The sequence below is a fragment of the Gavia stellata genome, chromosome 18 (genome assembly GCF_030936135.1).
Source record: "Gavia stellata isolate bGavSte3 chromosome 18, bGavSte3.hap2, whole genome shotgun sequence".
In the NCBI taxonomy this organism is placed as follows: Eukaryota; Metazoa; Chordata; class Aves; order Gaviiformes; family Gaviidae; genus Gavia; species Gavia stellata.
Window position 1 is genome coordinate 18,423,410 of NC_082611.1, and position 70,017 is coordinate 18,493,426.

Consider the following 70,017-nt stretch of genomic DNA (forward strand, 5'->3'; position numbering starts at 1 on the left):
CGGGGAATAAGAACTGCACATACCAGCCCCTGTCTCGCTGCTTCTGGTTGTCAGCACAAGGAGCTTTTGTGTTTACCCAGACTCAAGGGCAATCGCCCGTCACTAACAACACAATATCCCTTGGTCCCGCTGCCCTGAGCCTGGTGAGGAAGCAGGACGGAGCCGGTGGGAGGGCAGTGCTGCCGGGGAAGGACGAGCAGCCCCCAGGACATCAGGACAGAGGTACAAGATCTGTTGAGCTGGGCTCGTGGTCACACATGTGGTCATTGGCCTGAGCTGCGCTGGGGACAGCGTCAGGGCTCTCTTTCCGGGCTTAGACTTGTGATCGAGCAGCTCAGGCTTGGCTCAGGACACACCATCAAGGGTCTGATGGCAGCTTTGGGTGCTCAGCACTGGGGAAGCGAGGTGGATGCTCCTCGTGCTGGGTGTGTGGTGGCTGGCACGTCGGCTGCCTGGAGGTGACTCGGTTTCCCCTTCTGTAAAATCCAGTTTCCTGGATTTTGAACTCTGTCCAGCTCTGAAGGACGACGCCAACAAGCAGTCACGGGGCGGGGGGGCGGCGGAGGGCTTGCTTCCACCGACCAGTTCTCTGCTGCCGGAGACACAAAGCACAACCGCTTTGGGGAAGAAGGTGGCAAAGCTGTTCCCAGGCCCCAAAACCAGCAGAAATTGGATTTCCTCCGCATTCACGCTCATCCCCACCATCACGTATTTGCGTTTGATAGCTCTGCAAGTATTCAGGGGATGATTTTTAGACAACTATGATATTTGCACACAAGAAGGACAATTTGCACCCAGTGTGCCTTAGCCCAGCACAGCTTCCTTCAGCTGTGGTTTGGGGAAGCGTTACTTTTGCAGGCAGTATAGAGCACATGATACCAGGCAATCATGGGACGCAGGGTAATAAAGGTGGAGTGGTGGCTTGCAAACAACTCGGAACAACCAAGTGTGGCCATTATAATATTAATTATAATCACATTTAAAGCAAACTTAACTTCTGCTTCTCCAGGAACTTTAATGAGGCCACATTTCTCTTGACGTTTCTCTTACCAACTCCTGGCTGTGTGCTACAAGCCATGCTCCAGCCAGCCCTTGGGGAGCACGCAGCAGAGCCGAGCTGTTGTCTCTGCCTTTTGCGGGACTCATTCCTTATGGTTTTAAAACAGAGGGAGAGTGGGCAAAAGAGAAATTGTGGTTCTCAGGGCGACTCTTGCGTCTGAAAGAATTGTGAATGTTGAATGTGTCCTTCAGAGCAGTACCTCCCTTCTTCCTGACAAGTTGTTGGCTGTTTCAGGAATAACTTAATTGATTTGGATGGGGAGGGGGCTGCCCTTAGCAAAGGCATGCACTGGCCAAGTGTGACAGCTGACCCAGGTGGGAGCAGAGGAATAGTCATCCTCAGTGTCTCAACTGTTATCATGGACTGAGCATGGTTTGGAAAGATGAGGCTTATAGAAAACACGGTTAAGAAGTGTTAAAGGCCTGAGAAAAGCCACCAATCTCAGGACCCAGAGAGGTGGAGATCTCATCCACTGTGCTCACACACAGGGCTCTCCTTTACACATATATCCTCAGGCCAGGTGTGGCATCAGCCAAGCTGTCCTTGAAGCTGATGGACCTTTTTGGGTGGTTCCTCCAGCTGCAGATCCAGCTTGCTGACTTTCATTTTTGTGCCATGGTCCCTGTTTGTCTTTATATCCTGAGCACATAATTAGCTGGCAGGGCTGCCGTCTGGTCTCTGTCACATCGGAGTGAATCCAGACTAGCACCAACACCTTGACCCTGGGTAGACAGCAAGCACCTGAGCTCAGGGCATGTCCCCAGAGATGGCAGCAGGCAGGGCCAGTAACGGTCCTACTGCTTTCTCCGAACAGGGACAAGAGATTTGTCATGGACTACGCTCTGGAGACCAGCCAGCAAAAGGAGAAGCTTCTGAAAACCATCTACACCCTTCAGCTGAAGTCAATCGCCACGCTCCAGACAGCCAGCCCACTGCTGAGCAGCCAGTGCGGCATGGGCATGGTGACACAGCACCAAGTCCACCAGCTGGCAGACAAGGCCAAAAGCCTGTGTGGAGATCTGGACAACATTAAGAACCTCCTCCACTATTGCCAGGACGACCTGGTCCGGCGGATCCCCAACCCCACCGGCAGCCGCTATGGGGGAGTAAGTGGAATCCATTGCTCCCTGGATGGCTCCATCTACGTGACAGCTGAGAGTGCTCCCTGGGTCCACGTCCTCAGCAGCACAGGAAAAACACTGCAGTCCCTGCCCTGCCAGCAAACGGGAAAGGAAGGTGGCACTTTCTTGCCGGAAGATGTGACCGTGACTCGCACGGGAATGGTGGCTGTAGCCGACATGATGAATGGAGCCATCTGGGTCTTCAACCCTCACACCAGCCTCTCCAAGGGCGAATGGGTAAAGATCAGAAAGGTTGGTTCCCCCAGGGGTATTGGAGTAGACTCGATGGGCAAGATCTTGGTAGCAGACTATGCACAAGGCCAAGTCCACAGCTTTGCTCTGGACCATGCCTTCAAGACACTCAATATCCATTCAGTCCCCAACCTGCAGGGACCTCGCTACGTCAGTCCGGCGCCCAGTGGAGGCTTTGTGGTAAGTGAGGAGTGTGGAGACGTCAAGGTCTTCACGAGCAGCCGTAAGCTCCTCTGCTCCCTCGGCAGCAAATACGGACATCAGTTTGGCAACCCAGCTGGGGTCTGCGTTGACGTGAATGGCAGCATCCTGGTGGCAGACGAGCAGCGCCGTACAGTCCACTTGTTCCCAGAGCATGGGGCTCCCATCTGTCTGGTGTCTGCAGGGCTGCGGAGGCCCGCCAGCGTGGCTTGCTCCTCCTTCGGGCACCTCTTCGTGGCAGATGCAGGGGAGAACTGTGTCAAAGTCTTTAAGTACTGCGTGAGGCCCCCTTACAGCCCCGCCAACCCTGGGGCACCATGTGGTGATCCCAGCCTAACGCCCAGGAGGGGAGTGGGGTTGGTTCCACTGCAACCCCGCTGAGCTTTGGGTCTGCTGGTGGGCTCTGAGCTCCACCGCTCCCATAGCCGGGCATTGTCCCCATACTTTACTGCCTTATTGCCCTCCAGATGTCAGAAGCAAGGACTAGACCAGCTCTGAGTTTCTTGGACCCACCAGAGTAACTAAAGGAGGACCAAGCTACTGAGAATTGGCCAAACGTTGGTGCCTTGGCAAACTTGTTATCAGCACGCCCTTGAATCCTTGTGTGTTTTTGCAGAGATAATATAAATATTTCTCTTCCCCGCACACGGTTTTTATGTGGCCATGGTTCCACTATCCTGATGCCAGAGTATGACTGGAGGGGTAAGGCCAGGCTGGAGCTGGCAGCCATGGTCTCTCTGGCATGCTGGGTTTGCAGCAGACTTGAGGAGAATGGTTAATTAAATGAATGTAACCCATCCTGTGCTGCATTCCTGACCTCTACAGGGAAGCAACAACTACTGCATGGAGTATATTATATATGTGCATGTAGAACTGCTCACATCAACCCATGTCCTAGGGCTGAGCCTGCCCTGCTGTCCTGTTCTCTCCCTGGAGAGGAGGGCTCAGGGAGCCACAGCCGCTGCCCTTATCAGCAGAGGCAAGCGGGCAGGGTGTGGTGGCAGAGGGAAGGGTGTTTTCCTCTCCCCACTTCCAGCCCTCGGCACCCACACGGCACTGCACGACTCCTTGGTGTCTGCTGATGTCCAAGACCAGAGTCCAGTCACCACCTCTCATCCCAAACCACCCCCAGAGAGGACCCTTTCTTCTTTCTGGCCCTGGAACAAGCGCTAAAGGCGATGGCCACCCCGTGGTGCCCGCCCAGACCCCCTCTCCCTGCAGAGCGAGGCAGCCCTGGGAGCAAGCCCAGCAGCAGGGAGGGAGGCTGCGGGGTTTGCAGGAACAGGGCTAAGCCTGTCCCAACCCCTCCCTTCACGTGAGCTCCCAGAAAACCAATCTTCCCCCCCTTATTTCCAATTCTGTGGCACCCAACAAAAAAACCCCCAACCTTTTCTCTAGCCCACCCCTGCAGGGCCTGTGCCCCCCACCTCTGCACCCGCTCTGACCCCCTCAAGTTGCCCAGCGTCCTCCTGAGCTCGCCGGCACCCTCATGGCCCCAACCCACTGCCGGCTCACAGGAGCGAAGCTCCCCGACACCGGCATCTGCACCCATGGGCCTCTGCCAGGCCGGGGGCCTGCTGAGGCGGCGGGGATGGGGGACGATGGGGTCCCACGAGGAAAGGCGAGCCCCTGGCCTTTGGGGATGGGGGACGATGGGGTCGGCAAGACGAGCCCCTGGCCCTTGGGGATGGGGGATGATGGGGTCCCACGAGGAAAGACGAGCTCCTGGCCCTTGGGGATGGGGGACGACGGGGTCGGAAAGGCGAGCCCCTGGCCTTTGGGGATGGGGGATGGCGGGGTCCCACGAGGAAAGGCGAGCCCCTGGCCTTTGGGGATGGGGGACAGCGGGGTCCCACGAGGAAAGGCAAGCCCCTGGCCTTTGGGGATGGGGGACGGTGGGGTTGGAAAGGCGAGCCCCTGGCCTTTGGGGATGGGGGACGGTGGGGTTGGAAAGGCGAGCCCCTGGCCTTTGGGGATGGGGGACGGCGGGGTCCCACCAGGAAAGGCGAGCCCCTGGCCTTGCCCCAGGCCCGGGTGATGGCATGTCTGAGGGCTGGGCGAGCTGGCGCTCCTTATCGGCCGGCTCAGCCGGGGCCCCTCCGCCTCTCTCCAGGCCCCGGGGGAGGCGTTGGAGCGAGCCTCCGGTGAGCCGCGCTGCCGGGTAAGCCGGGGCAGACTCTCGCCGCGGCGGCTCCGGGCCCTCTCCCGGCTGCTGGGCGTCGCGGCCTTAAAAACCAGGGGGAAAGGGGAGCGAGGAGGGCGGGAGATGGGCCCCGGGCAGTCCCGCAGCGCGGGCGGAACGCGGGAGCCCAGCTCCCGGCGCCGGCCGGGCCCGCCGCGGTGCACAGCCCGGCGCCATCGGCGTCTCCGAGCAACCGGCCCCCGGAAGCGGCCGGCGCGGCGGAGCGGGCGGTAGGCGGCGGCGGGCAGGGCCGGGGCGGCGGCGGCGGGGGAGCGGGGCGCGCAGGCCTGTCCGGCCGCGGGGCTCTCCCCGGCCCCGCCTGCCCTCAGCGGGCCGGTCCCGGGGCTCCCTCCCCGCCGGGGCCTGGCTGGGGGCGTCAGCCCTCACCGGCGGCGTCGGCCCGGGGGTAGCCTGGGCTGCGGGCGGCAGCGCAGGGTCCCGTAGGCGTTGTAGGGGCAGCCCGAGGGCCGGAGGGTGGTGATGCCGGGTCCTGCACTGGGGTCACAACAACCCCATGCAATGCTACAGGCTCGGGGACGAGTGGCTGGAAAGCTGCCCTGTGGAAAAGGACCTGGGGGTGTTGATTGACAGCCGGCTGAATATGAGCCAGCAGTGTGCCCAGGTGGCCAAGAAGGCCAACGGCATCCTGGCCTGTATCAGAAGCAGTGTGGGCAGCAGGAGTAGGGAGGTGATCGTGCCCCTGTACTCGGCGCTGGTGAGGCCCCACCTCGAATCCTGTGTTCAGTGTTGGGCCCCTCACTACAAGAAGGACATTGAGGTGCTGGAGCATGTCCAGAGAAGGGCGACGAAGCTGGTGAGGGGTCTGGAGCACAAGTCTTATGAGGAGCGGCTGAGGGAGCTGGGGGTGTTCAGTCTGGAGAAGAGGAGGCTGAGGGGAGACCTCATCGCTCTCTCCAACTCCCTGAAAGGGGGTTGTGGGGAGGTGGGTGCTGGTCTCTTCTCCCAAGTGACAAGCGACAGGACAAGAGGAAATGGTCTCAAGTTGTGCCAGGGGAGGTTCAGGCTGGATATTAGGGAAAATTTCTTTACTGAGAGAGCAGTGAAGCACTGGAAGAGGCTGCCCAGGGAGGTGGTGGAGTCACCATCGCTGGAGGCGTTCAAGGAACGTGTGGCCGTGGCACTGTGGGACATGGTTTAGTGGGCATGGGAGTGTTGGGTTGATGGTTGGACTTGATGATCTTGCAGGTCTTTTCCAACCGTAGTGATTCTGTGATTAAATCTGCCTTAGACTTAAATGAGGGGTGTTGGGGAGGAGGCCTTTCATTGCTGCTGCCTTTCAGCCCACCTGTGCCCTAAGATCGCATTTAAAATCCACAGGAATTGGATGAGTAAGAAGTCGGTGGGCTTTGCAGGGAGAGAGCCCTGTTCCTGCTCCCCCAGGACAGCTGTGGCCAGCTCATCCGTGCTTTCTGTATCTCTGGGCCTGGTGGCCCTAAACCCCATGGGAAGACCTCGGGATGCTCAGGCGTGGGTTTGCCAAGGGGGCAACACGCCTTGGCACGGCCGGTGGCAATGAGGCAGCTTGCGTGGTGAGACCGGGGCCACGTCCTGCTCTTCACCTTTGCTTTTCTTTCTAAAATTCCAAAATTAATCAGTCCTGGAGTCTTTTCTTCATTTGTTGGTTGCGTTGATGCATTTTAGGCGGTATCCATTATTGGTTCTGCTGCTCCCAAGGTCATTGCATTGACGCTGTGTGGCACCTCAGGGAAAAACTGGGGCTTTCCAGCAGAAATAGGCAGATCTGGAAGATTTTAGGTACTTTATGAGCACGGACTAAGCATATTGGTAGGATTTTTCTGTTCAAATGAAACAGTTGACTGTGGTGACATTTAAAATGTCAACTTTAGATTTCAGTCTATTGAAATGAATCAGGTAGGATGCATGATCAGTCGTGGATTTGGGAATACAAGCCCTGCTGCCTGAGCTCCCAGGCCGGCTCCCTGGATACTACCGTATGCCACATTAACATATGAATAGTCGATAGTTTTCAACTATCGAGATATTTTGTACAACCTGAAAATTGTATCAAAGCCTTCCCTCCTGTATCTTCAGCAGCCAAAGGACAGATGATGTGCTCAGGTATTATTTAACCTGAGCCATAGCCAAAGTAGTTAGCAGCATAAAACTAAGTTAATTTAAAAGGTCGGGGAAGGTGTAAGAGGAAAAACTCACAAACTAGAGAAGATAAGGATGAGATGTGTTTTTCCTTCATGAGATGTTTTCCCAGATGTCTGTGGCTATCTTAAAAAAAAAAAAACCTCAGTGAAAAATAAGTGTTTGAATTAAGAGTCAGTTGATAATTCTTAGCTGAAATGTCCTATGGATGGACAAACCTTTAAGAAGGACAGCCATGCAGGGACACTGGAGGTCTCTTGTAGTGATGCTCTCAAACAACTGTGACATCTCTTGAGGAAAAAGAAGAATAAAAATTCAACTTTAAAAAGTTATCTGTCCGATATTACTGGTGATAGCTTTGGTAATTAAAATAGAAGTACTGAAAAAAACCATTCAAGTACTTTATTTTCTTCATTTTTCTCTGGATTCTTTAAAATATCAAGCTCAATTTCAGTTTTTAGAGTATTCAGTTATTGCTAAACTTCACTTGTAAGGTTTTGGTACTGTGATATAGCTGGAATGTTATCACTCTAGCTAAATTTATTTTATTTTAAATGATTTCTGAGCATATGTGTGTATGTATGTTCCCAACACGTTCAATCTGTTATTTTTCCTTTCAGAGCCCCTGTATTGATATAATGTATTTCTTTTTCCTGGGAATATGTCTGTGGGTCTTATGGAAAAAAAAAAAAAAAGAAAATCCTTTTTCAAATTGAAAGCTAAATCATGAAGCAAATCTCATCTCACCTGAAAATATTTCCTCAACGATCTGAGTTAGGCAAGGAGGTAGGAGAGGCGGTGCAGGGGAGAGCGTGTTGGCCAGTATCCTTGGACAAACTACAGAGTCTTTCTAAAAGAAAAGGAAAATGTAGGAGATGGTGTTTATTTCAAACTTCTTTAAGGGCCAATCTAATTAGTTGTGTCTGTTAGCTGATTTTCACCAAGGTTTCCTATGTGTGTCGGAAACAACCCTTTCAGATAGGATACATGTTCTTCTTTGCCTTCGTGGTCTTCCAGAAAACACCCAAGTCTTAGCTATTTCGATAGAATTGAAAGGTAAGCTTGGATATCTTGTTTTCCAGTCCATTTGGGTCTAATAGCCATTAAACTTTGTCTGGTGAAAGATGATGTTTTCCAGTGGTACTGCAAGTCTTTGGTCTTTCCCAGGCATGGTGTCCTGCACCCTTACAGTCTCAGGGTGTCATATCTGCCATCTTTCTACCCCTCCTTTGAGGCGTCTTTCTGGTTCCCTTCCCCTTCTGCTGGAGGCTTGCAACCCTTTGGAAAAACACATGTTATTTGACGTTCTTCTGAGATCGTGCTTCCTCACAGACTCAACGTCTCCAAGGTTATCCTTCTGGTTGAGGAGGGAGAGATGGAAGCCCCTCTGTGGGCTCCAAATCCTGCCATGGGCTGGAGGGTCTGTGAGGCAGCGAGGGACGGTGCTCGCTGCCCTCCGCACCTGCAAACGCTGTCCGCTTCCGGCAGTGTGCTGCGGACAGAATCCTCATGAGCACCCTTAGGCCTGTCTGGGGGGAAGTCTTGGGGTGTGCTCTGCAGTTTTGCAGTAAAGGGGAAAATTCAGTCCCAGGAAAAAAAAAAACCATTACTCCTTGCACACGCAGCAACTGTGGTGCTTTTCCTGTCGGAGGAGCGAGCTGTGCGCCAAGGAAACTTCACCTTGCTGCCTCGAGGGGCTGACGACTCATCTGTGAGCAGACATTGCCTACTGCTGTACTTGGTGGGGCTGGGAGTAGGTTAATCGCTTGCCTTCGCTGCTTCCCCATCGCCTCCTCCATGCCATAGCAAATTGCCAGGTGCCGGGATTTACTAGATCAATTGTCCTGTATTCAAAAGAGAGAAAACTAAAACCACCAGGGACCTCCACATTGCGCATCCTTTCTACGTGTTATAAATACACTCTGTGTTCCTCTTTCCAATTGACTGAGTCCCTCGCAGAGGAGCCAGCCTCGGGGGCCTGTGGAGTTTTCACATCTCTAACAAAGCACTGAAGGACGGGAAAGGACAACGGGCGCCGGATGCCGACTGTTCTGCGCCAGCGCCCTCCTTACTGCAATTATATTTCTGTTAGAAACCTCCACCTTATTTAAAGAGACATTGTCAACTGCCTCAAAGCTCCTTTTTGTGAAAGTCTTACAAAGCCATGGAGATGTTTTCTTAATGACATGAAGAAAAATATTGTAGATGAAGAACACTGATAAAGCAGAGATGCTTCTCCTTTTTTAGGTTCTTGTATCTAATGAATTAAAACTACTATATGAACTTCAATCAGTTAATTGCTGTAGTCCCTTTTGACAAAATTATTGTCTCTGTTTCCAGATAAGGGGAGTGAGACGAGGAGATGAGTGATCTGACCAAGGTTGTTCAGTGAGTTTGTTGCAGAGCACAGCTCTGGGTTCCTAGGTGATAGAGGAGACTCTGAAATTATCTGGCTTTATAGCATAAACCAATATTTGATTGTCAGTAATAGGAGGAAGTATTCCCCAGAAGCATCACGGTGTGCTATGGTGTAGTCCTTTCTCTAGGAAGTGCTCAAGCGCATCCAGTGTCAGATCCAAGATCCGAGGCTGGATGGATTCCTGATCTTGGCTGGTCTGACGGGCTGTGCTTATCAGTGTACCATCATGAAAGACTGCTCCAGGGCTTGGAGAAGGGCTTTGCTGAGAAACTTCAGGCTCGCCACCCCTCACTTCAAAGACTGCAGATTATCAGGAACCTCCTAAATACTCCTCTGATGTGTGTATATCTGTTGGCTGTCACTAATGTTGTTATGCGAGTGGTTTGACTTAGTGTTTTAAAACTTGATCGGTCCTTCTCCCCAGTGACTTTGGTCAGCTCAAATTTTCCTTGCATTTAATCACCATTCTCAAATTTTATTTCTGTGTTTATTGGCAGGTGTACCATTCTTCCAGGATCGCTGCCATGGTACTTAAGGTCTTCTTTCCGTCGTGCTGCTCCTTGGCAGAAAGTGGCATTTTGATCGGCCGCTGGATCTCGGAACAGAACTCTGCTGTTATCCTTGCCGTGGTCCATTTCCCTTTTATTCCTGTCCAGGTGAAGCAGTATCTCAGTGAAGTCCAACGGGTGACTAAAGTCAGCGTTTCTGTGCTCGGCTCATGGAGCAACAGCAAACAGGAGAAAGAAGAGAGTCTCAGTGAGTTCTTGGAAGACCTTGGGACAATATTCTCCCATGAGCCATGGATTCAGATAAGCAAAGAGGGAGACAGCAAATTCTGGAGCTGTTCTACCCTTCAGAAACACTCTAACAACCCTAAGGAGGAAGAAATCATCTTAGTATACTATGACCAGCGCAAAGTCATGCTCTCCCATCTACATCCCCCTTTGGACACAGCTACCTCCACTGACCGTGAGGCAGACGACGCTTCAAAGCTCTCTGCCATCTTTGACACAGTTGCGAAGAGCAAGGTACTGTTCATGACGGACAGATACGATGATGGGCCCATCAAGCTGACCCACTGGCAGTCGGATGGCGTTGAAGCTAGTATCATCGTGGAGCTGATGAAGCAGGCCTCTGTGCCTGCGTGCATGCTGCTGACATTCCTGCTTTCACTTGTCTCTGGGGTCTGCAGGAGCAGGTAAGTGATGTGCCATCAGTCAGCTTATGCTTTGCATGGAAATGTAATTCATGTTTAGGCATTTGCAGGGTTCCTGCTCAACCCCAGTGAGAAATACAGTTGATACAAAATCGTTCTGTTGGAAACAGGCTGCTGCAGAGCTGCTATTAAAGTTTGGGGAGCTCCGTTGAAAACACCAGGCTAAAGGTTCCCTCAAATACGGTAGAGCTCTTCAAGGAGCTGGGAGGTTTTCTGGGGAGGCACTGATCTCCTCCCCATTTGCAGCAGGGGTAGCTCAGCCCCACTTCAATTTCATCGCAGCTAAAACATTGGGTTTCCAGCTATTCCATGACTGACAAAGTGACATGAGGATCTCCTTAATGGCTTGATAGCTGGGATTCCCTACTCTGTGTTTGCTGTGAATCCCTCCACGGCCATGAAATGTCAGCAAATAGCGTGTCTAAATCCATCATGTCTCTAGTGGTGCTGCAACCTCGGCACTTTCGAGCAGGTTACAGGGAATGCTGGTCTACATGAATCCTTGGTGAAATCCCGTTGTCACAACCACGAAACGGAATAGGATGTTTCAAATGTAACACATGGCAAGTGCTTGCATTAAAGAGGAATTCTGAGCAGATTTGAAGGGGAGAAGCTTCTGCATATAAAGCTTAAGAACTCATCTGGTCAGCCTGCCTAGTGAGGTTGTGCCACAGAGGGGAGTGGAGTTCAGGTTCCAAGCTGTGAGGGGACACTTTGATTGATGAAATTTGGATAACAGTTACTACTGTATTCATGGATAAATCTTCTCAAGTACAGCCTAAGGGTATGGGGAGCAGAGTCTTTTAACAGGTTTCCAGTTGTATGATACTGTCATAAAAAATTACAGTGAAACAACTCTTCATATGCAAAGATTTTCTGAACAGTTGGGTTACGCATTTTGGTACACAAAGGGAAAACTGTCCGGTTTTGGACTACTCTATTCGAAGAGATTTAGGGTCAACCCCAAACCTGATATAATCAGGGACCACTGGTTCCTGGGTCTGCTCTGTAGACACTGACTATGCATTAATGGTTGTTAATGGTAACTAAGTTAATGGTTATTAATGATAACTAAGTCAGAACTTTGTGGTTGGGTAGAAGATTGGGAGTCAGCTCTGAAGGTCCTTTTTCTGGCTGTCCATGGGCTGTGTGTGACTACCAACAATCAGGATGATCCTTTTTTGTGAAGGCATTTGGTCCCAAGGTCAGACTTGCCCACCTTGATCAGTGCTAGGACCCAGACCAAGCTTAGAGTCAGGTTAAGCCCAAGCCTTGCAGGTCTCCAGGAGGCCACAGTCTAAGCATAACTTGGGAGCTCAAGCTCAGTCTGGCAGGTTGGGCATGGATAGCTGCTACCCAGCTTATCAGGAGCTATTGTGATTTCAGCTTTTCCTAAGCCCAGTACGGACATTTTCAGCCAGAGCAGCAGCCAGCTGTACATACCAGCAGGCAGAATGTGAGGCTTGCTGGGCGTAAACCCAGGTTGAACTTGTTCTTAACCTTGGGAGGTAGATACAGGTTTCTTTCTGCTTTGTTTTATTCATCCGTAGTATCAGCATGGTATTTACTTATGTTACAGGTGTTTTAAAACATCAGTCTTAGAGAAGAGAGATTAGTACCTGGCTTTGTAACAAACCTCCTGCTTGACCTTCTAAGTCTTTTAATGTATTTTGGTTCAATTTTGCACGTGGTGTGTGGTACAGCCTCCTTTGTACCAACATCCATGCGACAGGGAGGGTTCAAGTTGTCATGTGCAGGTGTCCTTCCAGTCCCCTCCAACCTGTGCTGGGACAGGACGTCCCATAAAATAAGATCTACCAGGTTTTTGCTCCTTCTGGTCGCAGGACTTCTTTCTTTCCCAGCTTTTTTGTGATGTTAAGGGATAGGCAGCTTTGAAAAGCTGAAGAAAGAGATTGGTGATACCCTCTCAGGCTGCAGAGGCTTGGGGCTTTTTTGGATATGCCACTGTTGTGTATTTGCGCTGGGGAAGCAGGGCAGTAGCGTTAGAAATCTCAGAAAGCGAGCGCTGACATCCATCCAAGGCTCTCAACTCCTGTACATCTCAAATTAAGGCATTTCTTCAGCACCACCTTGTGCTAAGGGGTGACCATTGCAATTCGCTCTTCAGAGGGACTTGCGTGCAGGATTCCCATTACCACTGAAGGGCTCTAGTGCGCTGTTGGGGACATCAAGATGATTTAATATTGAGGCAATAAACTCTGTGCTCCTTCTAAAAAAAGTCCATTTACAAACATCATGACCTCTGATTCCTCATCCAGAAGGGAGGCACTGTTCCTGCAGTTTCTAGCAAAGGGCAAAAAGACAGCCGGGGCTTCTGGTTAATGGAGCTTTAATATTTGCGTATGATCCAGATTCAGAAAGATTGCTTTTCATCCGATATCTGAAAAATCTAGTCTCACTCTTGGAAGAAAAAATTGAATTGGAAAATCAAGATTTACTCATGCTGGCTATATTAATTTATTACTAAAATTCCTTATATTTGGAAATACCCCAAAGATCTCCTGCAGCTTAAATAATGCCATGACACAATGTCACTGTTTTTTGGTGTATTTTTTTTTTTAATTTGGTTGGTTTTCCATTGCATTTCTGAAAATCATTCTATATGCTGTGTGGTAAACAAGTGGGAGCGTGTATGGCAATGCACAGTCGATATGCATAGGGCTGGGAGACCACGCAAGAAATATTTTTGGCTTTCTTCCTTGGTACTCCTAGAGATGAGAGTTACCGTAGCACATCTTGCAAGTATTATATTAAGCTTTTTGCAGTATGTTTGTATTTTTATTTAAATAAGTATGCGTACGTATTTACTTGCCAAACAAAGTGTGTAAGTGGAATAGAGGCTGTCCTCTTGATGTTAAGTGAAAAGAAAAGAGAGTCAGTCGTAGTACAGCCAAGCACAGACCCCTCTGACCTGTCTTTTGGGCCCATCCTGTTCAATCAAGATGCATTTACCTGTTGGGGGTGCTTTGGAAATCATTCTCGCTTGTGCAAGACACTGCCCAGGCAGAAGAGAGCAGCAGCCTGTCCTTCCCTTTGGCCAGGGGTGTCTGGTCGGTGGGTGACCCACAAGCTAGCTGCTTGGGGAGTTGTGGAGCAGCAATGGATGGTAAGAGACATGCGTTGCTGGGCATGGATGGGGAGACTTGTCAGCCCAGTGAGTGTTTAGCGCAGGACCCAGAGCCATTGCTTTCTACTTGAACTGAGATGGTCTGGCAGCTGTTGGTTTGACCAGTAATTTTTCACCTTCAGTCATCTGTGCATAACCACACAGGTAGAGTGTTTCTCCTTCCCCCTTCAAGTGCAATTCTCTGCTCTAGCAAAGGTTTGCCGCACCGGAATTTGTTACCACTGGGGTAGCATATAATTGGAAGAGAAAACTCAGCTGCACTTGTGCCTCGGTGAATCTGCGAACCCAGGTCTTTGAGCTCGGTGGCCAGCGCGGTCGCCCCCCCCGTGTCTCCCTCCCCTGCACGGCGCTCTTTCCTCCGCCACTTTAGATATCACCTCCTGACAAGTCACTGAAGAACAGTGCATTCATTTGTCTCTAAGGTGGGAGGCTGTAACGAAGAGCTGAGTAACTCGGAGGCCTCAAATTAAGAAGAATGATTCACAGTACGCTGCGTGTATTTCAAAATCAATGTGTCTGAAATTTGAATGGGGAGGGGGAAGGGGGGACTTCAGCACTCTGTTTTTTAAGCTGACAAACCTTGCACAAAGAGGGGTTGAAAGGGCTCAGGAGGTTGGGGGGAGGAAGGGGATAGCAACCACAGTGAACCGAGCAGGATTTTGAATGAGCGATTTGTGTAAAATGATAAATAGGAGCCGGAGTCCCAGTCTGCCCAGCCTGCGTTTTATCCTGGCCAGTCCTGAAGGCACTCTGCTGCTGGCTGACAGGCTGAAGTCCTCCAGATGAAATCTGGGGAAGGCATGCACACGTTGCAGGGACGTCTCCAGGCCACGCTCACTAATGATCCAAACAGCTGTACAATTTCAAAAGCGAAGCAGGATACCAGGAATAATTTTAGCGTTTGGAATGAATGTAAACTGAAGGAACATGCCAACGCAGTAAGAGACAGTAGATGAAGAAAGTGACTGAAAGTGAGCGTAGATTCCTGGAACCTTAATAAGAAACAGGGAAACACTGTGAAAATAGAGAAACAACCATTGTGTACAGGAAAGAAGTGATCCAGATTATGTCCACATCAGAATTTATTCCCCACAACAAACACGGTGCTTTGTGTTGCTGTACTGCTGCTGTGCATTCTTTGACCAGCCTGCATCCAGTGGTGTCATTTTGGACTACACAAATCGCCATCGTTCCTTTCTTTATAGGTTGTGTGGTAATAAAAGTTAACTCCCAAAAATAATTGAGCATCATTTAGTACTTTTCTTCTGAGTCATAGAAAAGAACCGTGTGAATATTTCCTCCCCTACAAGCCTAACGTGGATGTTAACATGACATTTAGCATGTAATTAGGTTTCAAAGTTATCTACATAATGCTGGTCACCCTTGACAAGGCAGTGGAGAGAAGATAGAAATGAAGACCCTGAGAAAGGAATTTGGAAGTAATGAAGAAAAGGATCAAGTGGAAGAAAAAGATAAGAGGGAAAAAGGGACGGAAGCTGCGGGGAAGACACAGTTGTTTGTTACACCAAGCTCACGCTAGATAGAGACTTGTGGTTAGTAATATTGGGATTTGCGAAGCAGTTGCACCGTGTTGTGTTGTTGTGCTGTACACACAGCTGCCTTGACTCCAGTCTCCTGGAGACTTCGAGCAGTGTGCAATCCCAGTGGTGGATCCCAAAGCACAGGGTAGAATCAGGATTGTGTTCTGGCTTCCTTGGAAGAGTGAGGCACTTGGTTTTACAGAATGGAGATGAGGGGTTGGGTTGTCTGCTTTAGATGTCTTGATCTGGAAAGACTGCCTTAATTCTGTTAACCTTTAAGAGAATAGTTAACATCTATTATTCTGTAATGATAATATGTTGACACCGTCTCTGGTTGCACAACCTTAACTTTCCACGGAACGTTTTGCATGGAGTTTGTACGCTGGACGGCCTGCTATATGGCAAAAGGAGACATTCCCGTGGTGTTTTCTGCAGGGTGCTGAAGTTTTGGCCTTTGTCTTTCTTGTGGAGCAAACTCTCAACTTGTGAGCAGCTGGGACATCGCCTGCAGCACCTCCAGGTCATCAGCAGCAACAAGAAGGCTCAAACCCAGACTCAACTCATGAGGTATGGAGTACGCATAAAGTCATGCATGCCTTTGCTCTAGCCCTGTCTCCTCTGGGGAACCCAAACCATGGATCCTGCGCCCGCCCAGCACTACGGGGTCCTCACTGCACCATGTCATGTTGCCTTGCTTGCTCTGCTCCCTACTAGTTTGCAGATCTTTACTCTGCACTCTGTTTATATTAATTATGCCTTTTGCCAGATACATGTCTTTTTCCCTGGCCTGGGAAAGGCAACCGGGATATTGCCCACAGAAAGCTTGTACTGCACCCATGTGCGTAGTGCTTTGCTCTCAGTACTCCCACAAACTCATTGCTTTCACATATGCTTCTGTTCACTGAAAACTGCAATCAATATTCAGTGCCACTTTCCATAAGAGCAGAAAGGTTTAAATGCTCCTCTCTTTCACCCACTCTTTTGGGGAATCTTTCTTGCAGTAACTGGAGAGCAGAGACTCCAACAGCAGTAACAAAGTCAGTGTAACAGAAGCAGCAAACATGCAGCACAGTGAGTGGAACAGGGAGAGGCAGAGATCTGAGACAGATATTGAATGCCCTTTGGCCATTACACAGCGAGTCTTGTTCTGTGTGGTTCTCTGATCCTGCAGTAATAGACTCCCAGGGAACACTTAAAATAGATTAGCAGATTTGAAGGCCAAAAGTAACTGTGATTGTTTAATCTGATTTCCCAAATAACTCAGGTCATGGAATTTCATTCAGAAACTCTAGCAGTGAAGGGGCGGTTCAGCAGCCCTTCTGGGTATGTTTATGTACCCAGAAACACTATTTATTACATTGAATAGTGGTTCAACTGGAGAATACCTCTTAGAAAGCCATCTGATCTCAACGTGGATACTCCAAGTGCTGGTGCCCTTAGTATTGGTAAATCCCCTCCTGAGTATATATACACACACTTTATCTAACATTCCTCTTTGTAGCTTCAATCCGACTCTTCGCTCCCCTTACTAAGAAAGATTTTGTGGTGCAGTGGGCTCTGAGTGGCTCCGTGTTCAGCCACAGAAGTAGCAGCACACCAGTGAAAGTCAAAAGATCCCTACACCGTGTCTCCTCAGTAAATTGTCCTGGTGTCCCTGGGACATTAAAGGTGCTATGTAAGCGAAGCTGACAATTGTCATTGAAATATTAAACACCGTCCTTCCTTTTGCTCTAACACTGTTTCTCTTTATCCTGCATGCAGAAAAGCCAACATCTTTGTCTCCCTGCTGATTGATGTGGCTCTGGGGATACTGCTCATGTCCTGGCTGTACAGAAGGAACCGAATTGGTCACCTTGCTGACGCTCTGATGCCCGTGGCTGATGTAAGTCTGGCCAGAGCCGTTCCTCTTTGACCTGCTGTGGGTACTGACCAGCTCTTGATGCCTGGGGTAGTTGTGAGGAGGTGATGCCTTACACACAAAGATTTAGGAGAGAGTCCTGTCTGAAGCCATGCAAATTAGGTCTCCTCGAGAACAGTGAAATCTTCAAATCAAGCCTGCTGGGGCTGCTCAAAAGGAACACAGCTCTGCTTTGCGTGTGCAGTGAATAGTAATTAGATGTTTAGCGGAGGGCTACACCAGCTCCTAAAGTAACAATTATGGCTTGGACAGAGCTCTGCAGCTGCAGGTTGAGTGGTTATCAGGCCAGAATACTTTTATTCTGGAGTCGACAGGAAGTGTCCTCAAGTTGTTGCTATATGGGGCATTGGGGGGGGGGGGGGGGAAAGGTGTAACCTGGGATGAATCTGATAAACTACTGAAAAGTCAAACTTGATAAGCAGTGCAGCTGTGCTTGTGAGGGGGAATTTCACAGGGAAATCCAAAGGCGTTAGCTAGTCAGCATACAAACACCTGAAATCCTGCTTAAGAGCTCTGGTGTACAGATGGTAAACTAGGAAAACTTGCTGTGTCCTGTGATTTTTCTCAAATGTATCTCCTCTTGCCCACTAAGATCCCTCGGCATCAGCATAAATTCATGAAGAACAAGTGTGACTCATACTATCCTGCTTTTCTGGTGGCTCATTTTAGGTGCAGTTCTCCAATATATCTGTTTAGTTGCAGTAAGGAACATATAATGTACTTCAGAGGCTGGAGACCAGACCACTAATCTGAAGTTAGCTCCATGTGCTGCCGATGTTCAGCACTGTCATGCAGCTGCACAGCCTAATCCTTTCTGGGAGAGAGGGTGGATCTTTCCATTGGTTTCTTTCTAGCAGCTGGAGAACGTCCTCTCTTCAGTCTTTCTCCAGTTTCTTGGTTGGGAGGAATTTTATTCTGATTAGAGAAATCCAGCAGCAATTTATTTTTCCTACTTATCCTGTCTTTCCTGGGAAGAGCTCACATTTCCCTTGATGATGATCTGCTTAGTCCATGTCTAACCTTTTAATCGTTACAAGCCGTAGATCTCTGGTTATTCTTGGACATGCTGTGCTTTCAGAAAGTGTGTATGGAGTGTCCAGCATAGCTGTGGATCATTATTATTGCTATTTTTTTTATCTTTCATAGTCAAACTTTTAAGGATTGCTGCAGACACTATTCAGCAGCAGTGGTGGGGTAGAAAGGACACAATTCTTGCAATACTTGCTCTTGTATTTGAGCTATAACTAAAAATATATTTCTAAGTCTTATTCCTAAGTCTTTTCCCTTACAGATATTTCAGCTGGAGAAGTTTACGTTCTCTAGAGCTCTCCCTGTGGGATTACTGTAAGTGTCCAGCTCTCAGAAATCTGATTTCTTAACAAGTCTGTACGGAAGTGGCTTTTGGCTGCGTTCCTGTTTGCACAGGTGGCTGCAGGAGGGGTTCCATCTGCCCAGTGTCTTTGGCAGATGGGCGCTCTCCGTGCTCAAGGTGTATCCGAGCCCAGCACCTGTCCTGGATAGGCTTGCTTGTGCGAGTTGCTCGTTTGTTCCTCTTTCAGTGATTTAGCTCATCTGTCACTCAACTTATGCATCATAGTGTCAGTTATTTTCACCGTGTCTCCTACATGTGCAGACTTCATTACCTTGGTATCACAAAGAGCTGTTTACTTACTTTCCTGGAAGTGTTAACTCCTCCTTGTGTGGGTGGCCTTGTAGTCAGTTGGTGCCTTTCTTCTTGGCAATATCTCCAAGCTTACCGACTGAGGCCACTTACAACTTTTCTTACTTTCCAGCCTTACTTTCTTCTTCACAAGCGTATTAGATTGTGGACATAAAGTCGTTTGGAGTCCTTTTACTGCCTTTGGTGGGCATTGATTTATATGCATTATGTGCAGGCCTTAAAAAATGCAGATCTGAGTGATCCCAAAATATACCAATGACTTCAGCATGTGGTGTGCAAGCCAGCACCACTTCTTTTCCAGTATGACAGCAAAACCTCCCCTTAGCCATTCAGCAGTAGGTTTCCTCTTTGCTGCTGAGTGTCCATCTGGTACACATTATTCCCATCAGTTGGGCTTTCTCGAGTGCTTATGTGTTGCCAAGTTCAGTAACGCAAACTCTGCCAAGTGCAGAATGAGTTACTTTTCCTTCCCTAATGCTCCTTGCTATTCTGCTTTTGATATGTCCCCCAGATCTGATGATGGCATTGACCTTACATCTCTGTATCTGTTAGTAAAGAGAACATTATCTTTATTATAATAAGATTATTATATATTATAAGGTTATATACATAACCTTATTTTAACCTTATTGATTTGATTGATTTTAATACTGACAAACTAACCTTGTATAACCTTATTGGTTTGATTGATTTTAATATTGACAAAATCGTAGCTGTGGGGGGGATGAATGCAGTGCTCATTTTTTTTCGTAGCAAACATCTCTCTGGAAGGAAGCAGATGCAGGTAGGTTATTTTGGCTCTCAACAACTGCCAGGGTCACAGGCTCAGCCTGCTGACGTGAGGATCAAGCCGTGTTCCCTAGCCATCATTCGTCATCCCCTGATATAATGGTTCTCAAATCAGCACTTAGCTAGCAATTGTTGATGATGCACAAGACATCATTGACTGCAGCTCCCACTTTCACAGCTTGATGAGCTGCGCTGTGCTGACTGTAATAACAAGTTGCTTTTGTCAGTAAATGAGGCAGATGTGATTCAGAGACACCTAGGGAGTAACTGGCGAGTAGCTGTATGCAATACGAAGGACTGATTTTTGGAACAGGCTTTCAAATCCAAGAATGGAAAATGTGAATAATCTTCTCTCTGTAGGTGCCCTCACAACTCCTACCCTCCTCCTTCCTCTCGCTCCCACCAGGCTTCCCAATGGTTGTCCTTGGTTTTGCCTTCCACAAGACAGCCTTCTTTCAAAAATACCAGATTCAAAGTGCTACATTTGTCTGTTTTAAAAAGCAGAACTGCTTATAAACCATCTTCTTTTTTTTTTTCTCCTTCAACTCTTTCATCCTTGCTGATGTCTCTTTTTCGTAAGCTGTAATCTCTTTGAGGCAGTTAAATATTTATCATAGATCGTGCCTCCAAAAATGTTACTGGCGTTTAGAGATAATTGGATGTTAAGTTCCTATTCAGTCATGTTCTGCTAATCCATAAACAAAGCAAGCAGGGAGGACACTTCCTGGAAAATATTCTTAGATGTTAATTTGTAAAATAGTATAACTTAGAGCCCCAAACGTCTGTTTGTTTGCAACAGGCACAGGGCAAACGTGTCTGGTGGGGAGTGCTTTGGCTCTGCTTGCTCTGGCTTGCACCAGATACTCCGCTCAGGAAGTTTGCATTGTGCTTCCCAGTGCCCACCCGCCGTGCGCTGTGTGTCCTTCTCCATCGATGTCGCATCACCATTAGACCGTCTGCATATGGAGACTAGAAAGAAGAGCATGGCAGTAAAGAAAATATTTCCACGGTGATCTCATCTGAACCATGTTAACTTTAGTCTCCAGTTTGGCAATGTCCCTACACCCCTTTATGAAACATGAAACACTTCCAATTCACTGTATCTTATTTATCAATACTGGCCACTTTCAGTATTCATGACTGCAACAAGAGAATTGGGCTCCCAGTCACCTTTTCTGATTCTGCTCGCTATTGATCAGTCCTAAAATATCTGGCTGGAAAACAACCTGCAAGGTTATGCCTTAGGACTGTGTTTTGAAATGCCTTGCCCAGCTAAACAACAGCAAGCTAGGGCACCTTCCCAGAGCTGCGTGCCCCTGTCAGAATTTAGTAGCACCTCTGGGACTGGCAGCCTCCAGAAGTATTCAGTGCTGAAAAACAGCCTTGCTGAAGGGCTGCTTTCAAGCATTTAAATATTTCATTAAAATCCCCAAATGCTTTTTCTAAGTTATCAATCCAACACTTTAAATATTAAAACCAGTCTATTTATAAAGTAACTAACGCTTCTCAGCCACAGAGGTAAGATCCATGGGTTCAAATCAGTTCTGACTTGCAGTGAGATATTTTAAGGGTCAGAGGGAAAATGAATGAAATAACGAGGCATTCTTTTTGGATAAGTTGAAGATGAATTTTGCCCCTACACTAAAAGTAAATGTTTACAAACTCATTTTGCAAGGATCGTGTTGGTTAATAAATAAAATGGAATAATTCCTTGGAAATAATTTCCCTGTAGGGAAATTATCCATATGAATGATGGGGAAAGTAGGCTGCAGTGCATCAGCTTAGTCTTGGCTCTTCTGCACGTGCACAATTTGCAATGCAATTCACGTTCATGGACTTGACTATAATTGGGATTTTCAGAGGTAGAAGGCTTTTACTCCCAATCTCTGTTCATGGGGGACAGTGTGAGAGGTCACTTCTTCCAGGTATGTTCCCCACCTATTTGCTGGAGGTTACGACTCTCAGCTACCTCAATTCACAGCCTGGTAAATAGACTATCAGCGCTGGTTTCAGCTTAGGTGAGTAGGTCAGGTGCAAACCTCTGAGGAGCAGAGCCACCCTATCTTCTGCCCCGCCGACTTCAGGGGGGACCTCCGGCAGAGTAGCGGAGTGGAGAGAGGAAAATCAGTAAATAACATCAGCCTGGGATTAAATCACCAGAAATTGTGAGTCAAAGCCCTCAGTGATTTGGGGACGAACTCCATTAAGCTTTTTCTCAATGATTCAGAGGGCTGCTTTTTTACTGGGATGCCATGGGTATCTCTCCATGAAGCCTGCAGAGAGGCACAATAGTGGTAGGCAAGACCAGTGCTATACAGCATGGTTAATCTTGCCTAGTACACCACAGAGTATCAAGAAAGTTTGTTTATGTATGAAATACATTTACATAATTATGTTTTCTACCCTGCTGTAAACACATACAGGTTATTTGGTTGTAAAAATTCACTTTTTTTGCCCATGAGTGCACTGTCGTCTTCCCCCTTTTAAAATCCTGACAGTTAGATTAGTTAGATTACGTGCTCAATACTGACTTTTCGGTTGACTGTCCAAAGAAGTCGATTCGTGCACCAGCATTTGCCATCTATTTCAAGAACTCTCATTACACCAAGAAATCATACTGTGCAAGCCTAACCGAGATGGTTGTGAACAAACACTAGGTTTGTATTCCCAGCACTGTTTCACATTTAAGCAGTTCAGCTTCCTCTCTGCTGTTAGGTTTGGATTCAGTAAAGAGTCAATAAAGGTGCATTTCTGATTCAACTTGTTGTCTGTAAAGTAGTGGTTTGGATGGGGGTTTTTTCCATTGGTTTGAAGGGTGTGGTAAGAACACTTTGCGGGGGGCAGCACGTACAGTACACTGGACCTGTTCAGTGCGGTAGCAGTCTTTTATCTCAGATGCCTTGCTTCTATGTGTTTGTAGCACGTAGCTGAAGAGCTCCAGGACCTGCTCCAGTGGCTAATGGGAGCGCCAGCTGGACTGAAAATGAACCGAGCTTTGGATCAGGTTTTGGGCCGCTTCTTCCTTTACCACATCCATCTTTGGATTAGTAAGTGCAATTGTTTAACTTTTCAGCCTCCTTTTTCATCTCTTCCCTCCCGAGTGTTTAATGTTTGCCTAGAGGTGAATAATGAATCAAAATGCACTACTGCAAGTACAAACTTGTCTGTGAGTCTTCCTGCTGTGGGAACTCAAGCCAAGGTTGGATTCCCACACAAGGAAGTCATGCATATTAAATAAAGTGCTTGTATTGATGCTTTGCAAGAAGCGCAAGTCACGATGGAGCTTACTTACTTGGTGCCATTAGTGGTGAGCGTCCAAGGGAAGGCTTTAGGTCTTATGTAGGCTTCCGTAATCTTTGCCCTGTAAGAGGCAGCCAATGGGATACGGATGAGAAGTGTGCTTTTGGGCTGCAAATGCAACTCTGTCTTGTCACTGACTTCAGCTTAGTGCAATTTTGTTATTTCAACACATTCCTGTTCTCCTTGATAAGTGTCTTGATGAAGGAGTGTAGTCATGATGGACGTCAGCTCCTCAGTTATTATACTGATTTACTCTGCTCACCAATCAAGTATGGTCTCGATTCTGTGACTTTGCTCCACTTTAGTGATGAAATAAAATAGTGTGCCTCTGCACTATTTTATTTTACAAAAGCCCTATGGGATGGGGGAATGGTTGCAGTAAAGGTTGATGTATGCCGTTAAAAATGTAATTAGGAACCTGGACACAAATCTAGAAAAGCAAATCACATGTGGAGCAAGGTGACTGCTCTGTTTAAGCTGAACATGTCCTCCCTTTCCTCACAGAGCTGCCACACCTGGACAGAAACCTGGGGGTAAAGAGTTTTTGCTGGCCCTCCTAAATGGAAGATGGCATTTAAAAGAGTTTTCCAGTTTTACTTCCATGTTTTCATGGCTATGATTTCTGGAGCAATGTTCTAGGCACAGATAATCAGTCTTTTCAGAGCGTCAGCAGGAAGATGTCTCAGTCAAATACTGACACTCTGCAATGTCCACTAGGCTACATTCACCTGATGTCCCCGTTCATTGAGATGATCCTCTGGTATGTTGGTCTATCGGCTTGTCTGGGCCTGACCGTGGCTCTCTGCATCCTCTCCGACATCATTGCGCTTCTGACCTTCCACATCTACTGCTTCTATGTCTACGGAGCCAGGTGAGTTGATCCCTCTTGGCTGTCTTTGGGTATGTTGGGAGAGAAGAGCCATTGAACACTTGGGCATTATCTTTAATTTGTGGAGCATTCGATCCTGGTGTAGTTCTCTTGAATTCACAGTTTAACCAGCAATTAATTTATTGCATTCTTTTATGCATGTAGAAATGATGGCCATGGTAGTAAAAGCAACCTATCTTTCAGTTCTCCTGCATTTAAATACTCATTTATTGTGGTAGTGACCTTGAAAAATAAAACTACATGGTAGTGACCTTGAAAAATAAAACTACATGGTAGGCGGAGGACAAGAAAGCAGTTCACCCTATCCCTATGATTCAACCTTATAGTCCTCTTTTCAGTTTCACCCTAGCCAGTAGTTTTGAGGGGAACTGGAGGAGAGGAGGACGAAAGGGGAACCCTTGTACTTCTGGAGAAGCCCCAAAATCCCTGCCTCTGTCCTGCTTTAGAGGTTCTTGTCTGCATCATGGAGCACAGACGGCAGGTTTGGGGTTACAGCATGGCTGTGACACCATCCTAGTGTCATTGTCTGGACCTACTGGAGGGCCCCACAGCCTGAGAGCTGGGCAGAGGCTCTGAGGGAGTGTGCGGGAGCGCGGGAGACTTTGGGGCATGTCTGGGGCACGGCGGGGTTACTGTGCAAATGGTGCCCACCAATGTGCTCTGTTCCCGCCCTCCATTAACACGTGCTACAGCAAGGAGTCACACAGGCCGCTGGAGAATAGCTGTTCTTGCCAAGGAGATGAGAGACAAGGTAATAAATAAAGGAACGTTCGGTTTATAAAGTACCGAACGGTCATTATTCCTCCCCAGGCTGTGAGCAGAGGGCTTTACATTGCAAACAACAGAAGAAATGGTAGAACTTTAGTTATGGGTAGTTTAGGGAATGTTAGAAATACTGAGATACAATTTATGAATCAGGTCTGTTGTGAGCATAGGGCTTACACCCAAAAGCAATAATGTCAGTAATAGGGAGTGTCTTCCCAACACCTCTAATTACTGGAGTTTCTCTTCTGGGCTGTGAGGAGTGGCGTTGCTCCTCCTAATTGTGCAGAGAGTAGAAATAGGAAAAGCATTTTATCGGCTGATTGCTTTTCCTTTGTGAGCTGCAGGGAGCCAGTCTACCTGCCTTGGCTGTTAGAAGTATACAGCAGCTATATGTTATCTTGCGGCTCGCACCAAACTGCCCCTGCTGTGCCAGGTGCCCCCCGTGGAGAGTCGGGAAGGGATAGCAGTCACCCACATCAACACAGCCACCACAACACCTTGCGTTCCTGCAGCTGGCAGAAGAATTTGCTGGTTCAGGTGCTGGTGAAGCCTGAGATCCCCTTTTGAAACAAACCGCACGGTGAAACGAGAGCGGGCATGTGTGTGCAGGCAGTCAGGGAAGGTGGGGCAGGTGCTACAGCAGGAACACCCGCTTGGTGCTATGTCAGGGTGCGCGGGGGAGTGTGTGGCCTTAGTCAGAGCCACGGGGCAGGTGTGTACCAGCAACCTGGAGGAGTTGTCCTCAGCACCCTCCTCCCTAGGGATTAGTGCACCGAGCTGTGCCTGCCAGTCTGGGGGCACCCTGCCAATTCCTTGAAGCAGTTGGTGTTCCTCAAACCAGATTCTTCTCTTGGATAAGACTCCTTGCCCCTGCTTTCACAACGCTGCCTTGAAATCTGAGCAGCCTCCACACCTTAACTAGGCTGGTTAACCAGTCTGGCTTTTGTAGCTCAGGCTTTCTCAGGCTCTGTTCTGCCCCACAGATTGGTTGTGTCCCCTTTCTTTACATCCCTGTATGTTGGACACTGCTGCCCAGAGCTCTTTGTGCTGCTTCTCCATCCCAGAGGCTCGTTCCTCCTCTACGTTATTCCATAGATGTTTGTGTTTCCCATCCTTTATCACCCCAAGCTTCTCTCACTGTTGCCATTTTTCTGGGAGGGAAGTAGCTCCAAGTGTCATAGCACCAAGTTACAAAAGCCTAAGGAAAGGATGCGGAAGGGGTGCCACCAGCCATTTAGTTCATCTCTTCCCACTCTTACGGATGTTTGAAGCTGTGGTTTACTAAAGAAGGTGCAGGGGCTTCAGTCCTCTCCCTTGTCTCTCTGTGCTGCGGAGGCAAAATTGAATTGTATTGACTCAAGTGTGAGGGGTAAGACCTTGGCCACTCCTGCCATGGAAGGGGTGTGAAGCGAGGGGACAGGGCAGATGGAAACAGGAGAGACAGAGGTGAGCTCGGGGGAGTAACCTTGCTGCTTCTTGTGCTGCAGGGAAGGTGATGGCATGGGGCTGGTGATTGCTGCTGCTCGTAGGGGCCACCCTCCAGCAGCACTTGCCACTTCCCATATGCCAGCCTCTTCATCAATAGGAGCAGAAATCGAGAGCCTTGCACAGCCCCGGGGCATGGCATGGCCCTTGCCCTCCAGTGGTCCAGAGTAGCCTGCTTTGCCCATGCCAGGGGCCACCCAAATATGGTTGACCAAGCAATTCGTAATTTATCTGCGTCATTCTCGGGCTGATTTCTTTTGCCTCCCTGAGTTCTGCGGCGTTGGTAAGTGAGTGGGCGCAGAGGTGTAATGATGACAGCTGTTTTGTGTTGAAGCTCGGGAACTTGCAGCTCTGATGCACAGCGTCTTCTCTTTGCTCAGGCTCTACTGCCTGAAGATTTACGGCCTGTCATCTCTCTGGCGCTTGTTCCGTGGGAAGAAGTGGAATGTCCTCCGGCAGCGGGTGGATTCCTGCTCCTATGACTTGGACCAGGTAGTGCTGCAGCGCCTGGGGCTCACTGCAGGACGCTGCCCACGGGCACTATGATCCTATCCTCCTTCGGCTAATACTGAGGCAGAAGCCACGGGAGGCTTTGTGGTGCCCAGAACAAGTGCCTGCCCCAGCGCTCTGCATCCGTGGCTCTTCAACCAAATGCTTGGACCCTGCTGCTCTGCAGCACCCCTTCACTTCTCTGTGTGTTCAGGGGGCCTAATTCTGGCAAGCGCTGAGCACCTGCAAGGCACCCTGGTGAACTTCGGCGGGTGCTGCAGATGCTCGTGGCTCCTGGAGCATGGGAGGGGGTATGGGGGAGGGAGGCAATTTAAGAAGTGGTGCCCAGCAGTGTTGCCACAGTAACAGACGTGCCAGCATTTCTATTAAAAGGCCCTGTTTCATTCACGTTGCGCTGGAGCCTGGCCCACGCGTTCTCACTCAAGCAGCAGAGGCAGTTTTTTGTCAAACGCTGTAGCCTCTCTTTAATTTCTGAAATGCCATGCAAAAGTTCAGCAGAGCCTGAACTGCTCCATGCCGGCAGTTGCAAACATCGCTAAAATAGTACAATAATATTTGGTAACTTCCAGGGCCAGTGCCTCTCTCTTTGTTGCAACAGATAACCTTGAGCTTCTTACACCGCATTGGAGGAGCTATTTTTCTGTTTCTTTGGTGATGGAAAAGTAAGAGCCTCCGTGCCAGGAGGGTGGTTTGCATCAGGGCTCAGTCCCTGTGTACTTGGAGGAGAATTAGTTTGGCACTTCAGGCTTCATCCTGCTGCTCTGGAGGCCAGTGGGAATTATGTCGTTGGCCTGGATGGGAAGAGACATTCAAAGCAGACCTTAAAAGACTTTTGGAGATGTTAAGCAACTGCAGTGGAGTGACAGAGGAGGGGAGAAACAACTGCTGTAAAGAGAATGGGTTGGGTTATGATCTATTTCAGGTTACGTGCGTAAAGCTGGGATGTTGATCCACCTCTGTGACAGGGCTGTCTGGGTGGTTTTCTTTCATAATGTACCACAGCCATGATCTCTTTTTGCAGAAATGGCAGTGCCCTGTGTTCCTGTGGCCTCTCTGTTCTGGAAGTGGTGACTGCAAATTGAACAGTCAGATCTGTATTTGTCATAAAACTGCCTTTTTCCCAGTTGGAATTAGTCTTAAGCCAACTGGGCTGGCCCAGAATAAAAATAACTTTTTCTGTGGGCAGTGGAGCTAATGACACCTGCTTTCCTATGGATTTTTCTCTTTCATCCTCTAAATATTGCTGCCCCCCACCCCAGTAACTCCAGCTTCTTTCTCTCTCCCAGTTTCCCAGCGAGCAAGAGGCAGAAGCCCTGTGGCTGGACTGACCAGCTGGCTGCTGCTGCTGGGAATGTGTATCAACCAAATTTTGTCAGCTTTTCCCCAGCTGCTTGTTCTGAGAGGACAAGGAGGAACAAAAATACTCCTCAATTCCCTACAAAATTCCCTACCAAATTTCTACTTCTTTGGACCCTTCCAGCTTTTCCTGGTAAAAACTGACCAATGGCTTTATAACTTGCGGGGACAGGGGGTGGACAAACAGCAAGATCATGTAAGTCTTGTTCCATAAGGAAGCTGGCCTGAAATAGGAAATCATGACTGTTGTCTATAAAGGAAAAAATGGTGTCAGGATCCAGCTTATTTATCTTTCCAAACGTAGTCCTATTATATGGAGCTTTCTAAAAAGGCCCAGTCAGAGAAGCACTGAAAATATTCAAAGTAACTGCATTATTCACATAGGGAGTAAAAAAACACATTAAGGAGGCTTGTAAACTTTCGTTGTCTCACAGTTTCCTGTTCTTTATTTTATTTTATCTTGCCATTGCTCTGCTAATGATCGTTTGTGTTTCTTTTTTTCCCCTAGTTATTTATTGGCACTTTGCTCTTTACAATCCTGCTGTTCCTCCTGCCTACGACTGCGCTGTATTATTTGGTGTTTACCCTGGTAAGGTTTAACCCTTGAAGCCAGTCATATACTGTCTTCTGAGATACTAAAAAAAGGTTTCCTAGTCATCTACTGTCATCCACAAAGAAAATATAAGACTTGTCTAAGTGTCCCAGGACAGGTTCTCACACAGCCCATGTAGGCGAAGCAAGTGGAATTCAGGATACGTGTTTGTGTTTCTCCAAAGGGAATTCCCAGCAAATCCCAGTCAGTGGGACAAGCTGTTCCCCTCTCTTTCACTCGGAAGTAATTTTTTATCTTTCCATCCCACGTCTGGGGTGACGGCCCCTCTAGTTTAATCCAGAACATTTTTTTCAGGAAATTAACTTGCTGTGTTAAATGCTTTCAGCCAGCCTTTGCTCAGAGGGTTGGACTTCTATTTTTCTTTTCTCCCCCCAATATGACCTGTCCTCTCTGAGGCCTGCCTGGAGCAAAATTTTCCGCAGACAGTGGCCATCACATGGTTTCAACATCTTTTTTGAGCCCTCTCTTTTCAGATGTGCTTGGCAGCAAAAATAAATGCAGTCTTACAAAAGGAGGTGCTTTAATCAGGGGACAGAAAACACAGAGCAGGAAGCTCATTTCCAACTGCTTTGCTCTTGCTTAGATGCTCCACATGCGGTTTCTTCAGGCAGAAATCAGCTACTTCAGTTCACTGTTGGAGAGAGAAAAATTTGCATTCACTGATACACAGTGATGGAGTTTACTAGAAATGGAAGCCTGAACTCTCCCTTTTAGACTATGTCCGTTGAAAGTGGAATAGCTCTCATGTCCTTGCAGGTCACAGCCTCTACAACTGCTTCGTTTCAGTTACACCCTTAAGCTAAGACTGAAGCCCCCTCACGCAGGGGCTGGATGCCCAGCACTTTTAGACATCAAACCCGCTTTTGGGAGGCTTTAGCTTAGCACGCAACAATGTCAGATTGCAGATCAGCTCATGAGTTTGCAAGTGTCGCATCTCCTGTTTCTCTGAGATTTTCTTATTAAACTGTTTCTTTGTAGCTCCGTTTGCTGGTGGTGATTGTGCAAGGCCTGATACACTTGCTAGTTGACCTGATAGATTCTCTGCCTCTTTATTCAATCATCCTTCGGCTCTGCAGATCCTACAGACTTGCAGGTAAGTCCTTCAGCACTTCACGGGCAGAAGTTCAAGGATTTTGCATTATGCATTTAATTTTGATGCAATGGGTAGCTTCTGAATAGAAAGATGCAGCGGGGGCAGGAAAGAACCTAAGGCTCAAGTCACGCAGTTGTCCATATGTTAACCAATTACTGCAGGATGAGGATGTCAATGGAAAGAAATTTGATGCTGAAGCAGAATCAGGAGTACCTTTACAAAGCCTGTGGAAACTAAAAGTGACATCCAAACAAGCGCCATATAAATGAGTTCATCTTTTGATTCCAGTTCTAGTGTACCAGGTCAGGTAGAACTTCTGAGAGTTAAACAAGCTGTTAACCTTGGGGGTTTGGGCTCTGAAACAAGCCAAATTACAAAAATTGCAAAAATACTTGGAAAATCTGCTCTTTCAAAGAGCTGGATCTACAGTGGCTGTGAATCAATGGAGCTGCTTCAGTTCTGTGCTGACTTGACTAACGGAAGTCCTGAGGTGAGGTGTTTGGATTAATTTCAGAGGTCTGGGCAGATTTCAGATAATCGTTTTCTTTTTGAGACTAATCTGTCACCATTTTGAAACTAGTCATTGTTTTTCCGGTTTTGGTAACCATCAGCTAGGGTTCGCATCAGAGTAAAGGGTCATTCTGAAATGGGTTTAACTGTCAACAGCTATGGTTAATCTAGTTAAAATCAAGCAGATCTAAATTATTATCTCCCATCCATTTAAAAAGCATGCAGCAGGAATTTTAAATATAAAAAATAGCTTGATCATCACTAAACTAAGGCTAGTCATCAAATGCAAAGGAAGCTTGAGGCAACTGATAACAGTTTTGCTGGAGCGGTGCCAGGCTCGATTTTTGGGAAGGTAGAGCTGAGCCATGTTACCAACTCTGTTGCTTTTCCATGTGTGCCTTCAGCAGGTTCCTATGAACCTCCTGGCAGAAACTTCTTAACCCTTCAGGGCTGTCTTTGGAGAACAGGAGATGCTGCTGAAGAAAACTGGCCCAGTAAACAGCAGGTCATAGGGTAGAAGCAAATCTTGTTGCCACTGAGAGATAAGGCCGTATATTCCCATCAGTCTTGGGTTACTTCTCAGTTTTTTTCAGCCGGCTACCTTCTGCAGGGTAATAGGCCTCCACCCAGGCAGAGGATTGTCTTCTCAGTTGAGTTTGTTACCTGACTTACTTTCTTTGTTGGCTATTTGTTTGCTCTTAAACATTTTAAGAAAGAGAACACTGCAATGCCACGCTACCTGCTAGATGAAGAGGCATCTCTGAGAATTTCTGCAGCCTGTGTTCCTGCCCCAGCACAAAAACATGTGATTGGAGTGGTAACAGATGGAGCAGTTGAATCAAACTCAAAGGACTTTAGAAAGTACACATCACTTGATGTCCTCACTGCGTAGGTTTTGCCTCCCTTTTCAGACTCAGAACTTGGATATGCCAGAGGATGTCTTATGGTATGGCAGCTGATTTTACAGGCACCGTAAAGATGGTACTACCAACATAAATGGATAGCTTTTCCTGTCAGCAAGGGTTTAGTGCAGTGGTTAAGTTCAGCTCAGTTCAGTCGTGACATCTGGCCTCCAAATTCTTTGACTCAGCTTTTAAATTGACAAAATGCTATATTGATGAAGCCTGGGCCAGGATAGATGAACCATCCATCCACACACCAGAAACAAAATCTGTATTTTCTTTCCACACACCTCAAGTGAAACACTTTGGACTTTTGCAAATATATCAAAGCTGATGTCCTCTCTGTGAGAGTTCTGTCCACCCAGTGTGAGCTCAGGGATGCCGCTTTGGTTGGGATGGGTACACCGTGATGTCGATTTAGACTGTGAAGGAAGGTGTAGCAGTGAAGTTCAGGGGCCTCAAACTCTGCCGACACACAAGTTACCAACGTGCTGTTTGATCGTGCACAGGTCAGTTCATTTTCTCTGTACTTCTCTTTCCCTCTTGCCCAATACATAGATATTCACATCACAAACTTTGGGGCAAGTTTGTCGTGGTTCTGTAGGACCTGTCGTGGTGGTGTCTCCACGATTACTGGCATACAAACAAGCAGTGAGCTTGCTTTAGCGCGCTGTCATGTGAAACAAAGCAAATGGGTTCATGTCCCGATCTCTCTTGTGCCATCGATGATGCCGGTGTACAGAAAAAGCAGAACCCTGAGCTCTGGAGTTGGCTGGCAATCACAGAATAGTTTAGGGTTCGTCTCTGCCAGAGTGATCTGCAGTAGCCCAAGCCTTCCTGCTTTTTCTGTGACGTGAATTGCTCAGACTCCGGAGCATTGTAGTAATCTATAGGTCATTCTAAAATACATTTGTAGCCTTTTTGTGAATGTATTTTCTTAGAAGTTTAAGACTCTTGAACAATTAAATAATCTAACTAAGAGATTGTTGGCTTGCAGCTGTAGAAGGGAAGTATGTAGCCATGACCTAGAGAAACAGCATTTTCTGGTCTAATGGACTGTTCCTAGGATAAGGCTCCAGAGTGCTCAGTACCTGAAACTTCAGTGCCTGCTTGTTTCTGTTTCTCTCCCTGACAAATTGCCTGCCTGAAAAGTAGTTCCTGGAATGGCTTAGACACTTCCTCTTAGCCAAAACTCAATGAATCACGTTGAACGCTTTTTGTCATCCAGCACATTTGCTTATTGAGACCCAGGGTACTCAAACATCTTTTTGAAGCCACTGGGGAAGCCCATGTTTCAATATAATCCAGCAAAATGCAGATAAATCCTTCCTATCCCATACAGAAAAGGCTTTATGATTTGGGGAGGGTGTTTAAACCACAGCTCTCTGCTAGACAAGAGTGTTGTCTCCCGGGAGTAAACTGTGTAATTTGAATTAATTCGAAGCTTGAGGAAAAAGAGAAAATGTTTTGGTTTTTAAATGTGCAAGAGTCACATAGATACTATCGCGATGGCACTTACACAGATGAAGAGTTTTATTTTTATTTGTACTCCTGAGTCACTGTTTGATCTGTGGCAGATCACTTCATTACTTTTGCCTCATCTTCTTACCTGTAGAAAGGTATAATAGGGACACACTTGGCTGGTACAGGTTTGCAGGAGATGGATTGGTTTTATTTCTGCGAAGTGATTCAAGATCTTTCAAAGAAAAATGCCTCTGTAGTCCTAGTTGTTACCTTTGTTTGAAACGTTGCATTAGATGTTTGTGTGCACTGTGTCACCCTTGGAATCCAAAATCTTTCCTATTTATCTTTACAGTATTGGGAATGTAGCAAGCCCAAGAGGAAATATAAAAGTGGCAGGTTTGATGGGGTTAACAGCATGTTAAAAACATATGAATGCTGGGATTAATAGGCAGTGGTTGCTTTGAAACTTCTTTAATGCCTCCAGGCCAGCCACTTTCCTCCCTTAGTGTGAAAGGGGGAGAGATTTGCACATCTGCTGTACCCACATGGGCACAAATGAAAGGTGAGTTCTCTGCTTGCTGTTAATGTGGAGTTCCCATTCTGATGGAAGTTTGGGAAAAGAGAAAGGCTTTTCCAGCCCCTTTTATCATCATCAGGTCTGGCTCTCTGACTCCTAGGCTTTGTACTTTCTTTAGGACTGCATTTTCAAGCTGGAAGTCAGAGGGCTGCTTTTAACGGAGCTAAGAGAAACACATCGTTTGTCATTACGCTTAAAACCACTGTAGAGACAATCTGTGCTTTCTGTTGAAAACGTGTAAGGGTTCACAAATCAAGAAAGGTCAAAGACTCCGTTTCTAGGAAATCGGTGCTCAGCCAACAGAGCTGAGCAGCAAATGGCATGGGCTTTTCTCCAGCATGGATTTGGTTTCCTTGTTTTGTTTCTCTTCAGCTGGTGTGAAGTTCAGAGTCCTTGAGCAGCAGGATGGAAAACCTCTTCGACTCCTTATGCAGGTAAGTCACCTGTGCCCTCCGTGACATTTTCTGCTGCAGGCTTCGCCTCAGAGTGACCCCAGGGTCCTTCTCTCTTCTGTAGCGGTTCTGAGACTGGTCCCACTGAAAGGCCCCACTTAAAAAAATTTCAGCTATGAAATGCTGAAACAGGGGAAATGCTTTCACATTGCAATGACTGGCTGCTGCTTTCTCTCCTTTTTCATAACCTGCTTGAGTCCTCTGTTTAGAGAAAATGCAGCGTCTTGTATGGTGTGAAATGAAATGCGAAAGATGGGAGAAACATGGAGCTCTGTTACTTGTGAAATTAAGACTTCATTATCACCTCGCTTCCTGGCTCTGTGCAGCTTCACCTTAATAATCACTGAACACTGAGAGGGGCAAAAGAAGGCAGCTAAACCATCCAGAATGAAAGACAGGGAAGGGCTTGTAAAAGGTTTTCCCCTCCAGATGTGCTGAAAAGCCTTAGCTGCTCCATGATCCCAGCAGGATGAGCGCGTGGGCGAGACAAGAGAGGGAAGGGCCTCCTGTTATTCTCCTGAGTTGGTCTGGCAAGGTGCATAGAAAAAGATTACCTGTTCTTTTGTAACCTCGCATTTCCATGCTCTATCATCAGAGATACTACAGGAAATTTTTTTCTGAAAAGAAATGATGTGATGGTAGCAGTGGAGTTCTCATTACGCTTTCAGGAGTGATTGTGAAATTTCCATTTCTTGACTTTGGGGGAGTACTGCCGTATCATGGGGTGCTTTTCTTGCTCTTTGCGTTCTAGGAGGAGAGTCTGCGAGTAGCGTATAGAATTTAGAAAAAACACTTGGACACTGGGGGAGTGTGTGGGAAAGGAATTAACTGTGGCTTCCCAGATCTTTTGCTTTTTCCATCACCGGTCCAGCCCCAGCCCTGTTTCAGCAGAGATCAGATTAAAGTGGAACCAGCACAGCAGCTAGCAGTGATTCAAAAGGGAATCCCTTCAACAGATTTCTTTCAGGGCAAAACCAGCATTTCCTAAGCGTTCTGTCCTCCCAGTTCCTGTGTTTCGGTAGGGTAGTGCTGCAAGAAGCAAAATCTGTCATTCTCTGTGGCCAGAAGACTCCATAAAAAGGAAACCAAACACCAAAGATGAGGCACAGGAGCTGCTGAGCAGAGAATTTGGCATCAGTGTGTTCGTGAGATGAGGTGGATAGCTTCTCCAGGGGAAAAAGATCACGACTTTGAGAGCAGAGGCAGTGAGTCATATGAATATGATGAATTTTCCTTGGACCACTGCAGAAAGATCCTTCTGCTATCTTGAATATAACATAAGTCATCATATCAAGAGGTGGAAGTGCTTTAGTGGATGTCTCTCTTGGCCTTCTGCTCAAATAATAATGAGCAAAGAGTCAGTAAAGGCACTTTTTTGCTCTCTTTGTGCTGGTGGAAATGAAAAATGGGCTTGCGTCAGAAATCCTGCTGAATATACCACTTTCTGATAGGTCTGTTGAGAGGACAGTCTGAAAAGCATATTTATGGTACACGATGATGTTCCTTTCTAGAAATTTCACAGTGGCTTTGTCCCGTTCCCCTTACGGTAGCCCCCCGGAGCCATGCTTGATGGCAGTAAGGCTGTATGCATGTAACTATGCCCAAAACAATTTAAGCTATAGGTGACTGATACATTCACAGCTGTCCTTTGGGGTGCTGGTAATGGATTAGAAATCAGTAATGCTGCGTTTGAGCATTCACATTTAGCCTGTGGTTCAGTGGAGTGATTATTTCTTATTTTTAAGATAGTGTCACTGGAATGCAAAGTCCAGACACAGGCAAGCGGAGGGTGGGGGATGATATTTCCAGCCTAAATGCTACTTAATTTTCTCCAGGAAGTCTTACATAGCTCAGTATTCGCATTAGTGTTTAAAATTATTTATTTTGGTGCACAAGAAGAAAGATTTCTGGCAGTGTGGCTCAGCTGAATTGATAGCCCAGTGAGAAGACACGATGAGTTTGACTCATCTGTATACCTTCTGCTAGAAGTGTCATCTTTCACAGCAATTGCTTTGAAAAGGGTTAAGCAAAAGAGGAAGGGAAAAGGGAACAGCTCCATTATGAAACAAAGGATGTGTATAATATCAGGGTGTATTATAGCTTTGGACTACAGAAATTGCATAAAAGGACCTCATATTGCCACTTCCCTCATAAATGGTTGCTTTTGTTTTGCTTGTTTGTTTATAATAGGAGAGGCAGATGCATATATTGCGCTGGGCGTAAAACCATCTCTTGTTATTTCTCAGTAGGCAAGTGTTACCGCTCGGTATCACCACTCTGCCTAGGGATGATTTTCAGCGAGAAATGTTGTGTCCAAACCTTCCAGCCCACGTAGCTAATAGTCAAAGGAACATACACTGTGTATCTCCCTTGTATAGCAGCAGTTCGTATCCTCCCCCGGCATGTTTTCACTTAAAACGTACTGGTTTGCCTACAGCTGAGGAAATAGGCAGAAATAGTTACTCAAGTTTTATTGTTGTTTGTTTTGGGGGCAGGTTTCTTTGGTCTTCCCCCCCCCCCCCCCCCCCCATTTTTCCTTTTTTTAGCTAACTGTCTATGACCACAATGCAATGAGGTTGGTTATAGTCATGCAGAACGTCCCATAAGTGCTGTGGTCGATCCTTGGCCTTTAGGCTGTAGAATGTGTTTGAAATATGAGCTGCATGAGGTTGGGTTAGACATACCTCAAGTGGTATGAGCTCCGCTCTTGCGTTTCTGGTACACACGTTCATTTGGATCGCTTTCAGAACTAGCTTCCTGTGAATCTGTTGGGGACCCATTTAATATCTGCTAATGAGTCAGTGTCCCGCAGCCGGACCGCGCTGGGTCTGGCTGTTCTTTAGCTTCCCTCAGCCCGCGCGAGCTGCTGCCCTCGCCTTTTTGCTAAGCTTCATGGGGATACTTCTGGCATTTTCTCTTCTGCTTCAGCAGTGTGGTATTTTGAAATTCATTTGACAAAGGTCTCCAGGATTAATTCTAATAAACTCTTTGCTTAATCACCCTTTCCCAAAGCTCCATCTTTGTAGGCACTCTGAGTTCATCCGTCCCCTCTCCATGAGCACCAGACAGCTGAAGCAAACTGGTGGTACAAGCAAACTCCCAGAAAACTGGTTGCTCTTCAGTGGGCAAAAGAAATATTCAGCTTTTTGACAAAGTAGTGACTGTCTGCGTGGTTTTTGCTGTCTCTCCTTTTTGTGGCTGGATTTTCTACTGTGAATTATAGTCTTCTTTCATGCAGCTGCCTGGTTGATTCCAGCACAGCTGGACCCTTTCACCAGAGGAGGATGTCCTTCCATATCTCCGCACTGTCCAAGCTTCCTCTAGCTCTGTAAGTTCTCCTCACCTTGGCATCTCGCATGGTCTGTTTTCTGAGATCCACCATTTCTGTGTAGACTGTTTGCTCTTTTGGAGACGATCTACTGCTGTGCATCCTTTTCATGCATCAGATCTTGGCCAGACTGGATCAGTTTTCTGGACTTCACCTATCTCTCTACCCTGAAATCCTTCACTGGAATGAGATTTTCCAAGGTCTAATGTGTTTCTGTCGCCCCTTGTTCAGCTAATGTGTCTGTCTGCCTCCCCCATCTTCCAAAAGACCAATACAGCGACTTTGTGACCATAATGAGAAGCCACAAGCTTTCGTAGGCAGAGACTCCAGATGTGGTCATTCTTGGGACGGTGATTGAAATCAAGTTGAAAAAGATGAACTCAGCCAAGGAGATTTAATTTAAAATGGTAATCAGCAGCCCTGTGTGGCATTCTGTGGTATGCATCCTGTTCTGCTAGGACTCGATTCCACTGGGTGGGTATCAGGTGATATCAGGTTGAGCTTAAAGCATAGCTGTGGGCTGAGCACATTAAAGTAGTCGGCCTGTAGAAGATATGGCTTAGCTGGCACATTATAGAGGAGTTCTAAGAGTCGCAGTGCAGCCCCAACGGACTATTGCCGTCTGCGGTGGGAGGCCCCATCTCTCCAGCCACTGCAACCTCCTAACGCAACAAGGCAATCGTTCCACACCCTCGTATAATGAGCATCACTCTCAAATCCTGCTGGCGTTTGCGTCTGCTTCTCTGCTTGAAAATGATTCTAATAATACTCCTTGCCAAGCTCGATTTGTTAATGTTTTGGGGTGTTGTAGAAGGCTAGACAGCTTTAGCTAGCCAGAGAGGGATTCTGTTGCTTTGTGAGTAGCAGTATTGATGTTTTAACAGGGGCCAGTGCTATGCAAAAGTTGCGCTTGCCCTCCTCAGCTGCCTGTGTCTCTTACTACAACACATTTTCATTGCCGCTATCCCTCTTTCTTCTCCTCATAGATCAACCCTCTATCTTACGGCAGTGTGGTACAGACATACAGGCTGCCAACCTACAGCTGTTACCCTAAGGATTCCTGGACATCTCTCTGCAAGAAGCTGTTCCTTGGAGAGCTAATCTACCCTTGGAAACACAAAGGAGAGAAGCAGGACTAAAGACAGCAAAAGAGGTTGAAAGACCTGGTCAGAAAAACATCTTGAATCCTAACGCTTTTGGACCAAAGGCATCTCGGAGCCAGCAACTGCCGTATCCCTTTAATTAGACCTTGGTAACATGGGAGAGGGGCTGAATTTTTAAAAGCAAGTATTTTTAAACATTATTTTTCAACTTTCCTTTCCTGCTAATGATTATTTTTGAAGCAAAAGGTTAAACCCATCAGTGCCTCATGGGACCAGCATTTAGTGTCGAGGAAGTACCTCCTGAATGGTTTGATGTATATATCCTTCATGTAAGCTCACAGGGCCGTATTAAAACAGCCCTTTGGGTGGTTCAAAGCCGCAATGCTGAGGTGCATTCTGCCAAAGGGTATTCTGGGCTTTTTATGCTTCAGCCTTCAAGCCAGCTGATCAAAACTAAGATGAAGGATCAGCTTGTAGAGTCATGCACTGAAAACTGTACAGCGGGATTCTCTGGATTCATAGGATATTTATTCTTTTCCTTTTGGGTGGGCTTGGATTCACCCCCACTGCAGCACCAGAGGACCTGTTAAGCATAGAAGCAGCGGGACTGGAGGCCCAGAAACACCGACTGCTGTACGTTTGTGCCTATGTGGTCTCATCTACATTTTTTTTCAAAAGCAAATAGTGTTTTGGGGAGAGCTGAGCCCTGAGCTGACACCAGAATTGAAGTGCAGAGCACACAGCCTCAGACCCCAGACTGCTCAGGTTTACGTGGCAGCGAGCCATGGTCGCTGAGAGCGCTGGGCTCTGCCAAGGCTCAGGGCTTCTTCGCTTAGTTGCAGTGTAAGGCAAATGCAGCTTTGCTGAGTCCAGCTCCGGCTGGCATCTGCCAGAGGGCTGCAGCAGCCCGGCTTGTTACGCAGCTCAACCGGCTCAGGGAAGCGTGTGCTGCGCTCCCTTTCAGGGTCAGTACATCCCCCTGTTTCTCAGGGCCCAGGTGAGAGCCTCATCATGTGGTGCCTCATCTTTTGCACTTTTTGATGGTCAAGGAGCTTTTAAAGTTATCTCAGATATGAGGCATTTAAAGCCACTTCTTTCCCTGAAACTGTAGGCACGTTTCTCTTAGGAGAGTTCTCCTGCTTTGGATCCTACCTCCACCGTGCAGCAGTGCTTGGCTTTTCGGTGTCCCGGTCTGATTGTGCGCTCATTTTGATGTGAGTCTTCTATTCCCTGTCTTGGGGAGAGTGCCTGTGTGCACAAGAGTGTGATGTCCCACTGAGTACTTTGTTGTTGTGTAGACATTTACATGCAATTGTTACCCAAAAATACGCTTTCTCCACATCTGCTAGCTCCTCTTGCCCGAGCCGAAACAAGGATGTAGTATCACTGTACCCTGCTGCCGCTTTGCACGCCCAAAGTGACTGCATTAACTGGCAGATGAGAGGTGTGCTGGATCCTGCCCCCCTTTTCCTCTGTCTGTTCAAGGAACCAAGGATGGAGGAGGAAGAGGAGGATGTGTTGTGGCTGCAGTGCACAGCCCTTCTCTGGAGGGCTGCCTGCATATTCCAGTGGGAGTAGGTGGAGGCAAGGCAAGGAGCCACGGCAAGGTGTCCTGAGCGCCTTTAGTAGCCTTCAGTCAGCACCCAGAAGAGAAGGGGTTATGGCCCTGCTGCTTTAAGACATCCCTGACCAGATATATTTGGTTTGTCTGTAGCTGCTAAAAGCCTCTTGTGGTGCAGCCACTGCCTCTTCAGTCATAGCTTGATCAGGAGAAAATGGAGCTCTGTAGACAGGGGCTTAGTCCGCACATGCCTTAGTGGGCAAACGCAGGAACTGCCAGGGTCTTACAGTTTCCTTCAGGACATCACGAAGGGAGGCAGTTTTACATGGGCACTGCTACCCAAAGAGCATGTCCCATTGCCTTGATCCAGGGAAGAAGGGCACGTCGTTGAAGAAAGCCAGCGTGGCAAAAGCACCGCAGGTTCTGGGTGGGGCATCACTGGCTGCAGAAAGTGGAGAGATCTTTGTTCTTCTTTAATGATCGGTGCTTAAAACTCATGTACAAATACAGTATCTTCCTCTCTTGGAATATCGATGCCCAAGTATTTCTCTCCACTCCAGGTGTGAGTAACTCCAGGTTGTGATCCATTTAGTGGATGATTGATCTGAGTAATGTTTCCGACTTGCTTACGTCAGAGTCACGGAGACCCATCCTTAACTGGTACTCAGCGGAGCAGATTTACACTTTACCTCCCTCTCATCGTTCCATGATATTCCCCCTGCTTCCTCCCACGCCTGCCTAGTTTGTTTTACTAACTGCTGTGAGAAACTTTATTATTTTTGGTCTTGTGAAAATAACGTTCCTAATATCCTGGCTTTTAAAATCTTTCTGTGAGACCAGACAGCTCAGGATGGTCCTAATCGTGGCTGTCCTTTGGGATCAAGTGGCCTGAAAGCCCCAGAGGCAGCATAGAGCCATGAAAACCAGCAAATGTGACCTTCCTATTGGGAACCTGCCAAACATATTAGATGTTCCAGTCTGTTTACCGACTCCAGGGATGGTGAAATACCAAACTGAGAAAAAGCTCCTCTTCAAACCTTGAATCTTCTGTGACACAGAGGACCTTGAGTAGCCCAGCTGGGAAATGACAGCCCCTTGTGGGTGCAGTTCTCCTGTGTCAGGCAGAACTGGTGCCTGAGCTGTCTTACTGTTTCTCATACTCAGTGTTCTCCTTGCTCGTGATGGTATCTGAGCCTATGAGTTTCTTCTGCTGGATATTTGCCATGTCTCTCCTCTTCCTTTCCAGTCACTGCTATGAAATAGTCTTCCCCCACCCTTTTCCGATTCTGCGCAGAGACGTTACAACAACTTAGCAGACATCCTGCTCAGGAACATTTGACCTTATGTCATCTCTCTAATTAGAAGTTGGGATCAGCATCATCTTCCACAGCAGTGCAGACTGGCCTACCGCTGGCATTTCTTCAGGGAGGAGACTGCTGGTAAGGTTATGGCTCTAATTTATCCTCAGATCCATATTATCCATATCAGTCCTTGGATGAGAAGTAGTTAAAGATTTCAGATCTTCTCTGATTCCTACCACACACCCCGTAGAGCAGGCAACAAGCAGTCTTTGCCAGCCATCATTCAAAGACTGTAATCCTGCAGAGTTTTTTTTAATACTTCATTTCCTTATCATTATTATTATTTCTTCCACCTTATGGTTCCCAGTGCTGGCGGAACACTCGATATGCCTCTTTACATAGGCATGGGTTTTGTGAAGGAGAACATGATTCACTGTATGCAAAACTCCATTCTAGGTAGAAATTCTGCCTTTGAGAAGTACGTTCCTTTCCTAACCAGAATAGCATGTGACGATGCTGGAAGGGAATCTCAGTAATTACACTGCACTGAAGGCTCTGGTTATGGTTTTGGGAGTTTTCCCTGATCCTGCAGCTAGACTGTGCCTTGTTCTGCGGGTGCATGTGAATACACCATCAGGCTCACAGAAAGAGTGTTGCATGTATGTATAATCCATATGTTGACTTACACTCTCAGATGTGTAAGGCAGGAAAATCTCCTGCTTTGTCATCATACAGATATTGAGTTGCTTTCCTTCTGCCCTGTGCTGCCTGATCCTGCTGCCACAACACGATCTTCTTGCTTAACTCAAGCCCTTAGCAATTTACTCTTTGTGCTTAGACCTGCTGATTGCTCTATCATAGAATCACAAACTGGTGGAGGTTGGAAGGGGCTTCTCAAGATCATCTGGTCCAACCCCTCTGCTCTAGCAGGGCCACCCAAAGCCAGTTGCCCAGGACCATATCCAGATGCCTTCTGAATATCTCCAAGGATTGAGACCCCACCACCTCCCTGGACAGCCTCTGCCAGTGCGCGGTCACCCTCACAGTAAAAAAGTGTTCCCTGACCTTCAGACAGAATTTGATGTGCTTCAATTCATGCCTGTTGCCTCTTGTCCTGTCGTCATCTTACGCTGAGCTAGGAGACACCATAACTCAAATCTCTTCAGTGAATTTGAAGATTTGCTGTCCCATGTTGTCTCTGTTCCTGAGCACTCGCATTCAAGGACTATTCAGCAGTCCCTTTGCCTTTTGGGGGGTATCTCAACCCTCTGTGGTTAGAGAGGGTTGCCTGCTCATTGAGTCAGTTACCTGACCTTCTCTTTGCCAGCTTTTCTGGACCTGGCAGCAGAGAGGGTGCTTGCTTTCCAGCCAAACTCCCTGCCTGCATTGAGCACAGAGTGGAAACTCTGGGAAATGTGGAGCAAAAACCCATAAGCTGGCAGCAGGCAAGTCTGCTGGGATCAGGGAGCCGCCTTTGTGCGGTCCTCTCAGGCTCTGCGTGGGTAATCGGTGGCAGCGCGCTGCGAATACAGATGGGATGTGTCTGGATCTCAGCTGGTCCATCAACGTGACGTGGGGCCACAGGGCTTATCAGCCAGTTCAGGAGCTTTTGGCTTGTATTCCACTGTGCGGGACAAACATGTTCAGAGCCATCCAAACCTTACGTGGGCAGCTGATCTTCCTGGATGAGAAGAGTGTGCCCATCACCTTTGCATCTGGCTCACCATTTTGCACTGGGAGCGGAACATCTGCTTGCCAGAGTCTGTCCCCCCTTCGACTCTCAGCTGGCAGCCTCACCTCCAGTCCTTATCCACATCGGGGCCTGGACCTCAAACCGAGAACGCTCAAATTCCCCGTTTATTGTCTCAGCAAGCTGAATATGAGGAGGATACGTGCGATTACGAATGCTGCAGGCGACAGGATGTAAACCCTTCATTTCCAGATGGGCGATGAGGCTCAGGAGCAGGTGGACGTGCTGGGTGGCTGCTTGCCCGGGGAAGCACCAGAGCCAGGGCCCTGCTCCGCGCTCTCCGCGGGTGCAGGGGGGCTGTGCGCACGTCTCCCATCCACAGTATTATTTAAGCATCTGGCATTGGGGAAATTCGTGAGAACTTTTACAACTATTGTAGTCAATCCTCCTACTGAGACTGTTTTCAGTTTTTGAATAAAGTCTTATAAAAGAGTGCTGAAACAGTTGCAGTTTAATCAGCAGCGTGTGTGTGTGTGTGTTTGCGTGTGCACGTATGAGATGCTGAGGGAATTTGATACGCTGATTAAAAAGCACCGGTACATTTCCTCTTTGCGTTCACGTAAACTACCAAGTGTTAAGCAGGAGCAAAGCGCTCACGTAGTAGCGACACACTGTTTGTTTTAAAATGTCACCATTAACACCATTTGAAGGTGACTTCCTTCCCACCGCAGCCCTGATTTAAAACGCAGCAGTCCGGCTTACCAGTTCAGGGAACAACCCCTGGCTTAGTAAACAGACTTGCTTCGGTAAAGAGACTTGAACATGACTCACCGCGGTACCGTTTCTGCAGGCAGAGGTGCCGGGCAGAGCGATGGCGATGCTCGCAGGGCTTATGTCGGCGGGTCCGGGCACGCTCGGGGCCAAAGAGGCTCTGCGTGTACCAGTTGCAGGTGCTTGTGTTTTGAGAGTTTAGGGATGGAGATCTTTGTTCTGCTGACAGGTGTGGATTTTTTGGTTAATTAAACCTTTTAATCAGAACTTAAATAGATTTTGATTATGTTAGGATGAAGATGTTGGGCGAAAAATTGAGCTCTTAGCTCTTGTTTAACTTGCCGCTGAGCACCTGTGTGTGGCTGCCTGCAGCAGCGGCTGCCACCGCCATGGGGACTGGGCAGGATGCTGCTGGAGGCTCCGCTTGTCCGAGCGGGCTGCTCATCCCGGTCCTGAGGCCCGGCCGGGCGATAACTTGATCTCTGCTCTCCACACACAGCAAGTATTTCGCCACTCGTCCAGCTGAGAGTGTTCTGCCATGGCCAAATCATGAAGCCCTGGCAAGGAGGAGCGCTGATCTGGCGGATCCTGCCTCAGGCCTGGGTGCCGGTGGCTGTGATGATCCTCCAGCCCTGTTTTTCCCTGTGATTCAGTGAGGGGCTCCTTTGTTTTCCGTGAGCCTGCCCTTGCGATGTGTTGCTGTTCAGCGTGAGGGGGGACAAACCTCTGCAGCGCTTGCGCAGCGCAGTCTGAGCAAGAGCACCAGTCGCGCTTGGGAATGATGGGTGCCTTGTGGCCACTCCTCTCCTTTGCACACCAGAGCGCTCACACCCTTGAATTCTTTTCCTTTTTCTTTTCCCTTTTCTCTTTTCTTCCTTTTCCTTTTTCTTCCTCTTCTTCTTCCTCAGCAGTTTGCACCCAGCAGGTCAAAATCAGGCTGCTGGTGGGATGAGGAGGAGGAATAGGGACGGATCCAGAAGGGATGCTCCGTCCTCTTGCCCCACTAGCAGCACCCAGTCCACCTGCATTCTGCAGCGTGCCGTTGGCCAAGCTGGCCCAGGGCACCACCGGTTGCGGGTGGTTGAGGCCACGCTGAGCCATCGTGCGACCGCGACCGTTCCCGGCAGAGCCCCAGAGGGCTATTCCTGAGCAGCTGGCGGATGGGAAAGGAGCGGCTTCCCCGAGCGCTCGGGCTCGCACCCGAGCTCCCTCGCGGCTGCCGGGTGCCGTGCTGCGGGAGCCCAGCCGTGAAGCAGCTGAGTGTCCAGCGCAGCCAGCTGGATGCACGGCCGCGACAACGTCTCCACGCCGCAGCGAGCCTCTGCCGGGGTCGCCCCTCTACGTCTGCTTCACGCCGAGGCTGCTGCCTCCCGCAGCGTGCTGCCGCCAGCCCCTTAAACAACCTTTCTCCACGCTGGTCCTCTCTTGGGATGATTGCCGTCGGTCTGGGGTCTGGTTTCATTGCCACCATCCCACCAAGGAGGTCAGAAATCATGTGAATGAGCCGTAAACCAGAGCTCTGGGGTTGGCCCTGGAGGAGGGGCAGGATTGAGAACCAGAGGCTAAGAAAAGAGAAGGAAAATTGAGGAGATTCCTGCCCATCCTCCTCCTCCCGCCTGCTCCCAGCCACTTTTGGGCTGATAGAAAGGAGATGAATGGCTTTTCTTTCCTCCTGGACTTTTCTCGCCTCTCCGCTTCCCCTGCTCCGCCATCCCGGGCTCTGTCCTGGGGCGAGAGCTCCGCAGGCTTCTTCCTCCAAGCTCCCGCTCCCTGGGGAATGCTGTCGGCAGCGGCTGGGGGTGGCAGCAGCTCCAGATAGAGTCAGCAGGACATCTGCTACTTCGTTTTGCTTTTGCGGAGGCTGGATGAGCTGGGCTGTTTGGGAGGCAGGGGTGGGGGGACGGAGGGGGCTGTGTTTGGCCCCTGCCACGCCGACGAGCCAAACTGAGGAGTGCTGAGCGTGAGGATCCCCTCACCCCGTGGGGATACAAACCCCTCATCAAAACAAGTCCCCCCAAAGGAATTTACACCCCATGGCTCCAAGGCAGCAAATGAGCTCAAGCCGTCAGGCCGCAGGAGAGGAGAGGCTGGGAGACCGAAGCGGGGGGCAGCCCCTCACCCCTGAACTCTGCCATCTCCCCTCGCCCTACGAGCACGGAGGGAAGGGCTCTACCGTCTGCCCTCCCCAGGCTGGGCAGGTTCAGAGCATCGCCCTCCTGCGTGCGGCACAGCACGCGAGGGGGAGAGACGCTGCACGCCGCTCCTCGGAGCACAGGAGGGTCCCTCGTCCCCAGAGCTGCGGGGCGCTGGGGTCCTGGCACCCGCGGGGTGCTCAGACAAGGCATCTTGGTGCCCAGAGCTTGTGTCTCAACCGGCTGAGGACCGATGCATTCGTCGCTGCCCGGTCCCCAGCGCTGCACGTTGCCATTCCGTCACCTCTGAGGGTGGAAAGTCCCTTGGGTGCCTGACCGGTGCGGTGGAGCCGCTTGGGCTTTGCCAGCTGCCGTTTGCCTGGTCTCGGTCCACCCCGCTTCAACCCATTTTACAGATTCCCCTTTGCCAGTCCCACTTTTGGGGGATCTTTGGCAGAGGACTCAGTGATGGGGGTTATCCACGCACCCGTGGCCACAGCTGTCCTGGCCCGTTGCTTGACGCAGAGCAATCCCCGAGAGAGGAAGGTGAATCAGCCATGCAGTAAAAGCCAGGTTTGGGCAGCGATTAATATTTTATAAAAGCAAGAAGTCTTGCTGCTGCTGCAACTTGAGGAGCGCGGGCCAGGGAGCAGAGGAGGAGGAGCGGAGGCTGGAGGAAAGCGGAGCAGAGGAGCTGATTCACCAGCCCGAGGGTGGGCTGCCGTCAGCCTTGCCAAGCCGAGAGCCCTGGGCTTCCATGCCACCGGGCAAGGCAAGAGCCCCGATCCTGCGCTGACGAGCTGCAGCACTGGTTACACAAAGGCTGGGGGGTCTCACGCAGGATCGGGCTCCCAGGATTGTAGAAATGGGGGAGGCAGAAGGGCTGGGAAGAGGCAGGGGGTTGGGGAGGAAAGGCAGGAGGAGCAGAGGGACCTGGAGCACCGGAGCTGCACGGGGGGCATCTTTGTAGCAGGCAGCAGGGAAGGATGCGATGGATGCTGGTGTCGTCCCAGCATGAGGCAGAAGGGAAGGGGCCGCACCTCGAATGCTGTGTTCAGTGTTGGGCCCCTCACTACAAGAAGGACATTGAGGTGCTGGAGCGTGTCCAGAGAAGGGCGACGGAGCTGGTGAGGGGTCTGGAGCACAAGTCTGATGAGGAGGGGCTGAGGGAGCTGGGGTTGTTCAGTCTGGAGAAGAGGAGGCTGAGGGGAGACCTCATCGCTCTCTCCAACTGCCTGAAAGGGGGTTGTGGTGAGGTGGGTGTTGGTCTCTTCTCCCAAGTGACAAGCGACAGGACAAGAGGAAATGACCTCAAGTTGCGCCAGGAGAGGTTCAGGCTGGATATTGGGAAAAATTTATTTATGGAGAGAGTGGTGAGACACTGGAAGAGGCTGCCCAGGGAGGTGGTGGAGTCACCATCCCTGGAGGTGTTAAAGGAACGTGTGGACGTGGCACTGCGGGACATGGTTTAGTGGGCATGGTGGGGTTGGGTTGATGGTTGGACTTGATGATCTTACAGGTCTTTTCCAACCTTAATGACTCTGTGATTCTGTGAGACAGGACAGAGGGAGGTGGGACCACCATGCCCGGGACTGGGGGCTGCAGCCTGAAAGCTGAAAGAGGAACAAAGCGACGGCTGAGAGTGCTGGAGCGCGAGGGGGCTGGTGGTGGGTCCCGTTCTGTCCCCCCGTCGCCGCTTTCACCCTGCGCTGGCCCGTCGAGAGATGGAGCTGAACCACTCTCTGGCGTCTGTGAGGTCGCTGCACGTCCCTGGTGCGTCCTTGCCCTGGGACCTGCGGTGACACCAGTTTCCACTATGGCACAAAGCTGCTCTCGGCGGAGCGGAGGCTCGTGCCCTTCCCCGGCAGTGCCCCAGCGATGCTCACCCGGGGTGGGAGGGTCCCACCACCGCATGGTGGGACACAACCATCTCCAACCCTCATGTGGGACCTCCTCTGCCCTGGGGGAGCCATTTCCAGGGTGGTTTGGCAGTGAGGACAAGGGGAAAATCATCTCCCCCCTCTATCCATCCCCTCTCCCCCTCCACCCGTGAGTGACACCAGCCTGGTGAGGTGGGGTCAGTGGGGTCCCTGGGCCCCCTCCCTGGCACTAAACCCCTTGGGTGGGGAGGAGGGAGCAGGGTACCCCTGTGCAGGTGTGGGCATGCGTGCGGGGGGGAAGAGACCCCCGGCACCCCGTAACGCTGCAGTGGAGCCAGGAACCCGCAGCCCGACGGTCCCGGCCAAACACGCCGACCCCAACCCACCTCCCGCTCTTCCAGCACATCCATGGGGCTGACCCCAAATCTTAACTGGGCTTCATGCAGAGGCTCTGCCATGCTCTGCAGTCCTTTCTGGGGCTCTCCGGCACTCGCAGCCGCTGGGAACTCCCCAAAGGAGCCGGGAGAGCCGCAGCATCCCTGTACGCTGAGGAACAGCCCCAGCGCCCGCTGGGCTGGGGGCCCCTCACTCCTGGGGTTGGCGGGGGGGGGACATATGGTTTTAAATGGGACTAACTGGTGCGGGCAGGGAGGCAGCCGGGCTGGGAACCTAATTAGTGGGCTGCCCAGCTCTAAAAAGATTAGCCAGGATGCTTTGTTCGGCATAGGGATTTGTCAGTGATGCCGGCGTGGAGGACACCCTCGCCCAGCCGGGCACCTGCACCTTCCCATGGGAATCGCATGGGATCGGGCCCGGGAGTGGCTCCTCGTGGAGCCGGGACCTCCCAGAGGCCACTGCCGAGGGGTTTGGCCGGTCCCGGTGAGGTGCCGCTGGAGCAGTGGGGACGGTTGTTGGTGCCACAGTCCCTCGTGGGCAGGGGGTCAGCCTGTGGCATCCATGGCACCGCGGCTGTCACTGTCCCCACGGGACACGCTGGATGTCACCCCTCCGGCCCCAGCCCTCGCTGGGTGCTGGCTGCCCCATCAGCCCTCCCCAGCCCTGCCCCACTGACAGTGGGGTGCGTGCAGCTCCCATGCCCCCTGTAACCCACACCTGGATGCCCACCCTACACCTGGTTGCCCCCCATAATACCTGGTTGCCCCTCCATACCTGGTTGCCCCCCACGGGGATGCCCCCCACTCCTGGGTGCCCCATAACCCTGGATGCCCACCTCACACCTGGATGCCCCCCAGTCCTGGGTGACCCCCAGACCTGGATGCCCACCCCACATCTGGATGCCCCTCTACACCTGGATGCCCCTCAGTCCTGGGTGCCCCATAACCCTGGATGCCCCTCTACACCTGGATGCCCCCCAATCCTGGGTGCCCCATAACGCTGGATGCCCACCCCACACCTGGATGCCCCCCAGTCCTGGGTGCCCCCCAGACCTGGATGCCCACCTCACACCTGGATGCCCCTCCATACCTGGATGCCCCCCAGTACTGGGTGCCCCCCAAACCTGGATGCCCACCTCACACCTGGATGCCCCCCAGTCCTGGGTGACCCCCAGTCCTGGATGCCCACCCCACATCTGGATGCTCCTCTACACCTGGATGCCCCCCAGTCCTGGGTGCCCCATAACCCTGGATGCCCACCCCACACCTGGATGCCCCCCAGTCCTGGGTGACCCCCAATCCTGGGTGCCCCCCACACCTGGATGCCCCCCATACGCCGACGGCCCCACGCCGGCCGGGCCCCGCCACGACCCCTCCAGACTCGCTGTCCCATCATGCTCTGCTCCAGCGCGCCCCACGCGGCCGCGGCAGTCCCCCGCAAGGCACGCCGGGACCTGTAGTCTGCAGCCGCCCCGCCCATCCCTCCGCCCGCCCCGCCCCGCGGCCCCGCCCCTGGAGGGCCCAGAGGAGCGCGCCGGGGCGGTGCCGGCTTTGACGGACGCGTCGCTGAGCCTACGGGAGCGGCGGCGTCCGGGCGGGGGGCGGGCTCCGCCGGCGCCTCTCCCTCGGCCCGAGCGGGCGCTGCGCGGCGGCGCCAGGCGGAGGCTGCGGCCGTGGTGGCGGCTGCGCGGCCCGGCCCGGCCCCGGGCGCTCCGGCCGTCAGGTGGGTGAGTCCGGCCCGGCGCCGGGGGCTCGGCGGGGCGGGCTCGGGCGGCGGGGCCTGGCGGGGCGGCGGCGGCGGCGCATTGTGCGGGCGGGCGCGGGGGCTTTGTCAGCGGCGGGGGGCGCTGAGGAGCCGGCGGGGCCGGGCTGTTTTCCTCCCATTCCTCCTCCTCCTCCTCCTCCTCCTCCTCCTCCTCCCGCCGCAGGTCCCCAGCGCGTCGCTCGGCGGAGGATGCGAGGCGAGGCGGAGGGCCGGCTGTGAGCTGCGGCGGGGCGGGGAGAGGCCCGGCGGTGGCCGCGGAGCGGGGCCGGAGCCCGCCCTCAGGCCGGCGGGCGGCGGAGGATGCGGATCGGGCCTCCTCGCCGATGAGAGGGAGGATGGGAACCCAGGGCAGCCCGGTGAAGAGCTACGATTACCTCCTCAAGTTCCTGCTGGTGGGGGACAGCGACGTGGGGAAGGGCGAGATCCTGGAGAGTCTGCAGGACGGGGCCTCCGAGTCCCCCTACGCCTACAGCAACGGTAAGGGGCAGGATCGGGCCCGCGCCCTCTCTGAGGGGGGGGACGCAGGATCGGGCCCGCGCCCTCTCTGAGGGGGGGGACACACAGGATCGGGCCCGCGCCCTCTCTGAGGGGGGGGACACACAGGATCGGGCCCGCGCCCTCTCTGAGGGGGGGGACACACAGGATCGGGCCCGCGCCCTCTCTGAGGGGGGGGACACACAGGATCGGGCCCGCGCCCTCTCTGATGGGGGGGGGCACAGAGGATCGGGCCCGCACCCTCTCTGAGGGGGGGGGCACAGAGGATCGGGCCCGCGCCCTCTCTGAGGGGGGGGGCACAGAGGATCGGGCCCGCGCCCTCTCTGGGGGGGGGGGCACACAGGATCGGGCCCGCGCCCTCTCTGAGGGGGGGGGGCACAGGATCGGGCCCGCGCCCTCTCTGAGGGGGGGGGGCACAGGATCGGGCCCGCGCCCTCTCTGAGGGGGGGGCACAGGATCGGGCCCGCGCCCTCTCTGAGGGGGGGGACACAGGATCGGGCCCGCGCCCTCTCTGAGGGGGGGGACACAGGATCGGGCCCAAGCCCTCTCGGGGGGGGGCAGGATCGGGCCCGTGCCCTCACTGAGGGGCGGGAGCCGAGGATCGGGCCCGCGCCCTCACTGAGGGGGGGAGACACAGGATCGGGCCCGCGCCCTCACTGAGGGGGGGACACAGGATCGGGCCCGCGCCCTCTCTGAAGGGGGGGAGCCCAGGATCGGGCCCGCACCCTCTCTGGGGGGGTGCAGGATCAGGCCCGCGCCCTCTCGGGGTGGGGGGCAGGATCGGGCCCGCACCCTCTCAGGGGGGGCCCAAGGTGCACCCGAGCTGCAGCACTGGCACCTCTGTAAGGGGCAGCAGCAGGGGCCCTGGGGGGGGGGTCAGTGCTGGGGAGGGATGCGTTGTTTTGCTTTTTCCATTCGTTTTTTTATTAACTGGAAGCACGGAGCCGTGCGTCAGGGTCGCGCTGCCGGCTGCGGAAAGGCCACGGCTGTTCCTTAAACCCGTGAAAGATCCGCGGGAGAATCTGGCCGGAGGGACGGCAGAGAGGGCTCGGTGCCTGATGTAATCCCGGGATGCGGGAATCCCACAGCGCAGCTGGAGGTTCCCAAGCGGGGCTCTGCCTCGACACCCCGCTCGAAGAGCCGAGCTGATTTCCCGTGGCCGCCGCGGGGGTCAAGGCCGGGCCCCAGCTGTACCCAGAGGAAGCGGGGCCGTAACAAAAGAACGGGAGCGTTATTTCCAGGCCGGAGCTGCTCTCCCTTGGTAGCCGGCTACCACGAGCGCAGCTTGGTTGGTCCACCTCCTTGCAACCATCAAGGTTTCTAATGGAGCCCATGACAGACCATTAACTACGGTGTCACAAGACCGTAATTAAGAGCCAAGGAGTGGCGCTGCGCTATTTCCTGCGTCCCCTCGCCGCGGTTAAAGCGTAACACGGCCTGGCGGGGTGCGGGTCCTGGGGTGGTTTTCAATCTGTCATCCTTCCCCCCCAGCCTCCCTGCAAAATAACGTCCCCGAGGGCTCGAGGGAAGCAATCCAGTTCAGACCCTGCATCGTCACCGCAAGCAACCCCAGGGCTGGAGCCAGGTGGTGTTTAGTTTTGCCTGTAAGCAGGAGTCTGAGTGAATCAGGCGCTTCGCGATGCTCTGCGTGGAAGGTGGCTGAATTTAGAGCATAAACGAGCGGTGTGGCTCGGCTCCTGACTGCGCGCTCGCTCCTCGGAGCTACTACCAGCTTCGAAGGAGCTGGTGCAAGCGCGCACCTGCTCCGCAGAGATTTACAGGGAGGTGGTGACTCAGAAAGTCCGGATGCTTGTGAAATGAGAGCAGCAAATTCGGGAACTAGAAGGTTGTGGTATCATTCATCTCCTTGGGTGCCTGGCTGAGCTGGTGCGGTTTGCCTTCGAGGAGATGCTTGGCGCTTTTAAGCTTCCCTGAAGAGAGTTTGTGTCTCTGAAGAACCTGCCTCATCTGGGAGCCGTGGAGCTGCTCCTCGGGGTTAGCCTTTACTAAGCAGGAAGGGATGAAGAGCGTTGTTTTAAGCAAAGTGTTAAAGCTGGAATTGTCTTCTGATAGAAATGGTTTTGACCGCTGTTTTGAAGCAGGCGATGTAGGAGTAATAAGTACGATTGCAAAGCGAGTGTGCGGTGGGTTCTTTGATATATACGTAAAACCCAAAGAACAGTGACCGGCTATCGCTGTAAAAGCTTTGTCTCTGTACCCGCTGTTTTATAACAACAAATACCACCTTTCTTCCGGGAAAAGAAGTCTCGGTGAACTCATATTTTTCAGAACCTTCCCTCATTTTCTGTGGGCAGTCGAACCCATTCCTAATTAGAGAATTAGGTCACATACTGTTTTTTTCACAGTAATATATGCTCTGATAGTTTCTGCTTCTGTGGCTTCTGCGAAGCTACATGCCTTTTAGATAATCAGATGGAGTAGCTTTGAGATCTGAGTGAATTTGAGATTGCTGATACTCCTGACAGCCTTGGCAATCAAACCCCACCCGTCTCTGGCGCAGTTGGGATGTGCGTACTGACAGGGCACGCTTCTCCGCCAGCGTGCTTTCGCTCTGCCCTGACGGTGACCATCCCCTGACGTGGAAGCGCTTAGATTTTGTGAAGAGCTAATGCCTGGCCTCTTTTTTGACCTGTGCCTAATGCCGTCCCAAAACCGCGACGGTGGAATGTTATGCAGAGGCTTTTTTTGTGAATCTTTTACTTGTAAGCACGTCGTCCTCCTCCTCATCCCCATCCCAGACCCCACATCCTGATTTGAAACGAGTGTTGTATCATCTACTACTTGTTTGATCTGTCCAGAAAACAGAACCTGCCGTTACCGGTGTGAAATGGAGTGTGCTTTAGGTTGATCTTGTCATTGGGACATCTCATGTCGAGCTCGGATCCCTAACCTCTAGTGGGGAGGGGTAAAGCCCTCGTGCTCTCTCTGTCTCGTTGGGGTCTGCAGCTTTTCCTGTGTCGGCCAATGTTTTGACACCGGTTCTTTGAAATGCGGTGTGAAATGGATTGTCCTTTCAGCTCTGGGAAGGTGTCCCTTTAAAAGTGACGCTCTGTCAGTGAAGCTCTGTACTTTTGCTGCTGCTCATCTGCCGTACGCCTGGCCTCTTGAAAAGGGTTTGGGGGATTCCTCTCTTCTCCGTGAGCGGCTGGGTGTCAGAAGAGGAGGCAGCCAAGAGATAGCCCTTTTTCTATCGCATTGCTTTTGAGAGCAGTAAGCAGCGGGCATCTTCTGCTTGCTTACGTCCAGTTTCTGAAAGCCTTGGGGGCACTGAGCTGCGTCTGTCTTAGAGCATCACAGTCACTTCTGTCCGTCCTTGTTCACGATCCCCGCGCCGAAACATCGCTTCCTAACTTACAGAATCACCAAGGTTGGAAAAGACCTGTAAGATCATCAAGTCCAACCATCAACCAACCCCACATGCCCACTAAACCATGTCCCACAGTGCCACGTCCACACGTTCCTTGAACTTAGTCTTACAGCTTGGCACCTCCTACTAAATCAGGCAGGTCTTAAATTGGACGCTGCAGTTCCTATTGTGCATAGCAAGACCTTAGCAATGTCCTTTATTTAAATTGCTGTTAGAAATCAATCTGGACCCTATTAAGTAGAGGTGGTTGTTACTCCCTGGATGCTGATGGCCTTTGCGGTGATGCCCCTGACTTGCGCCCGAGCTGCAAGGGCACTGGATACAGAACTTCTGCTAACTTAAAACCAGTATTTTGAGGAGGGATTTGAGGTCCGGTTGTCACCTGTGTGTTTCTTTGTGGGTTCATGCTGAAGTTACCAAGTGCGTCGGTCTCCAGGAGCATCAGGCCAAGCACTCTCTCCGCAGAGCAGGATCTGCCTCCGGGAGAGTGTTTATGTCGTGTGGCTGGATATTGTCACCTCCCGTCCCCAGGAGGGTTTGTGACTGAGGTGGACTTTTACTTTTTCTTGGCCAGCTGCAAAAAGCCCTGAATTAAGCCACCTTACTAGTATTTTGGCAAAAATGTGGACTTTTGGGAGAACATAATGGTTTGTTCTTCTGGGCTTCCAGTGTTGTCCTCCTACCCAACTTTCACCCACCCCACTCCCCAAATCTGCAGTTCTGGAGGCAGGGTGCCATTCTTGGAGCCCCACCGCTGCTCTTGACAGCTGGAGGACCTCACCTGGAAACCAAAAACCCTGCCTTTCCCCCGAATGCCCTCTCCTCTCGGCACTCGCTCCTTCTCCCAAGGTACGGGGAGGGCTGTTCTGGCCCCTATGCTGTGAGCCACGGTGTTACGGCTGACTCGGACTGAAACTGCATGCCTTGCTCACGGATACGAGTCAACTACACAGATCACTTTGGTGCTTAAGTTGCCCAACTGAGGTCTGTCCTTATCCCTCCCCAAGTACCGAAGCCGGACAGAAATGTCTTTGGTCGCAGGGTGGTTTTGGACAATGAGATGTGGTGGAGCTGCGTGTGAAAGTAGGGACAGTGTATGTGTCCTGCAAAAGGAAGACAAGGCTATTCCTCACCTGAAGGACCCGTGGCTTTGTCACTACTGTGTCATACATCCACTCAATTATCTAGTTATTCATGTGCTTGTGCTGAAATGATCTTGCATAGCTGGTTTGTTGGCTTGCTTGAGAAGCCAGCCCTGCGCCGGCTGCATCGACGGGTGAGGCAGGGGAGGGCTCCTTGCACACGGCAGGCACGAATGCCATTGCTGCCGTATGAGATGGTGCCCCGCGTGCACCAGAAATAGGGCCAGGGCTGGTCTCACCACGCAGACGTGAATGTGATGTGCTCCATCCTCACGTGATGGAGGGCTTTTTCTGCGGCAGAGCCTTCCCCCTCACCTGCTGCTGTTCCCGCAGGAAAGGAGAAACGTGTGTTAGGGAAAGAGTGGAGCGTGTTTCTGAGCAGATGGCTTTGATTGGAAGGGGGATGGATTTTTATTTTTATTTTTTCCCTGTCCTCAGCTTGCATTAAGAAAGTGATGAGGAGGAAGCCTTATGTCTGCACTCTGATCTCCTTTCAAAGAGCAGGTGAAAGCTGAACTGAAAGCGTTGCCCTGCTGCAGGGATGGTGCTGTGACGGGCCCTAATGCGGTGAGCCCTGACGCCTTCTTTCAACCCCATCCCTTAGCTGGGGCTTAGTGTCTTTGTTCAAGCACCATCCTTAGGTGCTCTGATACCCCACTGCTCTCCAAAGACCCAAGGGAATGTTACGCAAAAGGCAACTTAAGTGCTCAATTGCAATAGCTACCGACAGGTTTTTACGGTTCAGATAAAAATCTGTTTGGATCTTTCCCCAGAGCTCTTCCCCCGTAGCAGAAGTGCAGGGAATTTGGCTTTTGGGCAGGGGGGGTGAGCCCATCGCAGCTCGGTGTCTGTGCCAGGCATCAGGTCGGGGGCAGCGTAGCTTTGTGCCCTTTCCCTGGCCGGGAGGGCAGGGAGAGGTGGCGTTACTGCAGAGCAGCTGAAGACACTGCTCAGCCCTCGGAGTTGGGCAGGACCCTCCCAGGCGATGCTGTGTGCCTGGGGACCTCGCCGCTGCTGTTTAATTACCAGGTTGTTTATTTGAGTGACCCACATCTTTGGATGTCTTTTCCCTCCGGTTGTTTTTGTGCAGCTGTCTTAAATTTGGAGGTCCCTAAGCTGTCCCTTTCAAGTCTTTCTCTGCAGCGATTACTTTCTTTGCGTGTCTTATTGCACCTCCTTCTCAAGAGTGCGCTGTGACCCTCAGTCACCAGAAACATTACCTGCAAAACTGCTCTGCTTTGCTTTGTAGCAGTCTTCAAGCTAGTTACTGGCCCATCAGGGCGTCATCTGTGCCACAACCAGCGTACATAGGGGTGGAGGAAAAGGGATGTGTTGTCTTGTCTTCCTCGCCGCCACGGAGGGCGTGCAAGGCGATACTTCTCGATGCTTCTGCTCCTTGCCTGTTGAGTTTCCAGGACTCACCAGGGAGATGGTCTCTTGCTTCTCATCCGCAGCCTCTGCGTTTGCTGCCGTGTTTGCCTAGAGGTCTGCGCTGCTGCGGAGTTTGCCATCGCTGGCTCACTTTTCCCCAGCCCTACCAAAGCATGCGGCCGAGCAGTTCTGCTTTAAACTTCTGCAGCTCCTGTAAGGACGGGACCTCTGTCAATACCTGACGGCATCTAACCTTCTCTTCTTGAGCATACAAGAAGCAGTTGCTGGGTGTACCTGTGTTTGGTAAAACCTCGGGGGGAGCAGCACTGCTGTGGTGGCACCTTCTGGGCATAGACACGAGAGCTACAGATGTTGAGCACGGGCTCGAGATTGCAGCTGAGCGCTCATCCCGGCGTTGCTGCGGTGTGTCGGGGCTCTCTTTGGTGTCAGCAGGGAGGGAAATATTGATCCTGGTGCTGCTTCGCTGCCGCCGCCTCCTCCTCCTCGCCTGGCCACGTGCCACCGGGTGGGTTCCCGCTGTCTGCCGGAGCAGCGTTGTCCCCGTCGGTGGTAGACACGAGCTGTCCGGCTGGGCTGGCCTGCCGTTCCAGATGCTGCACGCCAGTGGGAACTGCTGTTTGTTTTCTGGCATGACTGTATTCATTGGAATAATGTTTTATTTAGAGGTTTCAGCGCTCTGATGCGAGGGGGATTGAGGCAAAATGTTCTAAGAGCAGCCTTGCTATCACGTCCCTGTAGTGGCCGCAGAATTGATCTGCAGGGAATGCTTCAGCTGGACCGCACCGGTCGTGCCACTAGAAATCTCCGTCGATGGCTTGTGGAGTGGAGAGTGGTTGTTGCAGCAATTCCCCGTGTCTGCCAGCGCTTGCATCAGTGTCCTTCAGGGATATTCGCTTCCCTGTCATCAGGGGCGCAAAACTGATCTCATCAGAGCGGGCTTTTGGCTGAGAAACAACTCCAGCATCTCTTATTCCTCCATTGTTTACTGCTTATCCTTTGTGTGAAAAATACTTCCAAACGTACAGCGTTGAACCTCCGTCTCTGCTTGATGTGGGGCTAAATAGCAGTGGCTTCAACTTAAAACCCAAAACAAAGCAAGCAAACAAGAAAAAACCCCATCAAAACAAAAAAACCAACCCCCAAACTGAGTGCCTAGCAGGTTTTGATGTCTTCGGCTCTCTCTCAAGTCAGGATTACGGATGCACAGCACCGTAAGAGGGTTGTTTCAGGAGAGTTGTGTTTGTGTTGTGTTTTTATAAAGCTGGGGAGTTATTCTGCAAAGTTCTCGATGGCACCGGGCAGTTCTCGCCACCTTTAATCCCCTGTATAAAAGCTTTACTTTTACATGGCTGTTAATATGTTACTGAGCCCTGAGCACATAAAGGTGATGCGAACTGAGCAGTGCCAGTCTGAAGTGGGTGGAATGTTCTTCTAATAACTGGGGTTAAAAGTTTCTCTGTATTTTTTATTTTTAAAAAGCGAGTCGGTTTTTGCTCTATCCAGATCCCGCGATGACGTTGTCCACTTCTCTCGGTGCGTGGGGTTTTTTTTGTTTGGTTCTTTCGGCGTATATAAGCCGCATAGGAAAGCCCATGGAAAATGTCTCCTCCTCCTCCGCCCCGTCTCCTTCAGCTTTTGTTTCCAGCTGTTCCCAGGCATGTTTTCCTCCGGCGGCCTCCCTCTCTCGGAAGAGCAGAGCATCTTTCCCTTGGGCTTGCAAATAGCTACGCTACAAGCTTAGGTTTCGGAGCTGAGGTTTTATAACCTTGCTTTTCATCTCATTTTCATTCCCTTTACCCCTCACCTTCCTCCGGCAGCCCAGGCTCGGCACGGAACGAGCGGTGATACAGAAGCATTATGTCATACCGGTTTCTATTTGATTGCAGGCAGAGGAGGAGGAAGGAAGCTCCGATGTGAAAATCTTCGGCCCTGTTTTGCTAAATGCTTCGCTGTGAGTTGGGACTCACCTGAAAGGGAAATTTCCCTGGGGCGTAGAGGATCGGGGCTCGGGGCTGGGCCCCCCCCACCCCGTCGAAGAGGAGGTCTTAGTTGCGGTAGTAGTAAGGTTGCAACATCAGCTCAGAGACTGTTTGTTCCTATAGGGCTTCTCTCTGCTGAGAGCATTTCTCCGTAGCCATAGCTTTTTAGATTTTCTTCCTCTTTTCTACCTCCTCTTTGTCTCATTTCCAGCATCCCATGGGGAAACTAGACAATATTATATCATTTTAAATCTTTGACACCTGTTCTCCTATAAGTATAACCTGAAGCAATTAATGTCCTATATGTGCTGTGCGGTGCTGCAGCCGTTTCAATATCAGGCATTGAATTTGGACAAAAATCCCCGTGCTATTGAAACAGAATTGCTGTTTGAACCATCAGAGGTTAAGGAGGAGACAAGCAGAAGGGGACACTGAAAGGCTGTATTTAACTGACAGTTTAATGGAAGGTGCTGTGCCTCTCTGGAATAATCTCCTTTTAAAGAAAATACAGATATTCTTTTTTAAATTTTTTTTAGAGATGCCATTTTAACTTATTTTTCAGCCCAGCTTCGGAGTTCCCTGGCCCATGTGCAAATGGTTGCTCTCCGCACACCCCCCCCCAGTCATCTACGCAGAAATTACCCTGTCTTCTGTTTTCTTCTGTAACAGTTTTAACAGCAACAGGCTGTAATCTGTTTTGCCCATGGTTCTGGAGGCCAAGTGAACGGGAGACCTAACTAGATGACAAAAACCTGACCAAACAAAAACCAACCAAACAAAACCCCCCCAAAAAACCCCAACCAGAAAAACCCCTCTGTTTTGCCTGTCTAGTTTACTTAATCTTAAATCATCTCCTGACCCAAGAGCTGTTATTTTTCTTATGTTTTCAAACTGCTTAGGTAACTTGATGGTAAAATCCGGACAGGAGACGGTGTGGGGTTGTTCTTACCTAACCTGAGAGCCTTATCTGTGCTGCTCACCGTACTAGCAGACGTATGGTTGCTGTGAAATGCTTCCTTAGCTTGAGATGCGCTTGTGTTCTTGGAGGTGTCATCTGTATTACAAGGTTAAAATTTAATACTTTTTTTTTTTCTATTTTAAAAACGCAAAATGCTGACTTTCTCCTGGGAGCAGCAAAAATCACGCTTCAGAGTCGCGGTCAGCGTAGCTGGGGCAAGATCTCTGTCCTGCAACAGCTCTAGGTCAGGAGGAGGAGAGGACTTTGAAGGCTCCAGTTTGGGCTGGGAGCGGAGGGTTTGAAAACATGATTTTGGGCTGTTAAGAGCTGCTGTGGAGCTGCTGCGACGTGACACGCTTCGTGCAGGTGTGTAGAGGGGTGCCTGCTCTGCTAGCAGGGCCAGCCGATCCTTTAAGGGCATTGAGGGGCTGTTGAGCGTACACGGCGATGTGTTGTAGCTCAAGTCTCTGCAGATTGTTGTTCTCGCTGGAAACAGTACGCCGAAACGTGAAACCGATATTAGCAGCCGTCCTGATGCTTCCAGCGTGGAGCAGTACCTTTCTGGCGTGGGGCTTGTGGTCACTGCAACAAGACCAAATCCAAGAGCTGGTGAAGTTTGCGGTGAGTGGTCTCTCCATAGCTGCTCCGGGAGCTCTGTAAGTACACGTGCTCGGCAAGCACGTGGTGCTTAACCCGTCTGTGCCCAGCTGAAACGCCGTAGCCATCTTTCTGGGTGTTTGGAGGCGTCAGTCTGGAGACGGCTGCGTCATTGCTGGCCACCTCTGTGTTGCCGTGTTGCAACAGGACGACCCTTTAGACGGCAAAACCTGGAGATGCCAACTGGTGTTGAGCAGCAGGGTGCGGATGACGGGAAGGGCTGCGGACACGTGTCCTGCCAATCGGAGGCTGCCGCCGTGTGCGTCCCGAGCCTCTGCAGGATCCCCGAGCAGGCGTGCGGCCCTACGCGGGAGCCCGGCGTGCACCGGGAGCAGGCTTCCCGCGCACGGCAGCGCGGTGGTGATGCCGCGAAGGTCTGGTGCTGTAGAGCAGCGTTTCCCACGTATTAACCTGCACAGTGTTCAGAACCATAAATGTGGAGGGTTAACCTCAGCAAAGCCAGGATATTGAAGGCATTTTGGACAAATACTTGGATTTTTTTGAGTGGGGTTTTTTTTTCTGGTCTCCAAGCATATCTTGGTGTTTGTATGGTAATCCAGCAACAATGAAGATTGTTATGGTGCCCTCTGATTTTCCTCATAGGCTGTCTTTGTTTCTGCATGCAGCTGTATAGTTTTTATGGAGATCTGAACTGCAAAGCATGAAGAAACTCTTTTGTTTGTTGTCGCTTCTGTGCATAAAATCATTCTTGATTTTCTTCTAAAGCACAAATACACTTAACATCCCCAATTCTGGACTGACTTTTGACTGTTTTTCTGGCTTCCCGGGTGTCCGCTGAAATTGTTTGAGCTTTAGGAACAGATTTGCTTCTGGCTCCAAATGCATTTTCAGATGCAGTTGTCATCCTTAAACGAGCCCAGAACAGAGTTCCTCTGTCTGAGGACCACGTAGCCGCCGAAACACTGCTGGGCTGTGGAGCAGGCAGCGGAGAAGTGAAGGCTTCTGCAAATCTGGGCTTCCTAGAGGTCTCCAAATCAGTGTTTTGCTTTTGGCTGGTTTCAAAACCAAACAAGCAATTATTTGTCCGAGATCCCCACTTACAAGCCCTTAGCTGTAGATGAAGATGCCTGAGAACAAACTCGATGAGCAGCCTTTTTGTGAAAGGCTTCCAGTCTACATCGAAAGCACTCTTGAGTTGAAACGAGGTGGATATGAGTAGAAGACAGAGTGCGTATTTTCGGGAGAAAATCTACAAATTTGGGTAACGTCAGATAATTGAAAGGTGTTTGTTCTCTCTCTGTTTCTACGTGTGTGTCTGTACGAGGTGCTTGGCAGCTTATCGGATGTGTTGCGCAGAGCTGCCAAGTGCTGTGGCAGCTCCCGTGGGTTGGCAGGAGCTCGCGTGACATGCTGAGCTTCCTTCGGGGATGTGGGCTCCTGGCCGTGCGTGTGGGGCCGAACTCCTCGGCTCAAAACAGCTCATACTCATCTGCTGCACAGTTGAATAATCAGAAGCTCCTCGTTACCTCCCATTGAGTTGTGCAGCAAGAGCGGATTTTTGTATTTGCTGCGTGAGGAGGAGATGACGAAGGCTTGAGCAGATGGCTTACATCTACCCCTGTCCCCCAGCCAGCACCGTGCAGGAGCGGCACCAGTCTCCTGCGTGCCGGGTAAGAACCGAGAGCTCTTGTTCTTGTTCCCAGGGTGGCTGCTCAGCTACAACGCAGGACAGGAGTGCGGTGATAAAAGCGCATGCCTTCTGACCTGTGGCTCCAGCTCTGCAGGCAGGAGCTGGGGGTGTTTTGCAGTGATGCTGTTCGGGAACTTTAATCACCCTGCTTAAAACAAAGCAGTAATACTGCCGCAGTAAATGCTAACACCAAAAGACACAGACCTGGGGTGAATCCACCTTTGTTTTAAAGCGTATGTTTTGTTGACCCCTGTTGTTGATGGAGATAATTTGTTGTTTGCCTCTAAAGAGTAGATAATTGAATGCATGACTCAAAGTGATGAGCTCATGTGTTGTTCAGAAGGGATTTTTTTTTTCTGTGGCTTACAGCTCTGAGCTGACTAGCTAAATCGCTGCTGTTAATGTGCTGTTGTGCACACTTTGTAAGGTTGGATGACTTCATCAGATGTTATTTGAATAGCTTGAATTCACTTTTTTCATCAGCTAGTGCTTATGTCCTCATACTACATTTTTTCTAACTGATTTAGTATCACTTACAGATGATGGAGGGAAATAACTCCTCTGAGTTCATAGTAGGAGCTGCAGTGGAAGGCGGTGCACTGGTGGTGTCTCGACGTACAGATGCTACTGCCGATTCTTTAAGCTACTCACATCGGAGGATCTTGATACCTGAGTTTTTGGTGCACCCATTACTTGGGTGCTGGCCCCAGCAGCTGCCTTCTGCCTTGGGGTCGGACTAATACGTTGTTGCACGCTGCAGCACAAACCATGTTTGCTTTGAACGTGCATTCAACAGCTGGCAACTCCTGGCCTGCTGTCATTTCCATACCCATCTGCCTCGTTTGACTAGAAATGAAACGACAAGTCTCTCTCTATCGACTTTTGCCCGCAAGTGAACAATTCTGATATGAGTCTTCAGCCCTGGCTGCCTTTTTACTCATAGGTTGGTGAAGGCACAAAAAAACCCCCCAGAATCTCAAAAACACTAAAATAAGGCATTTTGAACTACACCATTAATACATTCTAAGCTTTGTATTCTGCTTCTTGGAGCAACTTGGCTGCTGGACTCAGCAGCTGTAGGTTGACGGTTGAACATCTCGCTATAAACCCTTCTTAAACAAAAAGGTGCAGGATGTGGGATGCAATGAGGGGGAACGTGGTGATGGGGGCTCAGGGGGGGGTGGTGATAACCACTGTCTTCTTGCGGAATACAGTTGTTCTGCAGGTATGAGTCCCAGGAGGCCAGCGCCCACTCTGGTTTGAGTAAAGAGGCTGTGGAGAAGCCGGTGAGTTTGTACAGCGCTGCCTGTGTCGCAGGAACGTGCTATGAAACTTCTGGAGTAGCTCTCTTCCCTCTTGGCCTGACCTAGCTCCCAGTACACCCCCAAAGCCGGGCACTGGAGAGGGCTGCTGCTGGGAATGCTGCTTGTGGATAACACCCTGCGGGTGGGGGGTTGTTTCACCCTTAAATAATGTGACGGGGAGGGTCTCCGTTCAGGTGGTGTTGTGAGCCGCTGTGCCAGCGGCCGGGTGTCCTTGCTGTCCAAATTCCTGCTGTCAGCCCCACGAGCGAGTCCAGTTTGGTTATGGGGTGGTCTGTGGGGTTTTGCCTTGGTTTCGGGGTGGGTTTTTTGCGTGCTGAGGCCTGGAAGTGGGGATGATGCTCTTATTCTGGAGCTGGTCCGCTGTCGTGTCCCAGCACAGACCTGGAGCTACTGCACCCATCTTTTGGCCTCAATTTTGTGACCTCCCAGCACTTCTCTTCCCTTGTTTGTTCTCTCTTGCTTGTTGGTGAGGATGGGACTGGCTGGATGCTGTTGCTTCTGTCCTTTCTCTGCACTCAACAGGGACAAGGGCATCCCCACTCATTTGTTTTGGGGAAAACCAAGGGGCGTACTATCCCAACTGTCAGGTGCGGTGCTGCTGCCCCATTGGAATTTATTATTGCTTTTCATCGTTGACTTGTCCCTACAAAAACATTGGCCGTGGTCAATTTGCTGGCCACTCTCTCCCTCTGCATGGCACACCGCAGTCGCTCCGGCTTTCCGAAGGAGCCGAGCAACCTCGCATGGTGCCTGCACACAGAAGGGTACGGCTTTCCATTTTAAAACTGAGCTGCGAGAGTCATGGCTGAGAAAGGTCTAGTTAACATCTGCGTCACCCAGGGACTTGGTAGAATAAACAATCGTCTTTGGACACTGCTCCGTTATTGCTGGCATTTGGGATAAATTAATTTCTGCACTAATGGCTCTAGGCTGAACTTACCGGAGCGCAGAAGGTCTCCAGTTAGCAAGTCTGTTGTACAGTCACTGCACTGGTTTTTGCACAGATTAATGGCTCGGTTGGTTTTTCCTCTTTTTAATCCAGCTGGAAGGTTTGCAGAAGCCCTTTGGAGGGAGAGGGAGGGACCTTTCAGCAACTTGCATTTTGCGCACACAACTAAGACGACTGCTAGCTTACGTGATAAAAAACCTGCCTGCCTATCCCCAAAGCTGTGCCGAGGGACCGTGGCAGGTTGGGGAGCCCAAGCAATACCCAGCCGGGCTCTGCCAGCCCTGCAAGAGGGTCTCGGAGGTGGAGACGCCCTGTTCAGACCCCTCCCGGGGAGCCTGGCCCGGCTGCCCGTGAGCGGTTGTCTGGCCAGTGAGGGACTGCCGGGGAGGGGACAGGGCTCACGTGTGTAGTTTAAGTCTTCCCAAAAATTCACAGTTGGTTATGGTGCCTTTGCTGGTATCCACAACGTTGTCTGAACTGGTGATAAAGGTTTTAAACTAAATTTCCCTGTCTCTGCTTAGCCGCAGCTCTCGGAGTCCTTGCTGTTAAGAAGCTTTATTGGAGACTCATTCTTAACTTCTTCCTTTTGCAAAAGGGAAGAAAAAAAATATTTACATCCCATTGACCCACTCTAAAGTATTTCTTGGCATTTATCTCCTTTTAAATGAATGTTTTCCCTGCCGCAAGACCAGCTGCACACTGGATGATTACGGCTTCTGATCCTTCCTTGTGTGTTAAGTCAGGATTTCCGTGACACTTGGGTTACAAATTCATTGCGGTTTGTCTGTAAAGTCCGCCATGCTGATTGGGAGCTATTCTCAGTGCTGCCTCAGGAGAAACAGGGTTTGCTCGATACTCTTGATGGCGTTTCCCTGTTTTATAATCACGGCATGTCTTTAAATTTTTCAGTTACTGGTTTGCCCGTTGCTCGTAGAGACCTGCATCACTTTCTCCTGAGGATCCTCTTGAACGCGATGCAGCACGGCCAGCCCTTCATAGCTGGTTATTCGAGTTCACTGTGATATCGCAGCAAGTTAAATATTTAATGTGTATTCTCTATTTTTTTTTTTTTTTTTTTTTTTTTTTATTCCAGCCCCGGGCTCTCCCCTCCTCCCAGCAGTCACTGGTCAGTGTGGCATTAAACCTGCAAATTTTTAAGACGACCTTTTAAGAAGTCCTAGAGCTTTTTCTGGACTCGGCAGAGCTGATGACCTGTAGGAAAACAGAAGCGTCTGGGGGTTCTTTGGGAGAAAATCCAGCATTTTCAGTCAGGCAGTTGTAGCGTGGTGGCTTTGGCTGCACTAACGACAGTCACAAATGAAAGCCCGTCATCGGTGAGGCACTGTGGTGGCACAGTGAGTGTTTCTGGTGGCTTCTGAGCCAGTGTTAAAATTTCCTGGTAGAGCAGAGCGTTTCTCTAGAGGTGCCAACAGATCAGGCACATCTCGCTCATCCGTCCTCCTCTGAGGTCTCAAATGCCATCGTTATTAGGAGAGTTGCAGAACGGAGCCACTCTGGCTTAATGACGTCTATAGATGAAATAACAATCTGCCAAAAAGCAGCATTAGTCAGATAGGTAACAGAAGTCTACTCCATTTATCTTATTTTCTTATTTATGTAATGCATTGGGTGAAGGATTGGCCTTGGCTCATCATCACTGTGCGCCTCAAGTTTTGACTATTGACCTTATATATCACTTTGCAGATGGCTTGGTTGACTTCTTTTGAATTATAAATAAACTAAACCCAGTTTAATTTAATTTTTAAAAAGGAAAAAAAAGCTGAGATGGCATTATACAGCGCACATCTGTAAGCTGGGGAAACTGATTATATTTTTAATGAAGTTCAAGTAACGTGCATTGGTTTTTGTTGTGGGTGGACTAACAGAAAGCGAGGCAGTGGATTCTGAGCTCCCACAAGCAGAAGACAATCCATTTAAGAAATGAGGTGGCAAAAGCATCTTTGGCTAATCTGATTCGCGCAAGGTGTAAATGACTTTAGGTGATAAGTAGAGTGTCTCTCGGAAGGAAAGCAAGCTTGTCTTTAAAACTATGTCAGTCTCACTTGAGTTCATTGATTTTTTTTTTTTTTTTTCCTTTGAGACGAGATTTTTTGAGCCTCACCTAGAATGCCTTCTGCCCCACATTTGTGAATAAATTATGTTCTTCTTAAAGACACTGCCAATGCAAAGTGGAGATGTTGCCGCCAGCCTGCTGCAGCCCAGCCTTCGAGGAAGGTCGCAGGAAAACCTGCTGATGGCTTGTTTTAATGTGGGGCAAGTCCCTTCGTCCCTCTGTCACGGGGCGAGTCCCGGTTGTACCTTTTTGATATTTGTATAGGTGCAGTGAAGCCGTTAGTTGGGGCTTGGATCGTTAGAGCATCTCTGGAGGAGGATGCTTGATTTGGACCAATAACCTAAAATCATAATCACTAAGGTTGGAAAAGACCTGTAAGATCATCAAGTCCATCCCTCAACCAACACTACCATTCCCACTAAACCATGACCCATTAAACCATGCATCATCGGCTCTAGCATCACACTGCGAGCTGGAATCGCTCTTGCCCCAGCACTAAGTGAGAATCACCTTGGAAAGCTAAAGGAGGAAAAAGGCATGTCCTCCTCTTACTGCTGTAAGGTTTTGCTCAAATCCACCTCTTTAAAGGGAGGCGACCCTTCTGGTCCCCTGCCCAGGCGTTAGGGCAGAGTCACCTTGAGAGTCTGCAACTGCCAAATCGTCTCCTTCTCTCTAAAATTACCTGAAAGGGGGTTGTGGTGAGGTGGGTGTTGGTCTCTTCTCCCAAGTGACAAGTGACAGGACAAGAGGAAATGGCCTCAAGTTGTGCCAGGGGAGGTTCAGGCTGGATATTAGGGAAAATGTCTTTCCTGAGAGAGCGGTGAAGCACTGGCAGAGGCTGCCCAGGGAGGTGGTGGAGTCACCATCCCTGGAGGTGTTCAAGGAACGTGTGGACGTGGCACTGCGGGACATGGTTTAGTGGGCATGGTGGGGTTGGTTGATGGTTGGACTTGATGATCTTACAGGTCTTTTCCAACCGTTGTGATTCTGTGAAAACAAAGACCTGCACAAAGCCAAGATGCTGCTGTGCTTACAGCAGTAAATATTTATAGAGCCGTGTTCACTTGAGCTATTGAAAGCAATTTTCCTGAGATATTAATCTGTTTAAAAGGGAGAGCCCAAGAGTAGCATGAAATATGCATCTCCTTTGTCTTTCTACCTCTTCCAATGCGACTTCCAGTTCCACGTATCTGCTTGCCTGCTGCCTCCTCCCTTGTGTTTTGGGCGTGCTGCTGCTTGTGCAGATGCAGCTCAGGGGCTTGGCGGAGCGGAGGGACACCTTTCTCCGAGCCGTGAATTCCCAAGAGGAAGGGGGACTGACAGCCTGATACGAAGTAGTATCACTTGCTGGAAGAAAATTGTCATTTCTCTTGGAGGGGTTTTACTTTTCCTGTTCGCATCAGGTGTAATCTTTTGGGTGAAAGTCTTAACTAAGCTCAGGTTGGGCGTGGGGTTTTTCAGGTCATTGATGCAAAGTGTGCTGTGCTCTGCGTGAGTAATTTGGAAGAGGTCAGAGTTTCCTATAACACATCCTGTGTATTCCCATGGGAAAATGGCTTGCTTTCTTAGGTTTTCCTTATACCAACTGGCAAAAGAAATAAAGGTTTGGAATTCCCTGGAGTCTTGCCCGGCAGTGTGAAACCCGGCTCTGCGGCGGGGAATCGGGTGTCTGACATCAGGCTTGGTGACAGCAGATCGCTTTGCAGAGCGCCTGTGCCAGCTCGGCTCGCTGCTCGAGAAGTGGGGTTGAGATGGCGTCAGCGTAAGTAGGAGTCTAAAGCAGGACTGGAAAAAGAGCAGAGGAGTCGGCCTGAATGCTAAATTAGAGAGAACAGCCCAGACTTGTTTTCCAAGCCTCATTCGTTTTGTTGCATCATGCTAGATATTGGTCAAGAAAGAGATCAGTTGATATAAAATAAGCTTTAAACAAGCCTGTTTTCTTTTCCCCCAGTGCTGCGTGCCCCGAGGGCCAGGCAGGGTTGCGGAGGCAGCTGCTGGCGGCGAGTCGGCTGCTTTGCTGATTCTGCGTGTGCCGCAGGAGCATCGCATGGGGTTTTGTAGCAGCGCATCCCTTCCGGGGGATCAAAGCACGTTCTGGCGGAGGATAAATGTCAGTCTCGAGATGAGCTGTGCTTGGCTGCGAGCAGAGGTGATGCTCAGGTGGGGGAAACCCTGTCAACTACAGAAATGAAGTTTTAAAAACTTCCCTTAACTTACTGGCGTCTGAGCTGCCTGAAATGAAAAGGCAGAGGAGCAGCCCTGGCGCGGCACGGCCACGGGCCGCTCTGCAGCGGCTGTCGCGTTGCCAGCAGCCTCTGGGCAACGGTAGCGTCTAGTGGCTGCTGCGGCCGGCGGGGCTGTGGCCCTCGGTCCCCACGTCCCTGGGACAAGGGGGAAGCCAAGGCTGAGCTTGGGCTGTAGGCTGGGACTAGGAGAGTGAGCTGGGCTGCTCGGCTTCTTGTCAGCTATAAACGGGGGGAGTATGTGTTGGGGTACAGCTCGGGAAACTGCTGTGTGTTACTGAGACTAAAATAGTAAGGTACCAGCTGGGAGGTGGCCAGGACTGGTGTTAGCTGCTGTGGCAAGTCCCGTGATTTTAAGGGCATCTATGATTGATGCAAGTTTTCTAGCACCAGCGAGCCGTGGCCGTCCTGCGCAGCTACGGGAGAGCTGCGCTTGTGAGCTGCGTCCTGCTCTGAGTACTAACCAGCTAAAACACACAGACAAAAAAAAAAAAAAAGATGGTGCGTGCAAGCTTTAAAGGGAGTCCCTTTGAGCTGTTCTGACACGTTGAGCGTGTATGGAAGAGGAAAGCTGAAATTTTCTCCTGATGCGTCGAGCGTCTATGGAAGAGGAAAGCTGAAATTTTCTTCTGATGCGTCGAGCATGTATGGAAGAGGAAAGCTCAAATTTTCTCCAAAACGTTGTAGTTGAGCAGTTTTTGTCCTTATTAGTGAGCTTGTAGGTAGAGTTTTTGCTCAAAAACCTCTTGTAAATTTAGCCCCTAGTCCTAATTTGGGTGTACGCAAGTTAAAAAGTGCGTCGCTTTCCTCCAACCCTTATTAGCAGATACTGCTTAAATGCTGACTGTAGCCTAGAATAAAAAGTCAAAACAGCTTTGCTTTTAACTCGAATGTATGTGAATTCCTCAGGCCGGTTTCATGGCAGTACCGCAGGGGTTAGTCCTCAGGCAAGCCCTTCCCCTTCACCTCCAGCACTCTGACGCCAAGGAGCCAAGTTCTGCACAAAGACAGGGGCTGCCCCGAGGCCGGGTGGCAAAACCGGTTGACTGGCAGCTTGTCTGGAAACGTGAAGAGATAGATTTGATACTTTCCTCTGTGTTTTTGCATTCGGCGGTTGACGTGAAGTGTGGCGGGCAGCAGGTGCCTGGAGAGTCTGCCAGAGCCGCTCCGTCGTGGTGAGCTGTATTAATTTCCGCCGCCATCCCTGCCTGTCTCCTGGGAAGGGATATCTGCAGCGGCAAGTGCAACCATGCACCTCATGTACCTTCTCTTCTGAGCGTAGGCATCGCCATGAAGGACTCCTACTTTGCCTCTTTATTTTCCCTGAGCGTCTTTGGAGCGAGGAGCCGTTGTGGCCGGAGCTCAGGAAGTTTTCCAGTGCTGTTTTCTGGTGGTTGCCCACGTCAGTTGTGGCCATATCGTTCTGCCCAAAGGCCGGCGTTGCTCTGATTTAAAGTATGTGGTGTAGATGGACATGGAGGGAATGGGTGTTTAAAGCATTGCTCTGGTGACTGAGTCATGTATATTTGTGACAGGGAGCACGTGTTCCCTGTGTTGGGTGTGTAGGCTGGGCAGTTCGTCAACGTGGAGCCTAACGAGGGCATTTCTGGGTTTGTGTGTTTGGCGTTTCCGTTAATGAGTTCTCTTTTCTTTCCAGTCCAGCTGAACCCCTCTCACTTCTAAGAGCTGATGGTTGAGCGATTCATTTCACCCCGACGGTGGCGTTTTTTTGGAAGCACATGGCCTCTGTGCCCCAAAAACGGTGTTGTTATTCCCCCTCCTTGATGCTTGCACGCAACTGCTCCGTCCGTGCGCCTGGCACCCAGGATGCTGAGGACTTAACTGCTTGCAGGGAGATCCTGTGTCTAAGGAGAAACGGCGCAGTTCTGCGTGGAGCAGAGTCTCCGGGGATTTTGCGTCTGAAGCAGGGCAGTGGGCTTAATTAGCCCTTTCCCTAATGGCCTGTCAGCCTGTGCCGGGGGATGATCCAATTTTGGGAACTGGGGGGGGAGATGTCTGGATGCTCCCTCCTGGTTGCGGAGCAGGCTTGCTCCCGCGGCTGCTCGCCATCCCTGGGGACGAGGGAGATTTATATCCGTCTGAAAATAAATACAGATCATTCACTTGTCTCTGGAGGAAGATAAAATGTAAACTGTCTATTTTCTTTGATAAAGCACTGGAAATAGCTGGAATTTAAGATAATTATCTTTATTGCTTTTTATAGCACCCTGTGAAGGCTGAAATCTAATTTGTTTTTC

At 50.2% G+C, this 70,017-nt stretch overlaps 2 protein-coding genes across 3 annotated transcripts in view; both read left to right on the forward strand.

Moving 5' to 3' along the window:
* Nucleotides 1-9,868: 9,868 nt before the first annotated feature.
* On the forward strand, nt 9,869-38,182 carry PIGQ (phosphatidylinositol glycan anchor biosynthesis class Q). The gene is made up of 10 exons (XM_009813628.2): nt 9,869-10,569; nt 15,712-15,843; nt 17,038-17,158; nt 22,585-22,711; nt 23,682-23,835; nt 26,484-26,595; nt 28,478-28,558; nt 29,561-29,675; nt 33,501-33,562; nt 37,895-38,182. Exons 1-10 carry the CDS (start codon nt 9,896-9,898, stop codon nt 38,045-38,047), a joined length of 1,731 nt encoding a protein of 576 aa, XP_009811930.2. The 5' UTR covers nt 9,869-9,895; the 3' UTR covers nt 38,048-38,182.
* An 11,647-nt stretch (nt 38,183-49,829) lies between these two features.
* RAB40C (RAB40C, member RAS oncogene family) overlaps nt 49,830-70,017 on the forward strand; it is a 36,829-nt gene continuing 16,641 nt past the window's right edge. Inside the window, exon 1 of one of the 2 annotated variants that reach the window (XM_059826439.1) lies at nt 49,830-49,983. In XM_059826439.1, coding sequence (XP_059682422.1) covers nt 49,830-49,983 — 154 coding nt within the window. The remainder of the gene's footprint in view (nt 49,984-70,017) is intronic. The other variant, XM_059826441.1, reaches the window with a different exon arrangement.

Coding starts and splice junctions, on each gene's coding strand:
- PIGQ (XM_009813628.2), top strand. CDS start 9,896: ATGGTACTTAAGGTCTTCTTTCCGTCGTGCTGCTCCTTGGCAGAAAGT. Junction 10,570..15,711: donor TCTGGGGTCTGCAGGAGCAG/GTAAGTGATGTG, acceptor TGTTTTCTGCAG/GGTGCTGAAGTTTTGGCCTT. Junction 26,596..28,477: donor GCTCCTATGACTTGGACCAG/GTAGTGCTGCAG, acceptor TTTTTCCCCTAG/TTATTTATTGGCACTTTGCT.